At 43.5% G+C, this 71,595-nt stretch overlaps 2 protein-coding genes across 3 annotated transcripts in view; one reads left to right on the top strand and one right to left on the bottom strand.

Moving 5' to 3' along the window:
- LOC116516034 (phospholipase A2 inhibitor subunit gamma B-like) overlaps positions 1-2,032 on the top strand; it is an 8,658-nt gene extending 6,626 nt beyond the window's left edge. For both annotated transcript variants that reach the window (XM_032228388.1, XM_032228389.1), the window contains exon 4: positions 1,615-2,032. In XM_032228388.1, coding sequence (XP_032084279.1) covers positions 1,615-1,781 — 167 coding nt within the window. In that variant the 3' untranslated portion in view covers positions 1,782-2,032. The remainder of the gene's footprint in view (positions 1-1,614) is intronic.
- A 14,028-nt stretch (positions 2,033-16,060) lies between these two features.
- LOC116515272 (phospholipase A2 inhibitor and Ly6/PLAUR domain-containing protein-like) lies at positions 16,061-31,254 on the bottom strand. Its single transcript, XM_032227206.1, has 6 exons — positions 30,949-31,254; positions 26,042-26,148; positions 24,328-24,444; positions 20,735-20,887; positions 18,874-19,011; positions 16,061-16,610 (listed from the first exon to the last, which is right to left on the bottom strand). Exons 2-6 carry the CDS (start codon positions 26,088-26,090, stop codon positions 16,429-16,431), a joined length of 639 nt encoding a protein of 212 aa, XP_032083097.1. The 5' UTR covers positions 26,091-26,148; positions 30,949-31,254; the 3' UTR covers positions 16,061-16,428.
- Positions 31,255-71,595: the final 40,341 nt, after the last annotated feature.

Raw genomic sequence — 71,595 nt, 5'->3', positions numbered from 1 at the left:
GGGCAGAAGGGCGGGGGAACATGCCCCATACACCCATGTGCTCTTACCTAATTGCTACTCCTGCAACGCTAGCCACCACACCCCTTTTGTCATGCTAATGGCCGGTGCAAAAGCCATTAGCGAAGAACAGGGAGGCAACCGCAGTGACAGGACATCTGGTTACAGGTTGTCCTGGGAAGCATGGCTGGAAGCATGTGCACGGGCTCATGGTGAGCGGCCACAGTAGCGCAACACAGCGGCAGCCATGAGGTGACCATGCTTGCCTCCTCCTGCACCTCACAATAATAAGATCCCCACGGAAGTAAGACCAAGCGCTTATTTTGGTCATTGAGAGATCGCCTGCTGCCATTACCTCCCAAAGACCCATTAGATCAACAGATTAGGCCTCCTCCGGGTTCCGTCTACTAGCCATGTCATCTGGCTACTACCCTGGGGGAGGGCCTTCTCTGTGGCATGCTCCGGCCCTTTGGAACGAGCTCCCCACAGAGATTTGGACCCTCACCTCTCTCCAGGCTTTCCGAAAAGCCGTTAAAACCTGGCTGTGCGGCAGGCCTGGGGTCGATGAGTTCCCTTCCCCTCTCGAATCGTGTGGCTGTTGGTTGTTTTAAATTCCCTGTACTTTTTGTTGTAGTCTTGTGTTTCCCTTCTCCTCCTTTGGGTTGTGCGCCACCCTGAGTCCCGCCGGGAATAGGGCGGCATATAAATAAAATGAACCTTGAACCTTGAACCATTTTGGGGGTCAAAAGAAAATAAGACCCTGTCTTATTTTCAGGGAAACACGGCACATATTAATAATCTTTCAACTTCTACCTTCTACCTCTATTACCTAAACCATTGATAGACCAAATCCCATGTTAAAAAAAACATTTCTGCATCTTCTTTGATTTATCTTTAATGTTTAACCTATCCATTTCTACATATTCTAATATTGTTTTAATTATGTTTTCATCTGTAGGGATTTCCTCATTCTTCCAGTGCTGGGCAAATACAATTTTCACTGCTGTCAAGACATGCAATATTAATATATATTCCCTTTGTCATATATTTTTTTTCTGATAGAATACCTAACAAAATCTGTATGTTGCCTTTAACGTTTTCTCTAACCAAGTCTGTATTTTCACCTTTTCTTTTCTTTTTTTTTGCCTTTGGGCATGTCCATCACAAGAGCCGAGGTGGCGGAGTGGTTAAATGCAGCACTGCAGGCTACTTCAGCTGACTGCAGTTCTGCAGTTCGGCTGTTCAAATCTCACCGGCTCAGGGTTGACTCAGCCTTCCATCCTTCCGAGGTGGGTAAAATGAGGACCGGATTGTTGTTGGGGGGCAATATGCTGACTCTGTAAACCGCTTAGAGAGGGCTGAAAGCCCTATGAAGCGGTATATAAGTCTAACTGCTATTGCTATTGCTATATGATAGTAGGAACCCGATATCTGATTACGTTTCCAAATTTAGCAGACATGTTTTTAAACTTCTTTTCTAGCCTTGCTGGTGGCAGATGTAGGATAAGTTGAGCCTGGTCATGTAGAGAGGATTGGAAACCTGTCTTTGGGTGGGTGGAGGGATTCCTTCAAGTTTAAGTGATGGCTCTGATCACTGATTTTTCTCTCTTCCTCTAGCGGCGATAATTCCTGCCACCATGAAACGCTGCGGCACGGTGCGTGATTGCAAGCATTATGAAAGTCTATTGGGGAAGCGTTTAACTGGCCAACCACTCAACATAACAGATAATTTGTCTGGTCTTCTAGTTGGATCTGTCATTAAAGAAGTTATCTGCATGAAATGATTTGCACAAAGGATCCCCAGCATTCCTTGGGCTCCTCCTGATGAAGCTCTCTTCTGAAGCTCTTCTTTCCACCCAAATGTTGTCCCCTTTTTCTTGTCCAGTTATGTCCTCTCAAGCTGATCAGGCGGGATCTTGGATGTTATTGCGCATGTGTCGAAATTTTCCCCAATGTAAATCCACGAAGCAAACAGAAATACAATCCGCCGCCTTGAACGTGTGTTTGAATAAAGGTATTTCATGTTATTTCATTCGTTCAGCTATTTCCTTCTTTTTCTTTTATCCTATGGAAGCTTTTCAGAAGAGACTGGGCAACCACTGGTCTGAAATGGCATAGGGCAGTGGTTCTCTATCTGTGGTCCGTGGACCCCTGGGGCCCCCACAATGTCATCCCAGGGGGTTCATGAAGGCTTGAAGATTTAAATCTTTTGTCTTGGATTCATGGCCATTAAAGGTATTCAAAGGGAGTCTGTGGTGAAGAAAAGGTTGAGAACCATTGGTGTAGGGCTGGGATGGTGAACCTATGGCACGCAGGAAGCCTCCTGAAGGTCCCTGAAGGCTCCGGAGGGCTTAAACCGGCCCTACAAGCAAACCGGAAGTCTGTTCCTGAACTTCCGGTTTGCCCCTAGGGCCGTTTTTTTGTCTCCGGAGGCTTCAGGGAAGCTCCTGAAGCCTCCAGAGGGCCTCCGGGGAGGGCGGGGGGCTGTTTTCGCCCTTCCCAGGCTCCTGTAAAGCCTCTGGAGCCTGGGGAGGGCGAAAAAAGCATGACAAAATGGGGGGAGGATTGTGCCTGTCATGCGGGCTTGCGCTCTGGGGGTGTGTCGCACATTGCATTATGAGTGGGGCACACCCTCACACGACCCGCCCTGCCCTCCCCCCCGCTTATGGCACACGAGCCAAAAAAGATTCAACATCACTGGTATAGGGTTTCCTGCTCGAGCAGAGGGTTGGACTAGAAGACCTCCAAGGTCCCTTCCAAGTCGGTTATTCTGCTATTCTGAAACGGCAAGCTATTTCTGAAAATGTGATTGTTACCGGGAAATGACGATTCAAAGGCGCGCGCGCGCGCACACACACACACACACACACACACACACACACACACTTCCAGATTTTTTGGCTTATTAGTGCACTGCATGAACCCAGCCTATTCAGAGGACCACAGCTGGACAACCATGGCTTTGTGCAAGGCAAGACTACAGTCACAATCCTGGAATGCAGTGGCTGTTTATCTGTTTGGAAAGGCCTTGTTTCCAAGTATCCGCCTTCTGCTTTGCTCGCGGAAGGAGCAGAAAGCCAATCTCCTAAAATCAGTAAAAACATATCCTTCCTCTGCTTTGCCCTGCCTATATACAGACACTTTTTTTTTTTTAAAGTTCTGTTTGGTTGGATTTTTGCACTGGTGCAGAATGCCTCCAGTTCCCCATGTTTGGCAGTGTTGTGACATGCCGAAAGAACTTTTAATTTAATTTTGTAAAAGAAAAATGATGTTCAATTGAAGTTGCAAGCCTATAAGGAACTTGGTAGAAGATGTGAGGCCTATTTAATTCAGCGTGTGCAATAAACATCCCATAAACAATGCAGCACTTGCATCCAAATGTGGTTGTGTGTGTGTGTGTGTGTGTGTGTGTGTATGTGAATGTGTGTGTACATGTGCACGAGTTTACCCATCAGGTAAGCCGAGGTGGCGCAGTGGTTAGGGTACAGTACTGCAGGCCACTTCAGCTGACTGTTATCTGCAGTTCGGCGGTTCTAATCTCACCGGCTCAAGGTTGACTCAGCCTTCCATCCTTCCGAGGTGGGTGAAATGAGGACCCAGACTGTGGGGGTGATATGCTGACTCTGTAAACCGCTTAGAGAGGGCTGAAAGCCCTATGAAGCGGTATATAAGTCTTAACTGCTATTGCTATATGCTAGTAAGCACGGATAGGATTCAGCCGGTTTGCACCAGTTCTGACAATCAGGTGGTTTTTTTTGACAGTGAGAACAATTAGTCAATGGAATAGACTGCTCTATTGAATTGTGGATGCCCCCATCACTGAAGGTTTCTCAGCCACACCTCAGACTGCCTAGTGTACAGACAGCCGGTTCTGTTCCCTACAAAACTCAAAGTATACTAAGCAGAAGTGCCAACTAGAAGTGCCCGATACTAAATTACATGACATCAAAACAGAACCACATGAATTGGATAAAATTATTCAAAGCTCAGATAGAAAGATGATAGGGAGAATATATAAATTCCTCCTGAAGTACAAAATGGAAGAGGAAATTGTGAAAGAACAAATGATAAAATGGGCACAGAACTTTGGCTATAATATTGAATTAGACAAATGGGAAAAATTTTGGGGAACAAACTTAAAAATGACACTATCAGTTGCATACAAGGAAAACCAGTACAAAATGTTTTACAGATGGCACCTGGCACCAACAAGGTTAGCTAAAATCTTAACAAATACCTCCCCAAAATGCTGGAAATGCGAATCAATACACGGAACACGGAACATATTACCATTTATGGTGGACCTGTGAGGAGGCAATTTTTTTTTTTTTTTTTTTTTTTTGGAAAAGAATAAAAAATTGGCTGGAGGCAATAACAGGGTTTAAAATAGAATGGAAACCTGAAGTTTTTTTTTAAATTAGGAATTATGTCTACAATATACAAAAAAGAAATCCAGTATTTAATACTACATATAATTACGGCGGCAAGGATTGCCTTTTACCAGAAATGGAAAAACAAATTAATTCCAAGCGAAGATGAAATAATAAGAAAGGTTATGGATTGTGCTGAAATGGACAAACTAACTAAAGAAATCCAGGGAAAAGAAGAATCAGAATTCTACCAGATATGGGATAAATAGTATAGGTGGATGGAGGAAAGAAGAAAGAAAGAAATAAAAAAGAAAAAAGAAAGAAAAAGTGAGAGAGAGATGAAAGAAAAAAGGAAAAAGGGACAGAGAGACAAAGGAAGGGGGAAAAGAGAGAGAGAGAGAGAGAGAGAGAGAGAGAGAGAAAGAGAGAACACATAGCCGGCAAGCCACTCCCACCAGGTCATATGGCCGGCAAGCCACTCCCACAAAGGAGGCCACACCCACAGAGTAGGTTCGAAAATTTTTTGAACCCACCACTGTAAGGGACCTTAGGTCCCTTCCAGTTCTATGATCCCATGTTGTAATTTTGGGCCAGCCCTAAATATTTCTCAACCCAGCTTTCTTCATCGGTGGTTAAAAACAGGTAAGTCCTTGGTTTTAAAGTACGCCCTTCTGTGATCCCAGCCAACGATTAAAGCTATCTTCAATTAAATACTTTTGAGATTTTATAACAAATCACAGGAAGCTCAAGAACAACAAATCTTATCTTTTGAGAAAGGAAGAATGGTTTTTTAATCTATTCTTTTCCCCTTTTTCTTGGCCAGTACAGATTCAAACAATCAGCAACCACACGAATGCACTGATTAAAATACCCTTCCTTTGGATCCCACCAGGTGTATCTCCCTAAGGGATGGGACCGGCAGCATTCTCTGCCTCCCCGCTCTGATGGTTTGGGTAGATGTGACCGGGAAGAGACAGGCCCTCATATATTCTTTGCACAAAAGTCGAAGGGTAATTTTGGGAGTTGGAGTCCATGGGTCTTAAAGTTGCAAAGTTTGGATATTCTTGGCCTAGACTCTCAATATGGTCGTATCTAAAGTTATGTAAAATGTGCTAACACCTAAAATTGCAAAAATGTGGTGATAGCTAAAGTCATGTTAATATCTGAAGTTACGCCAGTTTCTAAACGCAATCCTAAATTGCATTAACAGAGGGATACCATCAAGTGAGGTACTAATACCACTCTATAAAGCCTTGGTAAGACCACACCTAGAGTACTGCATCCAGTTTTGGTCACCACACTATAAAAAAGATATTGAGACTCTTGAAAGAGTGCAGAGAAGAGCAATCAGGATGATTAGGGGGCTGGAGGCTAAAACATACGATGAACAGTTGCAGGAACTGGGCATGGCTAATCTAGGGAAGAGAAGGACCAGGGGAGACAGGAGAGCAGTCTTCCAATATTTGCAGGGCTGCCACAGAGAGGAGGGGGTCAAGCTATTTTTCAAAGCCCCTGTGTGCCAGACAAGGAACAATGGATGGAAACTGAAGAAGGAGAGATTCAAGTTGGAAATAAGGAGAAATTTTCTGACAGTGAGAACAATCAATCAATGGAATAGTTTGCCATCAGAAGTTGTGGGAGCTTCATCACTGGAAGCTTTCAAGAAGAGACCGGACTGCCATTTGTCAGAAATGGTATAGGGTCTCCTGCATGGGTGGGGGGTTGGACTAGATGACCTACAAGGTCCCTTCCATCTCTGTTAATCTCTAAATCTGTAAAATCACATTTGTTCTACACAGGAACTTGACCTTTGCGGTCTGATGGATTGCACATGTGGTTGCACAACATTTAAATCAAAAGTGTGGTACTGTCAATTCGTGTTCTTTTCATTTTCTTTTTCCAAGTTTTTATTTTTATTTTCTGTCAATTCATTTTCAAACAGCATCTGGGCTTAGGTGAAACTTGCACAATCAAATCTGCTAATGAGAGAGAAGATACATCCCGTGTGCCTTTCTCCAAAACAAGAACGAACAAGAAAAAGAGCATATTCTGTAGTTTCTATTTCTCCAAAATGACAAGAGCAAAACTTTTTCACGTGCTACTTTTCAATACTTGCCCTCAAACATTGTGAAATGAAAGCGTGCATGACCTCAAATGAAAAAGAAACTTTTCTAATGGTTGGATGCTTCAAGTTGTGCTTGATATTTGGCAACTGTGGATCGAAAACCAATGCTTTTTCAAAGTGGGCAATTTTTAAGATGTGTGTGGATTTCAACTCCCAGATTTGCAACGTACAGAAACAGGTTAGATGAAACTTGGCTCAAGAGCAGCAATAGCAATAGCAGTTAGCAGTTAGACTTATATACCGCTTCATAGGGCTTTCAGCCCTCTCTAAGCGGTTTACAGAGTCAGCATATTGCCCCCAACAGTCTGGGTGCTCATTTTACCCATCTCGGAAGGATGGAAGACTGAGTCAACCTTGAGCCTATTGAGATTTGAACCGCCAAACTGCAGATAACAGTCAGCGGAAGTAGCCTGCAGTACTGCACTCTACCCACTGCGCTACCTCGGCTCAACTTGCACAAGCAACTATGAGATAGAAGACAGACAGGCATTGAAATATGTCTTAGGGCCAGCGTACCTGCGAGACCGCCTACTGCCACATACCTCCCAGCGGCCAGTAAGATCCCACAGATTGGGCCTCCTTCAGATGCCGTCAGCCAGACAATGTTGGCTGGCGGCTCCCCGGAGGAGAGCCTTCTCTGTGGCTGCTCCGACCCTTTGGAATGAGCTACCCCCAGAGATCCGGACCTTACCCACTCTCATGGCCTTCAGGAAAGCTGTTAAAACCTGGCTATTCCGGCAGGCCTGGGGCTGTTGACCTCACTGTTGAGGTCCAGCCCTGATTAGAACGAATGCATATGTTGTGATTTCAAATCTGTCTTTTTTTTATTATTATTATTTCTTTCTTCCTCTTCTTTTTGTAAGCAGCCCGGAGTCCTTCGGGATTGGGGGGCATATAAATTCTATTAATTAATTTAGATAGATAGATAGATAGATAGATAGATAGATAGATAGATAGATAGATAGATAGATAGATAGATAGATAGATAGATATGACTCCGCAGTGTGCCGAGAGTCAATGCAATCTTAGGCTACATTAACAGATGGATAGAATCAAGTTCACGAGAAGTGCTACTACCACTTTTTAATGCCTTGGTAAGGCCAGGACTTGGAAGACTGCACCCAATTTTGGCCAGCGCAATATACAAAGGATGTGCATTTCTCAACAACAAGAAGAGACAAGAAAAAGAGCATATTCTGTAGTTTCTATTTCTCCAACAAAACTTTTCTCATGCTACTTTTTAACACGTGCCCCACAAAGTAGAGAGTGCATGAAAGTAGAGAGTGCATGACCTCAAGTGAAAGAGAAAGTTTTGGGTGTTTCAAGTTGTGTTCGATAGTTGGCCACTGTGGATCGAAAACCAAAGCTTTTCAAAGTGGGCAATTTTTAAGATGTGTGTGGACTTCAGCTCCCAGAATTGCAATGTTCAGAAACAAATTAGATAAAACTTGGCTCAACAGCAGAAACTGAGAGAGAGAAGATAGACACTTAAATATGACTCAGCAGTGTGCTGAGAGCCAATGCAATCTAAGACTGCATTAACAGGCGGATAGAATTAAGTTCACGAGAAATGCTACTACCACTTTTTAATGTAAATTTTCTGCCAACCTAGCCATTTGAAAGCACCTAGAAAATGCAAGTAGAAAAATAGGAGCCACCTTTGGTGGGAAGGTAACAGCATTCCGTGCCCCTTCGGTGTTTAGTCATGCTGGCCACATGACCAGGGAGACGTTTTCGAACAGCGCTGGCTCTTCAGTTTTGAAACGGAGAGGAGCACTGCCCCCTAGAGTCTTCAATTAAAGCCACAAAAAAATGACATTGCCCTAAATTTACTCTGATGAGGGGGGAAAAAAATATATGCTGTTTTGTTCAAGCTCCTTTGAAGAGTGATCGGATGCTGATATTTTCATATCCTGAGTTTCTCCCCCACCCCTGCACACTCTTTATTCCTGTTGTGACTCCAGACCTATTTTCTAATCAGATTGGAATGAATATAAATAGCCAGCAATATCTGGGAATATTTGCAACTGAGATACCATTGTATTCTTAAATGTCTTGCGCAAGCTTGGAAAACCAGAGTGTAGCGATAATAATTTCAAATAGCTAGATCTAAGGGAGAATGCAAAAATTGGCTTGAAACATTAAGAACATTCAACATTAAGAAACCTAATATCATGGCATCTGACCCTCTTAAATCCTGGCAAATAGATGGGGAAGAAATGGAGGTAGTGGCAGAATTTATTTTCCTGGGCTCAAAGATCACTGCAGATGGGGACTGCAGCCAAGAAATTAAAAGATGCTTGCTCCTGGGGAGGAAAGCTATGGCAAATCTAGACAGCAGACTAAAAAGAGACACCCTGCCAACAAAAGTGTGTATAGTCAGGTGTTGTGACTCAGCAGAAGTTTGCTGTGAGTTGAGTCGGGATGCAGGAATAACAATGCAGCTGGGGCTCGTTAGTGTGGTCTTCTGGAGATAAAAGGACTGATGGTGCCATGCCCTGGTTGCAGAAGTTAACGTTTGTCGTTCGTTCATGGTTCATCGTTCATCGGTCGTGGTTTGTGAGAGACACTTGGATAAGTGATTTGCTTTCTGTAACCCTGATTCAAAGAGACACTTAGAGAAGTGATTTGCTTTCTTTCTGTACACCTGGTTTGGCCGTAAGAGATCTTTGTTTTTGCATTCTGTTATCTTCTTGCCAGAGACTTTATTTATGTTTATTTTGGGCTCGCAGCCAGCGGAAGCCAGGACTGATAAAGTTATTTCCTTTTAAGTCTGTCTGACTGTCGTCTTTGAACGAGCGAAGAAGGGGGGGGGTCAGAACAGTCAGGGCTATGGTTTTCCAAGTTGCAATGGATGGCTGTGAAAGTTGGACCATAAGAAAGGCTGAGCGCCAAAGAATTGAGGCATTTGAACTCTGGTACTGGAGAAGACTCCCGCAAGTCCCTTGGACTGCAAAGCGATCCAACCGGTCAGTCCTAGAGGAGATCAACCCTGACTTCTCTTTAGAAGGCCAGATCCTGAAGAGAAAACTCAAATACTTTGGCCACCTAAGGAGAAGGAAGGACTCACTGGAGAAGAGCCTCATGCTGGGAGAGATTGAGGGCAAAAGAAGAAAGGGATGGCAGAGAATGAGGTAGCTGGGTGGAGTGACTGAAGGAGTAGGTGTGAGCTTAAATGGACTCCACAGAATGGTAGAGGACAGAAAGGCCTGGAGGAACATTGTCCATGGGGTTGCGATGGGTTGGACACGACTTTACAACTAACAACAATAAATCTAAATTGCTGGCTGGGGATTTCTGGGAGCTGAAATCCACACATCTTAAAGTTGTCACTGTTTTTTTGGTGGGGGGGGAACCTCCAGAGAATTAGCACTGGAGAACTGAACATTGTTGAGTTGGAAAACATCCGAGAAAAAAGAAATCTTGTTGCCAAGAAACTTTCCTTATCCTGACATTGTTCTTCACCTCTCTTAACCCTCTTTTGCTGCCTTGATAGAGATGGGAAAATGGCTTTAATACAATAAAACTACAGTAGGAAAGCACTGGCTTAGATTTATTTCTTGTCCTCCTAACCAGCAAAGCAGTTTGTGTGGGTTAGAAAATTCCACAAGCAACTAAACCAAACCTCCCTCTCCTACATCCTACAGCCAGTGGTGGGATTCAGCCAGTTCGCACCACTTCGGGCAAACCAGTTGTTAACTTTCTGAGCAGTTTGGTGAACTGGTTGTTGGAAGAAATCATTAAGGCAGAGAACTGGTTGTTAAATTATTTGAATCCCACCACTGATCACAGCCCTAATGTCATTTAGTCCTGGAATAAATAATCTGCCAGAAAGAAACCGAGGACAGATGCCAGTAAGAATTCCACAGCCTTCCTTCGAATGGTATGCAATTAAAAAAATAAACATTTTGGAAACCTTCCAGGAAACGACAAGAACAATAAAACACTAAAAGCGATTAATTGCAATAAAATGAATGCCATTTATTTAGGAAGGAAGGGGGCAAAGCATGTAAACCCTCATTGCTCTGTGGATGCAGAAAGTAAAACTGATAATGAAAATGGGACAAATTGCCTGACGGAACTTTTTTTGCTGACTGTCAAAAAAAACAACAACCCACATTACCCTTTTGCTTTTTTCATTTTTAACCCGAGGAGGAACAAGGATCTTTGTTCACAACACTGACCTCAAGGAGCCTGTGATGCCTTTCGTTTTGACAAATTCAAACCAGAATTCCCAACCAGCATCTCCCTTCGCAATCGAGCTAAATCATTGCCCAAAATAAGACCTTCCTTGTTCACTTTTAGTGAAAAGGAAATCTGAACATTTGTGGTTAGCAACTGATTACTCTGGGCTTCAGCTGCAAATGGATCTCTCTCTCTCTCTCTCTCCTCTCTCTCTCTCTCCCTCTCTCTCTCTCTCTCTCTCTCTCTCTCTCTCACACACACACACACACACACACACACACACACACTTTGGTGACACCCAGGCTGAAAGCAATTAGAAATTCAAGTAAATGACGGTGGATATGATATTGTTGCCATTATGGAAACGTGGTGGGATGAAACCGGCAAATGAAGCATACAGCTACAGCAGGAGAGTCAAACGCAAGGCCCGGGGGCTGGATCCGGCCCATGGGGTGTTTAGATCTGGCCCACGGGGCTGCCCTGGAAGCAGTGAAGGACCAGCCCGTGGTGCCTCTGTCACTGAAAACAAAGCTCAGCTTCGTTTTCACTGGCAGAAGTTTGCAGGAGGCCATTACAGCTGAAAATGGAGCTCGGAAGCTCGTTTTTGCTGGCAGAGTGCTCAGGCCACCATAAGTGCCCCCATCATGAGTAATGTCGAACTGGTCATGCCCACCATGCCCATGCCCACACCAGCCCTGGTGCAAGCAAAAGCAACAGAACAAAGTCAAACTAGAGTCTTGAACTTTAAGAGAGCTAATTTCAGTAAACTTAGAATTTGGGAAGGATTCTATGGATGAGAATCCTCAAGGGGAAGACAAGTCAAGAAGCTTGGGAAATTTTAAAAAGTGATATTATAAAAGCCCAGTCTAGCACAATACCAATGAAGAAGAAAAATAATAGCTCTCAAAAGAAACCAGCAGTAAGAGATTCTCTGAAGAAGATGGATCTCTGTGGTGACAGCAATACAGATGGCACAGCCTCGTGGTCCCTGGTGGTAGTGCTTCTACAGAGACAGGACTTGTAAGATGTCCTACCTACTAGGTCTTATAGGCAGTCCTTGATTTATGACTGAACAACAATTTGAAGCAACAATGGCCTCAGAAAGAGTGCTTTATGGTCCATAAAACACTTCCAGCCCATTGTGAAATAACATGCCCCACCCTCTCCAGTCACACGACTGCATTTCGGGTGCTAGGAGACCAGCTCGCATTTACAACTGGTTGCAGCATCCCTTGACCGTTATTTTTGACAGGTTTTGCCAATTCCTACTGTGTTCTTGGCATTGTTTCCTAGATTGTTTGCCGGCAAACATGCTCATGCAGGAGAATGGCTTAACGATCTCTGCACAAATAGGAGAAAAATCCATGGCCAGTCCCATAAAGGAAAAAGTAAAGGAGTCCCTGTCAATTTTACTCTGTTAGACTACAGGGCAGAGGTAGGTTCCTACCAGTTCGCACCTATTCAGTAGAACCAGTTCGTCAAATCTACCGAACCGGTTAGAAGAGGTTCCACCAGTGGACCCGGAAAGCAGGCCACACCTACAGAAGAGGTTCCAAAATGTTTTGAAACCCACCACTGGTCTTTGGATATGATTATTCTACACTATCATGCTCATATTTATAAAACTCAGTGCCTCTGTGAAAGGTAAGGATGACTACTGCGTTTGTGGTGCAATCAGAACATTTTTGAAGTTGTTTTAACGCAAACCAAAGATACCTTTTAAAAAACAAGTTGACATCATATTCTTACGCATGCCAGTGCTACGTGTGAGGTAATTTAAGGTGGTTCTGACAAGTGTCGTCGGCATCTTCATATCCGGTCACATGGGTGGCAAGCCACTCCCATCCGGTTACATGGGCGGCAAGCCACTCCCACAAAGGAGGCCACACCTACAGAGTAGGTTCGAACAATTTTTGAAACCCACCACTGCTACAGGGGGTGGTGCTCACCTCCGTTTCAAGGCCATTGAGCCAGAGTTTCCCAAAGCCAGCATGATGTCGCAGAGTGCCATTACTTCCCACCGAAGTGCTACCTATTTATCTACTCACATTTGCCTGCTTTCGAACTGCAGCTGGGGCAAGGATTGTGTGGAGCTTGGGTCTCGAACCTGGGTAGCCAGCTTTCCAGTCAATAAGCCCAGTATCTTAACCACTGAGCTATCACATCTGTCCAGTCCCGTGCTTGCCTTGAATTACAACCACAATGACTTACGATCAAAATTATTCTAGGTCTTCTCTTCTAGTCCAACCCCCTGCTCAAGGAGGAGACCCTATACCATTCCACACTATCCAGTTTCTTCTTTAAAATGTCCAGTCTTGGAGAACCCGCAACCTCTGGAGGAAAGTCATTCCACTGATTAATCATTCACTGTCTGAATATAATGTCCAACAGGACATTCAAATAAAAGACTGAAGTGGGAAGATCTTGGAAGACTTGAGTAGGTATAGGTAAGATAGGAGGAAGTTCATGGCAATTATGGGAAAACTGGGGAAGGACCTGAGGCATATTTTTAGGCCTGCATAAAAAGGGACACAGTGGCTCAGTGACTAAGATGCTTACCTTGTCAATCAGAAAGGTCGGCAGTGAACTCCCGTTACTCGTCTCAGCTTCTGCCAACCTAGCAGTTCGAAAGCATGTAAAAAATGCAAGTAGAAAAATAGGAACCACCTTTGGTGGGAAGGGAACAGAGTCCTCCATGCGCCTTCGGCATTGAGTCATGCTGACCACATGACCACGGAGAGGTCTTTGGACAGCGCTGGCTCTTCAGGTTTGAAACGGAGATGAGCACTGCCCCCTAGAGTCAAGAACGACTAGCATGTACCTTTACCTTTTATACTTATGCTAATTGCTTTGACATAAGTAGGTGGGATCATCATGGCTTGTCAATGGGCATCCTCTAGATATGAGGACTCCTTCTTTTAGAATTTCAAGCCAGGGTGGTCATTGCTGAGCTTAACTGGCAATGAGGACCACATAGAGATTTGCTTGATCTAGAGGAGATCTGTCTGCCTGTCCATCTGTCAGTCTACTGCAATGAAGAATGAAGGAGAACTCTCCAGGAAAGAAAAGGAGGTAGGGGAACCAAGGATCGACAAGGAATCGGTCAAAAGTCACAAAGAATCACATCATGGTGGAAGATGGTCAAAAGTCTGAGCTTCCTTTGAAGGACCTGGTAGGGTTTCAATATTTTAAGGCATAAAACCAACTGATCTTAAAGGGCTGAAATGAATTTTCCTTTATTATAGCACTGTTAGCCACACTCAAGGCTTGGCAAGATATCTTGGGCACTGCCTTGTGTAATGTCCTCTCATCCTATGACTATCATTAAGTGTTGTACCTTATGATTCTTGACGAATGTATCTTATCTTTTTATGTACGCTGAGAGCCTCTGCAGCAGTGGTGGGTTTCAAAATTTTCTTAGAACCTCTTCTGTAGGTGTGGCCTGCTTTGTGGGAGTGGCTTGCCAGCCATGTGACCGGGTGGAGTGGCTTGCCAGCCATGTGACCAGGTGGGAGTGGCCAACTTGTAAAATGTGGTGAAACTCACTTAACAACACTCTTGCTTAGCAACCAAAATGTTGGCTCAGAAACTCTGGCATTTGAAGCACGCAAGTCTTAAAGCTGTCAAGTTACAAGACCCTTGCACCCCTAACCCTTTAGGAAAAAACCCCCAGGGGTGTTCACACTTGACAGCTTTAAGACTTGTGGACTTCGACTCCCAGAATTCCTCCTCTTGCTCTTGATGATGTGCAGACAGGTGGGGGGAGGGAGCTGGAACCGGTTCTAAATGGTACTGTAGATTTGTGGAACACCTTCTATAGAAGAGGCTAGAACTGGCAGGAATCCACCCCTGCTATGCACCAAAGACTAATTCCTTGTGTGACCAATCACATTTGGCCAATAAAGATTTCTATTCTATTCTATTCTATTTCTATTATTTCTATTTCTATTTCTATTTCTATTTCTATTTCTATTTCTATTTTATTCAATTGAATCCCAATTCCCCAATATTTCACCAGATCACCCACGATACCATCAAATTCTTGCAAGAGCTTGTTGAGTTTAAAAACATACTTTATTTGGAGGTCTGGAGGTGTCTCTCAGAGATTCAAACCGCTTTGAGTAAGTTCAAAGGGCTAGCTAACATTTCCCCCAAATATCGAGCAGGAAAGGAGGAAAACGAGGGATTTTACCTTGAGCCAAGTCAAGCATTTGGTCCATTTGAAACAGGAATTGAGCACTGCTCGCCCATTGGCAGAACAGGCTAACCTGGCTTCTGTAAACCCATACAATTTGCACCATATTTGCCATAGTGTGATTGCACAAAAATAGAGCAATGTTTAGAAAACCAGCCTGGCTTCATACATCGCACCGAACTTCATAGGCATCCAAGAAACCCGAGTTAAATACTAACCAAGCCTAACATATTTTCAGCTTAGATTTCTCATGGGAACATCACCTTCATTCTTTACCCTAACCTGGTAGCTGATCCCAGGTTTTAAGCATTACGTTGTGCAAATCTTCAGAAGGTTGCTTTGCAGGAGAGACAGATATGCCTCCTCTCCACCTTCTTAGTATAGTATAGTATGTTATCTCTGTTCTATCTCTCACCCACGTCTGGCTTCCTGTGCCCCCACTTTACCGGGGTTTGCCACACTGTTCAGCCCTATTTTTAATACTTATGAGGAAGTTGGAGAGAAAAGTTCACTCCAGCTAAAAGTCAACTTTGGGACTCCAGGGCACTTGAATGAAAAGCCAAACAAATATGAATTTATAAGGTCCATTCTATTAAGACCACCTAACCTGGCCAGCCACTGGTGGGTTTACCTGTGCAACCCCTGCTGCATCATTATGGCCAAACTTTATTGGTGAAAAGCAACAGCTTCTGCACACTGGTGGCTGGTCTCCAGAAGTCCCATCCTCTGAGACAAAATCCTAAAGTCTATCACCTTGGATGGTTGGTTTGATAGTGATAGCAATAGCATTTAAACTTATACTATGTCTCCCTGAAAATAAGACAGGGACTTATTGTCTTTTGATCTCTGAAATAAGCACTTGGCCTTATTTTTGGGGAGGTCTTATCATTTTTGAGGTGCAGGAGACGGCGAGCGTGGTCACCTCATGGCTGCTGCTGTGTTGCAATATTTTCTGGGGAGGGCTTATTTTCGTGCATGCGCTTAAAAGCTCGATTGGGCTTATTATCCGGGGAGGTCTTATTTTCAGGAAAACAGGCGATACCACTTCACAGTGCCTTTACAGCCCTCTCTAAGGGGTTTACAGAGTCAGCGTATTGCCCCTAACAATCTGGGTCCTCATTTTACGGACCTCGGAAGGATAGAAGAAGGCTGAGTCAACCTTCAGCCTGGTGAGATTCGATCTGCCAAACTGCAGGCAGCCGTTGATCAGCAGAACTAGGCTGCAGTACTGCACTCTAAGCACTGCGCCACCGCGGCTCTTCTTGATGGCCGTGGATGGCCACTCTACCTTCCACATGTCCATTCACTGCAGGCATTTTCCAGGAGAAATTTTGTTTCATGACTTAGCAAGGCTGTTCCTCGTTGGTTAAAAAGAAGGTCCAAATTCAAAGTCCCAGGATTTCCTCTGGAGACTTTGGGCTGGTCAGTAAGTGAGAAAACGGAACGAGTGGACTCAACCATCTGTCTTGGTGAAATGCCACTTCCATGGTCTATGTTCTTCCTTCTGAGAAGGCGAATCAAAGAACCTTTAATGGCTGCTACTTCCAAGAGGGGCATCACAAGAGGACCTTCATCAGCAGGTGTGCAGCGAGAGAGAGGAAGAGACATCCTGTCAGCCGGGACACCTGGTTGGCCGGCCAGCAATTGACAGTATCGGTATCAAACAAGTTCACTAATCCAGAGTATAAAAATTCGCAGACGGACTCCGTTATGCAACCTTTCAGAGTGATGTTGTTTTCTAAATAGGACAAACGAGAGGGAAAGTCACACAGAGCCTGTCGGTGATGACCTCAGAAGTCCACGCAACCACTTAGTGGCTACCTAACACAACACACTAATCTTTCAACTTGTTTAACAAAGTCCCAGTATTATATTCAGTAAACAGGTGAATATAAACCATATCATAGTGCAGGGTGTCAAACTTGCATTGTCACAGCAGCATCACCTGATGTATTGTGACTCCCCCCCCCCTTTTGCTAAACTGGGTGTGGATGTGGCGAGCGTGTGACACATCCGGCCCGCGAATTTGACAGCCCTGTCATAATGTAATATGATGGTTTGGTATAGATCAGTAGTTCCCAAACTTGGCAACTTTAAGACTTGTGGACTTCAACTCCCAGAATTCTCCAGCCAGCTGGAGAATTCTGGGAGTTGAAGTCCACAAGTCTTAAAGTTTCCAAGTTTGGGAACCACTGGTATAGATAATAGAATAAGAGAGTTGGAAGTTTGGAGGTCTTCTAGTCCAACCTTCCGCTTAAGAAAGAGACCCTACATCAGGGGTGGGTTTCAACCAGTCCGTGGCGGTCCGCGTGGACTGGTTGGTCAGTGAACCCGGAAGTAAGTAACTTCTGGGAACGCCAAAGGGCCCACCCACCTGCCCTCAGTCCTTATTGGTCTTTAAAGGCTTCTGCGCTTCCATGCAGGCGCATGGCACATACAGCGCCTGCGTGATTCTCCGCAAGCAGCTGGAGCATCACGCAGGCGCTAAGACGCATGCGTGAACTGTGCGCGTGCATGAGGATGCCGGCGGCCCCGTTCCAACCGTACTGGTTGGAATGGGATTAGCAACCCACCACTGCCCTACATGATTCTGGGCAAATGGTTGTCCAATCTCTTCTTAAAACCTCCACAACTTCTGAAACGTTCATGTTGTTCCACTGATTGTTCTCACTGACAGGAAAATTCTCCTTAATTCTAGGTTAGATCTCTCTCCAATAAGCTTCCATGCATTACTTTTTGTTCTGCCTTCAGGTGCTTTAAAAAATACACCCCCCCTTCCTTTCTGTAACCGCCATTTAAATATTGGAATACTGCTATCGTGTCAACCCCCTAACCTTTCTCTTCATTAGACTACACATATCCAATCCCCCCACCCCCATTGTATGGGTGAAGATCCCACCTAAGCCACATACACTCACAGAGAAACCTAGCCAACGTTAACAGAGTTGGAAGGGACCTTGTAGGTCATCTAGTCCAACCCCCTGCCCAAGCAGACCCTACACCATTTCTGACAGATGGCAGTTCAGTCTCTCATTGAAAGCCTCCAGTGATGAAGCTCCCAAAACTTCCAAAGGCAACTTCTGTTCCATTGGTTGATTGTTCTCATTGTCAGAAAAATTCTCCTTAATTTCTAGGTTGAATCTCGGTCCAGTCATATTTCTAAAATGATACTCTTGAAGACAGAAGAGCTCTTTTAAACATATTTTGGGGGGGAGAAGGAAGTACACAGTTAATCCCATGGTGTTGTTGGAAAAAACATAGACAATGTTTTGGGGTATTTCCTCTTCCCTGGTCCTTCTCTTCACTAGACTAGCCAGGCCCAGTTCCTGCAAACGTTCATCCTATGTTTTAGCCTCCAGTCTCCTAATCCAGTGTTTTTCAACCTTGACAGCTTGAAGATGGGTGGACTTCAACTCCCAGAATTCCCCAGCCAGCTGGGGAGTTGAAGTCCACCCATCTTCAAGCTGCCAAGGTTGAAAAACACTGTCCTAATCATCCTGGTTGCTCTTCTCTGCACTCTTTCTAGAGTCAGAGTTACAGTGTGGTGACCAAAACTGGATGCAGTACTCTCGGTGTGGCTTTACTAAGGTTTTATATAGCATGATGGTGTCTGAACTTCTGTTCCATGGCTTGATTGCTCTCACTGTCAAAAAAATGTCACCTTATTTCCAGGCTGAACCTCTCCTGGTTCGGTTTCCATCTATGATTCATTATCTGGCCTTCAGGTGCTTTGGAAAATAGCTTGACCCCTTCCTCTCTGTGGCAGCCCCTCAAATATTGGAACGCTGTTATCCTGTCTCCCCTGGTCCTTCTCTTCACTAGACTAGCCATGCCCAATTCATCGTATGTATATTTAGCCTCCAGTCCCCTAATCATCTTGGTTGCTCTTCTCTGCACTCTTTCTAGAGTCTCCACCTCTTTTTTTATAGTGGGATGACCAACGCAGTCAATATGTTTTAAGGCGAAGTGTGAACGTATTCATAATATAACCTCAGAATTACCAGAATATGTTTGTCCGAGCAAATCCAGGCAGTAATCTTCATGTCCAGTGCACTTGACCATCTTCACAGGACATGGCTCAAATTCAGAATAGCAGGCTGGGCAGTATTTCCCATTGGCTATCTTATTTATTGGTGGCCCTGGAAAAAAAAGAGCCCAATTAATTAAATCAGAACATTTGAGTTAAAAAACGAACAACCCCCTTGATCATTCGTCCCATTAGTTTTCTAGGCCTCTGTAGGCATTTGTCATCCATAGTTACTCTCAAACCTACTCCTGCATTTTTATACACAGTCCTTGACTTACAACTATTCATTTAGCGACAGTTCCAAGTTACAATGGTACTGAAGAAAAGTCTTACAACTGGTCCTCATACTTACAACTGATGCAGCATCGCCATGGTCCGACCCACCTCACAGGGTTGTCATGGTGGGAGAAAGAGAATACTGGACATGTTCACTGCCTTGACTTACTTATATGGTTTCTTTTAATCAAATAAACAAATAAACATTCCCAGTTTGCCTTCAGAAATGGTGGGTGCTTCATCACTTGAAGTTTTTAAGAAGACACTGAACAGTCACTTGCCTGGAATAGTATGGGGGCTGGGCTAGAAGACCTTCAAGGTCCCCTTCAGCTTTATTATTCTATTCTATTCTATTCTAATTCCAATTCCAATTCCAATTCTATTCCAATTTCAATTCCATTCCATTCCATTCCATTCCAATCCAATCCAATCCTATTCTATTCTATTCTATTCTATTCCCATTCCAATTCCAATTCTATTCTATTCCAATTCTATTCTATTCTATTCCATTCCAATTCTATTCTATTCCAATTCTATTCTATTCCATTCCATTCCATTAAATTCTAATTCTAATTCTAATTTTATTCTAATTCTAATTCTAATTCTAATTCTAATTCTAATTCTAATTCTAATTCTAATTCTATTCCATTCCATTCCATTCCATTCTAATTCTAATTCTAATTCTAATTCTAATTCTAATTCTAATTCTATTCCATTCCATTCCATTTTAATTCTAATTCTAATTCTAATTCTAATTCTAATTCTAATTCTAATTCTAATTCTAATTCTAATTCTAATTCTAATTCTAATTCTAATTCTAATTCTAATTCTAATTCTAATTCTAATTCTATTCCATTCCAATTCCAATTCCAATTCCATTTCCATTTCCATTCTATTTCTATTTCTATTTCTATTTCTATTTCTATTTCTATTTCTATTTCTATTTCTATTTCTATTTCTATTTCTATTTCTATTTCTATTTCTATTTCTATTTCTATTTCTATTTCTATTTCTATTTCTATTTCTATTCTATTCTATTCTAGTTCCAGTTCCAATTCTAATTCCATTCTATTCTAATTCTAATTCTATTCTATTCCTTCTCAACACTCTTAACCCAGTCTTCAAAGAATCCTGCAAGCCTTCAGATAAAGTTGTTTATCCATTTTGCAAAGGGGGAAAAAAACACGGAAACATCTAATTTGCAATTCAAGGATTGTATCAAAGATAGGAAACTGTAGTCCTCCAGATCTGGCATGTCCAATCTCGGCAAGTTTAAGACCGATGGACTTCAATTTCCCAGATAGGCATGCTGGGGAATTCTGGGAGTTGAAGTCCATAGGTCTTAAAAGTTGCCAAGGTTGTATACCCCTGCTCTCTATCATTCTGCATCACAATACTCAACAGGGCCTCTAGTGGAGAATCGTGGTACGTGAAGTTCTTGGAGGGCATGGCAACTTCCCAAGTCTTTTGAGATGACATCAGTGAAGGTTTGGAGTGCCAATCATTTCTGACATTGTTGGGTGGTGATCACTGGCAGAGGAAAAGAAGAAGAGACCTACATAGAAGAGAATCTTCTCTGCAGTCTTCTCCTGAACAACAGAGGGTGCTTTTCCTGAAGAATTCTCCTTGTCCCAAGGTCACCAAAACAGATCCAGAGGTGCAGTTCTCTGAGAAGTAGCAGCCCTTTGCTATAGTTGACATGTTTTTTCCTCCTGCCAAGAGAGAAGATTTCATATTTGGTGAGGTTCAGGTCTTCACCCAGACTAGCAGTGCACAAAGATAGCTTTTGTGGGACTCCTTTTGAGACTAAGGATCTCAAAGCTGTAGTGGGGTACTTGCTTAGCCTCAAGAAGCACCCAACTCAATGGCTTGCATCTCCAAGCCTAATATCTTGGAGAGTTACCTCTAGGTGAACTGGCAAAGGAACTCAAGTGGAAGGCAACTTTCCATGTTTGGATCATGCTTCATTAATTCGCAGGCATAAAGAAGCATGTTTGTTATGACTGTTAATATTTGATATCTAAATCCCACAGTGGTTAAAATTTTCAGCTGGACAGCTGAAGAGACCTGATGAGTGCCAAGTGATGGGGTGAGCTCCCGTTCTTGTTCAAGCTCCTTCCCACTTAGCAGTTCGAAAGCATGCAAATGTCAGCAGATAAGTAGGTGCCACTTCGTTGGGAAAGCAGGCAACAGCCTTCCATGCACTCTTGGCATATAATCATGCTAGCCACATAACCATGGAAGCGTCTTCGGACAACGCTGGCTCCCTCGGCTAGGAAATGTAGATGAGGGAGATGAACCCTGCCCCCTAAGGTTGGGCATGATTGTGGACAGGGGAAATCTGTACCTTTACCCAATGGCTACAGTTCTGATGGGCAACGCTCAAATCAATAAAATGTATCATAGAAAAGATTGTCTCAATGCAGATAATATAGCAATCTCAACTCGGAGAAAAGAGAGGGTTCTAGCCAAAAGATTTTCAATGTACTTATTGCACTTTTTACACTGCAGATAGATAGATAGATAGATAGATAGATAGATAGATAGATAGATAGATAGATAGATAGATAGATAGATAGATAGATAGATAGATGGATATAAAAGGATAGAGAGATAGGGATGGATGGAGATAGAGGGATAGAGGGATAGAGATGGATGGATGGATGGATGGATGGATGGAGAAAGAGAGATAGAGAGATAGCGATGGATGGATGGATGGATGGATGGATAGATAAATAGATGGATGGAGACAGAGGGATAGAGAGATAGAGATGGATGGATGGAGATAGAGGGATAGAGAGATAGAGATGGATGGATGGATGGAGATAGTTGGATAAAGAGATAGAGATGGATGGATGGATAGAATAATAGATAGATAGAGAGATAGATAGATAGATAGGTGGGTGGGTGGGTGGGTGGGTGGGTGGGTAGGTAGGTAGGTGTAGAGGGAGAGATAGAGATAGAGGAGTTGTGCAATGGCCTAGAGGTGGCACTCTTGCCTCACAATCAGGAGGCTGTGAGTTTGATTCTCTTTCTCTTTCTGGGCACAATGAGAATATCTCTACGGAACAAAACTCACGTTGGCGACATTAAACACTCTGCCAGCTCCATTCAGTTGCCCAGACTCCACCCCATAAGGGATTATGGAGTCGTTAAAACATCATGAAGATACAGCTAGCTAGATATAGATATGAGTGTCTGTGTATAGGTATATATGCTTTGTTTCTCCGAAAATAAGATCGGGTCTTATGTTAATTATTGTTCCAAAAGACGTATTAGGCCTTATTTGAGGGAAAATACGGTACTACCATGTTTTCACGAAAATAAGACAGGGTCTTATTTTCTTTTGACCCCTGAAATAAGCGCTTGGCCTTATTTGCGGGGTGGTCTTATTATTTTTGAGGTGCAGGAGGTGGCGAGCGTGGTCACCTCATGACTACTGCTCTGTTGCAATATTTTCAGGGAGGGCTTATTTTCAGGGGAGGGCTTATTTCAGCGCATGAGCTCAAAAGCCCGATTGGGCTTATTATCCAGGAAGGTCTTATTTTGGGGGAAACGGGGTGAATGCATTTGTGTGGCTGACGAGCATAACTGGGGCTTATTTTTGGAGTAGGGTTTATATTGCGAGTATCTAGGGAAAAATCATGCTAGGCTTAGGTCTTATTTTTGGGGAAACATGGTATGAATGCATACAGCACATGTGTATGTGTGTTGTGTATATGTATAGGTAAATATATACTTTCTTTTGAGAGCAGGCAACCAAATTTCATTTTTAATGTCTGCCGGTGTGCTCACAGTAAAAAAAGTGACAGTAAAGGTTATCTTAATATTAATGTTCTATTTTTGTTCTTATAACCAAAGGAGGTGTTCTGCCCCCCCCCCCCCGTCCCACACCAACACACACTCCGAGCCAAAGATAAATTATGGCATTTAATTAACAGACAGACAGGTCCTTGGCAGCAAAATAGCACAGACAAGCTTGGGCAGCAATCCAGCACAGATAAGCCATGGCAGCAATCCAGCCTGCCAAACTCACAGTGATGTTCTCCGACATTTGTTCCTGCATTGACTTCTGCAAGAGGGTCGTATGCACAAGCAGTCTTTTTATAGTCTGCAGAGGAGCCTAATGACCACCAGCTGAGTGCACTTACCTCCTTAACTGCGCAACTGTCCCTTACACCTATTAGCTCTTTGGTGCCGGGCATCCAGGAACAACTTACTGCTGACGTCCGGCTCACTCTCCCTTGTCTCCTCCCCACTGGTCCAAGGCTCAGATGCCTCCTGGTGGCCAACCAGCCTCTCTGCGTCCTGCTCAGAGTCGGAACCCTGTCCAGGGTCTTCCACATCCTCCAGAGCCGACTCATAGAGCCACTTACTGTCGGACTCTGGTGGCAACTCCAATGGCTCCTGCTGGGCCACAACACTAGGCATCATCTTAATCTATTGCAAACAGGTGTGGCAGGTTGGACTGCAATAAGGACTGGCTCAGAGTTAGCCAGTGAATACCATGGTCAGGAAAGGAACCGAACTTAATCTGCTAGTCTCAGTTCAACTTCTTAATCTAATCCCACTCACAAACTGGCCTGGAGAGTACAGATGTTCCTTGATTTACAACCATTTCTTTAGTGACTATTCAAACTTACAGTGGCATTCTAAAAAGTGACTTACAACCAGATGTTGCCCTTACAACCATCACAGCATTCCTCAGAATCATGTGATCAGAATTTGGTTGCTTTGCAACCAGCATTTATTTATGGCAATTCCAGCATCCTGGGGTCATGTGTTCCCCACTGGTGACCTGCCCAGCCGGTTTCTGACAGCCAAAGTCAGGGGGGGGGAAGCTGGACTCACTTAATGACCATGTGATTCATTTCATCACTGCAGATATTGCCAATCATGGCAAAAAAAAAAAAAAAAACAGTTGGCAAATCAGGAGCAATTTGCTTAACAACCGCTTTGCTTAGCAACAGTGAACTGTGCACGCGCAGTCCCTAAAATCTAAAATGACGGCAGCCCAGCAGTGGCGAGGAAACCAGCTTGCTGCCGGTTCTGCGACCCAGGCCTGAATTTCACAACCAGTTCGGCTGAACCGGCCCGAACCGGGAGCAACCCACCTCTGGTCTGCTTGTCTACTGCTGCCCCTTTCACTCACCTTGGGAGATTTCTGTCAATTCCATGAGGCAGATGTCCTCATCCGATTCACACATCTCTTTCCCAGTTAGACAACTATTTCCCGTGCTAAAACATACTTCACACTCCAGGGGGGCACCTGAAAAAGTGAAACGGCCCATCAACTTTCAGAATAGATATTTCAGCCATGTATCCACGGGGGTCGCTTAAGGACCTGGTGACTACATTCATACCACGTGCCAGTCTGGTGATTTGGTGGGTTTCTTCATGTCTGTGTATGTTAGGCTTAGCCTGTTGGATGAACTCAAGCTGCCAGGTTAAAATTTATGTTTACATGGGTGGTGTCAGTTCAGGAAATTAGTTAACTCATGAATCAGCTGAAGAAGAGCTGGGTTTGACCGTGAGAAATTCAGAAATGTAGAAACACCAGAGAAGAAAAATACCGTATTTTTCAGCGTATAAGACGCACTGGAGCAGCAATGAGAAAAGCAGGCAAAGCATGGAAGATCACTTCACTCGTTAGCACTTCATTAGGACTGAAAAAAAGCTTAGGAAAAGCTACATTCAGAGTATAAGACGCACACAAATTTTCAGCCTCATTTAGCCTTTGTGTAGGTGTGACGGTGAGTCTTGGCAACTCCCCAGTCTTCTCCCCTGAATGGCAGCTCCAGGCCTCTGTGCTTGCCGGAGCTGACAGGGGGGAAGTGGTCTTATAATAATGCAAAATCCCCATTCCCACCCCACTCCTGGGGGAAGGATACTTCAAAATTCCCACCCAACTCTGGGGCCAGTTAGAGGTGGTATTTGCCACTTCTCCGAACTACTCAATATTTCCACTACCAGTTCTCCAGAACCTGCTGAATTTCACCTCTGCTGCTAGGACAAGATGATTCCTCAGACAAAAGCTAATAAACAAGGATTGACTTTAGTGACATCTTTGACCTTCTGAGATTGCAAGCCTGGTTTTGCTCCAGTTAGAGAGACAATCCCACCTTCCCTTCCCCAAAGTATCTTTTGTTAGGTCCACTAGTCACTATGTTCACTACTACCAATTTGTATTAGTGAGCATCAGTGATGGGATTCAAATGATTTTATTACTGGTTCTGTGGGGGTGGCTTGGTGAGCATGGCAGGGGAAAGATACTGTAAAATCTCCATTCCTTCCCCACTCCAGGGGAAGGTTACTGCAAAATCCCCATTTCCTCCCAATCAGCTGGGACTCGGGAGGCAGAGAATACATGCGGGCGTGGCCAGCCAGAGGTGCCATTTGCCGGTTCTCCGAACTACTCAAAATTTCCGCTACCGGTTCTCCAGAACTGGTCAGAACCTGCTGAATACCACCTCTGGTGAGCATAGTGTCTAGTGGACCTAACAACTCTATTGTTTAGCAACAGAAATTTTGGCCTCGATGATGGGTGTTAAGTCGAGAAATACCTATCCTGGAATCTTGCAAATCCACCTGGGTTTTCCCTTTCCTCCCTCTTACTCCCCAGAGAGTTGTAGGGCGAGCTGCTCTTCTAATCTTCTCCAATTCCCTGGGGCAAAACCCGTGCTACTTCTTCTGTTGTTGTCTAGACAAGTACAGGTATGAGCTAGGTGATCTGGGGAACTCTGGAATGTCCCAAATTAGAGCAGGCGTATCTTGGAGAGGCTTTTCGTGACGTAACTAGAAGGCCTGCCTTCAGAATCTGTCAGACGTTTGCCCAGCTGTTGAGGAACTACCAGATGTTTTCTTACCAGGAGAAAGAAGTAGAGAAATGGAAAATAAGCTCAGAAGAACTTCCATGATGAAGAACTTGAGTGATGAAGATGGCAGCGTCTTCCTGGAACTGCTTCTCTATGTCCTAAAGAGTAAACATTCACAGGAAAAAATAGACATTTACAGGTAGTCCTCGATGTACGACCACAGTTGATGTCAACGTGTATGCTGCTAAGTGAGAAATTGGTTGAGTGAGTTTGCCCCATGTTACGACCTTTCTTGCTGCAGTTTTTAAGTGAATCACTGCAGCGGTAAAGTTAGTAACCCGCTTGTTAAGTGAATCCGGCTTCCCCCTTGATTTTGCTGGTCAGCAAAAGGTCGCAAAAGGGGATCACACAACCCCCGGGATGCTGCAACCGTCGTAAATACGAGTCAATTGCCAAGAGTCTGAATTTTGACCATGTGACCATGGGGAACGCTGCAACGGCCAATGCTTTTTTTTGGGGGGGGGGTCATTAAATGAACTGTTGCAAGTCGTGGAGTACCTGTTTTCTCTTTGGGAAAGCAATATTTGGCAGAAAATATTTTGCTTTTAGTTTCTTCTTTTGGGGAGAGGAGGGGGGGCAAGTGGGGTATTTTAAAAAAATCCTTCCAGAAAAAGGACAGCCTTTTGCAAATCTTTTTTCCCAGTTTCTTCACTGCTTCTGAGTGGGGCATGGTATTCTCCCCTCATTGCGACTGCGGGGGTCCCACATCAAACTGTAGATCACATCATGACTGACTTGTAAGGTGAGAATAGATACCGGTCCAATGCCTGATATTTGTTTAACATAAACGACATTGCACTTCAATGGTTAAATTGCTTCGATGTTGGTATTTCAACATAGATCTTTTAAAACATTTATAATTCACTGTGTTCTACCAAGATGATATTATGTATGTATGTGTATGTATGTATGTGTATGTATGTATGTATGTGTGTGTGTATATGTATGTATGTATGTATGCATACACATACATAATTTCATCTCTCCCTATATATGTTCATTCACTGTATTATATGATAGATAAATTGTATTATATGATAGATAGATAGATAGATAGATAGATAGATAGATAGATAGATAGATAGATGATAGATAGATAGATGATAGATAGATAGATAGATAGATAGATAGATAGATAGATAGATAGATAGATAGATAGATTCAAATACTTTGGCCACCTTAGAATACTGTAGTCAGTTTTGGTCGCCACGATGTAAAAAAGAGGTGGAGACTCTTCTAGAGTGCAGAGAAGAGCAACAAAGAGGATTAGGGGACTGGAGACTAAAACATATGAAGAACGGTTGCAGGAACTGGGTATGTCTAGTTTAGGTTTTAGGTTTAGGTTTATTAGATTTATATGAAAATAAGGTTTAATGAAAATAAGGACTAAGGGAGACATGATAGCAGTGTTCCAATATCTCAGGGACTGCCACAAAGAAGAGGGAGTCAAACTATTCTCCAAGGCACCTGAGGGTAGAACAAGAAGTAATGGGTGGAAACTAATCAAGGAGAGAAGCAACTTAGAACTGAGGAGAAACTTCCTAACAGTTAAAACAATTAATCAGTGGAACAACTTGCCTCCAGAGGTTGTGAATGCCCCAACACTGGAAGTTCTTAAGAAGATGTTGGATAACCATTTGTCTGAAGTGGTGTAGGGTTTTCTGCCTAGGCAGGGGGTTGGACTAGAAGACCTCCAAGGTCCCTTCCAACTCTGTTATTCAATGTATTCTACCTAATGAGAAGGAAGGACTCCAGAAAGAAGAAGGGGACGACAGAGAAGGAGGTGGCTGGATGGAGTCACCGAAGCAGTCAGCGTGAGCTTAAATGGACACCAGAGGATGGTAGAGGACAGGAAGGCTTGGAGGAACGTTGTCCATGGGGTCGCAAAGGATTGGAAACCACTTCGCAACTAACAACAAACAAACAAACAAATAACTGCTTACTTTGTGGCAACTACCACCTTTTTCAAAATTTACCACTATTATATCTCAACCGGTTTTCCGGATAGAAAGAAATACATGACACCAAATTTCTCCCAGGGCTAGGAGTTGAAAAAAAGAGATTATTCAAGTTTCTTGGGAGTTGCCCTAGGAAGCCCTGATCTCCCAGCTTTTGAAGTTTTAAACCTGATTCATTTCTACTTGGAAGTGTTAACTTGTTTTTCCACTTTGCTTTTAAGTCACGGTTTTAGTCCCTGTACAGGACTAAACTTATAACCGTTTGTTTGCTGGTTATTCAAAATTTACAACAGCACTGAAAAAAAAATGACTTATGACTGTTTTTCACGCTTAACAACAACCATTGCAGCTTCCCCGTGGTCACGTGATCGAAATTCGGCCGCTTCGCAACTGACTCCTATTTATGACGGTTGCAGTGATCCCCTTTTGCGACCTTCTGACAAGCAAAGTCAACTGGGAAGCAGGATTCGCTTGATAACTGTGTTACTGTGTTAGAACCTAGGCAGGATAACTGTGTTACTGTGTTAGAGCCGAGGTGGCGCAGTGGTTAGGGTGCAGTACTGCAGGCCACTTCAGCTGACTGTTATCTGCAGTTCAGCGGTTCTAATCTCACCGGCTCAAGGTTGACTCAGCCTTCCATCCTTCCGAGGTGGGTGAAATGAGGACCCAGACTGTGGGGGCGATACGCTGACTCTGTAAACCGCTTAGAGAGGGCTGAAAGCCCTATGAAGCGGTATATAAGTCTAACTGCTATTACTGATGTAGCAACATTAGCGGTTCGCTTAACAACTGGGGCAAGAAAGGTTGTAAAATGGGGCAAAATTCACTAAATATCTCGCTTAAGCAGCATACAATTTGGGCTTTCTTACAGTCTTCAGGTGTGCTTAATATGGTTTTATTATGCTCTTGCAAACCGCCCAGGATCACTTAGAGGAGATGGGCGGAGTGGAAAATTTAATAAATGCATAAATAAAATGATGAAGTTTGCACCCCTTTGCTCATCGAGTCTTCCTTTGAAACTGCCACTTTTAGGGATTAAAGAAACAGCACTGGTGTCCGGGCCACTACTGTTACACACACTACACCTAGGATTGTTCTGGAGATGATGTGCGTCGCTGTTTGTGTTTATATTCAGATTTGTCCGTGCTCCACTAACTACAATATTTTTGTAGATGAAATCATGAATCCTGCGGAGAAGAGAATTTCCATGAAATTCTCCAGAGGGACAGTAGTCATTTTGTCACTTCGATCAGAATAGAGCTGAAAGGGATCTTGGAGGTCTTCTAGTCCAACCTCCTACCTAGGCAGGAAACCCTATTCCATTTCAGACAAATGATTGTCTAACATGTTCTTAAAGACTTCCAGTTGTTGGAGCATTTACAACTTTTGTAGGCAAGCTGTTCCACTGATTAATTGTTCTAACTCTCAGGAATTTTCTCCTCACTTCTAAGTTGATTCTCTCCTTGATTAGTTTCCATCCATTGCTTCTTGTCCTGCCCTCAGGTGTTTTGGAAAATAAATTGACCCCCCTCCTTCTTTGTGGCAGCCCCTCCAATACTGGAATATTGCTATCATGTCCCTCCTAGTCCTTCTTTTCACAAGACTGGACATCTTTCAACACTGCACCTGGGTGGTTTTGGGTATATGAATGTCCTCTCTTTATAGACCATTCTGGTGAACCCCGCTTTCCTGCTAAGAGATGGCACCAGGAGAAAGAAGTTGGCAAAAGTTCCGTGCTTATTTTATTTGTCTTTTTTGATCCATGGCTCAGAAAGGGTGGGCAGCAAGAGAAGCTTGAGAAAGGATTGAAATATAATAATAACCAAGAATAGACAAGAGCTGGAAACTCCAAGAATGACCTCAGCTTAAAAAAAAAATGACCTCAGCTTAAAAAAAAAAAATCACCACGCATCTGCAAGACACTACGATCCTCTTCACCAGAACAAGGAACTCAAAAGGGGAAGAAAAAGGTTTGAGAAATCATGACACCCAGCTTTGACATCAGCTAGGATTTGAAGATATATGCTATTTTTTTTTAAAAAAAAAAAAGCAGTGGGAAATTCTATTTTCTTGCAACTGGGCCAATTCGAGAGCTTCAGGAGCAGGAGGTTCATTGGGAGGGTAAAAAACCCCACCCAGTTCAGGAAGTGGCACAGGGTGAGCCAAAATTCAAAGACAGGAAGTCCTCGACTTACAACAGTTCAATTCATGACCATTCCAAGTGACTGGGGGGGGGGGGGGGAAGAGATCGTTTTTCACATGGCCATCGCAGTTTCCCCGTGCTCATGTTACAGAACTTGGAAAACGGTTCATATTTACGTCCCGGGGTCTGACGATCTGCTTTTGAGACTTTCTGACAAGCCAAGTCCAGTGTGTGTGTGTGTGTGTGAGAGAGAGAGAGAGAGAGAGAAAGAGAGAGAGAGAGAGAGAGAGAGAGGGAGAGAGAGAATCCAGAGTCACTGAACAACCATGTTACTAATTTAACAACTGCTGTGATTCACTTAACCACCGTTGTAAAACGGAGCAAAATCCACTTAAAATCCAGCTTCACGGCATAAATGATGGGCTCAGCCGTGTTCGTAGCTCGAGGAAGAGAGGTGCGTCTTAAACCTGACACCTTCCAGCTCCTGATGCCAGAAATACGTCCCCTCTCTCCCTCCCCAAGCCCCAGATTAACCTGTTCTGAAAACTTTCCAAAAGACAAAATACTTTGTGGTTAGAGACCTAAAGGGGCAACAAGATCAGCTGTGGTCGCTGAGCCTCATTGTTGACGGTTAATGAATCTGGAGGATTACGAGAATCCCACAACTGGCAACGCTATTAAATTCTATTAATATCCCAGAATGATATGGAGGAAGGGGGGGGGAGGAATGAATGACACCGTAACCCAATCAGCAATCCCTGCAAGTCCTTACCGTTTCCCAGCCTTCAAATACATACCCTGCGCCTGCTTTCTCTGTGCTGATCCACCTGTCCACACGGGCCATTTTACCAGCAAACGCCGAAATCCAGCCGAAAAATAAATAAATATATCCCTTTGAAAAAAAACCACAGGATTTCACAAACTCCTCTGCGTTACACCCAGAGCTGGCTGGCTTCTACTCCGTATAGTGTCTCTTTTGCTTTTGCTGTGCCTTTAACAGCAGCTGAAATTCTTGGCAGTCGCTGAAGATGGTTTTGTTTTTTCCCTCCTTCTTTCTTCACATGACTTTTATCAGAGCTAGCAAAGTTTCATCTGTTGCTTTCCTGAGTGACGCCTGCAGATTAAACACACACACCAAAAGGGAGGCCAATCCTCGCTTTAAAAATAACTCTCGGTGAAGTCAAGTCGCAAAAGGGGGAATTTCCCAAATGGCTAACTGTCAGCACGTTGGACAAGATTGAGGAGAAGCTCGGCATCATGGTTTGCACAGCTAACCGAGCTGGGTTATTTGAACAGGGGTTTGTTTTTTTTGGGGGGGGGGGTGATGTGGTGGTGGGGAGAGAGAATTTGGTTTGTTGCAAATTCTCAAATGCAGCTCGTCTGCCTGGAATCCACACTGTATATCGGACATTAATACAATTCAACGGGTCCAGAGGTATTTCACGAAGAGCCGAGGTGGCGCAGTGGTTAGGGTGCAGTACTGCAGGCCACTTCAGCTGGCTGCTATCTGCAGTTCAGCGGTTCTAATCTCACCGGCTCAAGGTTGACTCAGCCTTCCATCCTTCTGAGGAGGGTGAAATGAGGACCCAGACTGTGGGGGCGATATGCTGACTCTGTAAACCGCTTAGAGAGGGCTGAAAGCCCTAGGAAGCGGTATATAAGTCTAACTGCTATTGCTATTGCTATTGCTATTGCTATTGCTAAGAGCCCTCCACTCCTCTGCTCAGAGTAGAATCCCTTACGCCACCAGGCTCAAAATTCTGGGCTTGGACAACTTGGAAATATACCACCTTCGGTCTGACCTAAGCTTAGGAGACAAAATCGCCTTCTAAAATGTCCTACCTGTCAATGACTACTTCAGCTTCAACCGCAATAATACACGGGGTTCACAATAGATACAAACTCTTTTTTTTGTAATTTTTTTATTTATTTTCAAAACAAACATACAAATCCTCCTTCTTTACATACTGTAGAAAGTGGTTACAAAAGGCTGGTTACAAAAGGCTTTTGTGCATCTCTTCCACCGTCGTCAAATATAATTCATATTAATTCAGATATCTTAACTCAAATATTTATTATATTACCATCATCATGCCTCCACTTTTATTTGACTATATTATTTACTATAAACGTTTATAGACGTTTATTTAAACGTCCTTCATCCTAAAATATACTAAGATTTAATACATAACCACATGCTGGCATTTCATTTACTTATTTATAAAATCCTCCATTAACATTAAATCCTCATATCCTGTTTTAGCTAAACATCCATAATGTTTAATACCAAAATTTTCTAATCCTCCATGTATATAATTTATTATCATTATCCTTTCTTTATTTAACTATATCCTATATCATAACATTTCCCCCCCATTAGTTAAAACTTAACTGTGTCTAATTTTGTTTTGTTTTTATTATTGTTATTAATAATCTTTATATATAGTCCAAAAATATTTCTAACCTTCCCTTCTCATATCCAATTATTACTTATTATAACAGCTCAACATTGTATACATTACTATCATTATCAATTTGTATTTATCTATACTTATTATCACTAGATTTAACCAAGTTTAGCTAATTTTGAATTATACTCTTCCATCTATCATCCTGTATCTCTCCAATAGCAAAACAATCTTATATCTACTGCCATTTGCGGATCCAATTCTCCCCCCCCCCCCGAAAAAGATACAAACTCAAAGTAAACCACTCCAAACTTGATTGCAGAAAATACGACTTCAGCAAGAGTGGTCAACGCCTGGAACGCTCTACCTGATTCTGTTGTTACAACCTCAAACCGCCACACCTTCAACCTTAAACTGTCTACCATGGACCTCACCCCATTCCCAAGAGGTCTGTAATGGGGGTGGGCATAAGTGCACCAGTGTGCCAGTGGTAGGTTTCCATTTTTTTACTACCATTTTGCTTGTATGAGCACACACCCAATGCTTCTGCGCATGCGCAGAAGCGTCCGGGAGGGTGGGCGGAGACTAGGACCACCACTACTACTGGTTTGCCTGATCTGGGTCGAAACGGGAGCCACCCACCTCTGCAGCGTGTCTACCGTCCCTGTCCTACTGCTCCCATTTATTGTACTCGTTTCTTTTGCATGGATGTATACCTGCTTATACTTACATGTTTATATGTTACGCTGATAGTTGTTTTCTCACACATGCTTGACAACAAAATGAATAAAAATAAAATAAATGCAGGGTAGACAGTTAGACTATGGTTCAAAGGCGTTGTGGAAAGCCAGAGAAAGAGCTAACTCAAAAGATGGGGAGTCCTATTTGTCTTCCGGTTCTCTAAGTAGCCTGTGAGAATGGCCTCGAAAGGGGAACTCTCCCTAGCTCTTTGGAAGGGAAAGGCAGGGGGAGGGGAGAAGTGCTTTCTAACTTGCAAGTCTCTGTTACTGTAACTTCACAAGAAAGGTAGTGTTGGGATTGTGGTTTGTGTTTCCTCTTTGTGTTACTTTACAGTGGTTAGAAGAACCAATGATGGTTTGCCAGCATTGTAGGCGGACTCTGCATTCCGCAGCCAGGAGTTTGATCCTGACCAGCTCAGCCTTCCATCTTTCCAAAGTCGGTAAAATGTGGACCCAGATGGTTGGGGACGATATGCCGACATACGTAAACCTCCCGGAGAGGAGTGCCTGGGGGTGCCTGACCCTGGGGCCACAGCCCACTACTGGGTCGTGGCTCATTCAGAACTGAGCCGTGCAAGCTGGAATGGAACATGGCACCATCCCCGCTTCCCCCAATACCTCCCACCAGTCCAACAATTTGGGGACCACTGTTGTAAGGGGAAGAGAGGCTGGCTTCCCTAGCTAGCTGTGCAGAACCATTCCCCATCTAGTGGTCTCTACTGGTCTGGCATTGCACTGGGACAGGGGTGTCAAACTCGATTTCATTGAGTGCCGTATCAGGGTTGTGTTTGACCTCAGGGGCGGGGCAAGGGGGCACTCATGTTGTGGGCACCTCTGGTGGGCCGAGTGCTCTGCCAGCAAAAAAACGGGCTCCCAAGATCCGTTTTCAGCCGCAACGGCCTCCTGCAACCTTCTGCCAGCGGAAACAGAGTTCGGGGTGGGGGCGGGCTGCAGGCAGCCCTGCTGAACTCCGTTTTCACTGGGTAGAGGCACCGTGGGCCGTTCCTTCTCTGTTTCTAGGGTGGCCCCACGACAGAGATGGGTTCCTACCAGTTCAGAGCAGTTCAGAAAACTAGGTAGTAACTCGGCTGTACACGCACCCTAACCGGTTCTATCTTTGGAGGGTGGGGGGATCTTGATTTTTTGTTCTGCCCATGCGCAGAACAATCTTCATTGAACAAATGTAATTTTTTCCTCCTAATGTTGTGCACATGCACAGACCTTTTTAGGTGCAAATGTGCATCTGGCATGTGTGTGAGATTAAAGCAAGCGCACGCACTAAAATATTTTTGCTCACCAGACCAGTAGTAATGCCGGCAGCAACCCTTCCCTGCCTCGCAGGTCATATCTAACCATCCTGTGGGCCGGATTCAGGCCCCCAGGACTTGAGTTTGACACCCCTGCTCTGGAGCCAAAGAGAACCTGGGCTGAAAGAAGAAAACTCAAAGCCTTTATTGTCACTGTACATCATGTATACAATGAAATTAGTTAGGCAGACAATGCATCTGGATTTCGGAACTGGCAGGGTCTGTTTCTGGGTCCCCGAAACCAGTTAGGAAGTACCTCTCTTGGCAGATGTGTGCCCATCCTCTGACTTCACTCTCTGTTTCCTGAAACTGAGGTTTTGGTTAGCGGTGGTTGTTTTTGCGTTGGGTGGGGAAAGCAGCCTTTCTCAACCGCGGAAACTTTCAAGATGTTGAGAAACCCTGCTCTAAAGCCTAATTAAGTTTCTTTTCTTCCGTGGAGTCCTGTCTGGTTCCTGCAGGTTCTTGGCAAGATCTCTCAGAAGTGGCTTGCCACTGCCTCCTCCCTAAACCCAAATCAATCAGCCAGCTGGCTTTCGTGCCCCGGGCGGGACAAGAACTCGCGGTGTTTCAGTTTCTAGCCTGGTGCCTTCATCCCTAGACCAAACTGGCTTTGAATTGGGCCTCTCTTACGAAGTTCCGTAAAACCTGCTCCAGAAAGAGGACGTTGTTTTTGTATCGCCTTTAAAGACCGATGGATTTTTTTATTTTTTATTTTTGCAAAGGGGTTCACCGCAAAACGCCTCCCATGTTCAAAGCAACAGTGGAAAAGTCATGTAAAGTTAAACACCGCGGGGAGAATCTAAGGGTGCCTTGAAGAACAGGCATAATGCATTCGGTGGGGTGGCACAAAACTCTTGTCTTGTATCAGCTACAAGAGGGAAAGACAATTTCCTTTCCTGGAATTGGTTGGATGGAATCCCGTAAGAGGTGCCTAATTAAGAATGATAAAGGACAGCTGTGTTTTCAAGAAGGGAGGGGAAAAAACAGATTAAAATAAAAGCTCAAAGCTAAAAGGCATAATCAATCAGCCAAAGTAAAAAAAAAACAAAAAAACAACCATGCATTTGACTTAAAACACTATGACTGATACAAGACATAGTCAGTGGTGGGTTTCTACTGGTTCAGCTCGGTTCAGCCCAGTGGTGGGATTCAGCCAGTTTGCACCTATTCGGGAGAACTGGTTCTTAATTTTCTAAGAGGTTCAGAGAACCGGTTGTTGGAAGAAATCTCCTTTTGTTTTTTTCCCACTTTCCAGGGCTAATCCTGTAAGGAAGGCAGGAAGGAAACATTCTGGCGTTGTTTCTAGCCTCATCTTTGTTGCCCTGCTTACAGAAACTGCCTCTCCAGTTAACCCTTAATACCATTGTAACAGCTAAGGTGAAGTGCCCATCGACCTGAGTGATGTTGAATTGGCCACGCCCACACAGTCACATGACCACTAAGCCCCGCCTACCCACCTGGTCATTAGGACAGAGAACCGGTTGGTAAATTATTTGAATCCCACCACTGGTTCAGCCGAACAAATAGTGGTATGCTGGAACCGGCAGCGACCCAGGCCTGCCACGCCCCGGAACCGGTTCTCCGGTCCTCGCCATCACCGCCGCCATCTTGTTTTTGAGTTCTGCACATGCACAGAACAATTTTAATTGAACTGTGCATGCACATGCAGCACGCATCCACCGTGCACATGCACATGAGTGAAGCATTTGCACGAGCAAACTGGCAGTTAAGCCGACCAGATCCCACCCCTGGATATGATGCTATGCTATGCTATGCTATGCTATGCTTTGCTTTGCTATGGCATGCTATGCTATGCTTTCCTATGCTATGCTTTGCTATGCTTTCCTATGCTATGCTTTGCTATGCTTTCCTATGCTTTGCTATGCTTTGCTATGCTTTGCTATGCTTTGCTATGCTTTGCTATGCTTTGCTATGCTATGCTATGCTATGCTATGCTATGCTTTCCTATGCTATGCTTTCCTATGCTATGCTATGCTTTGCTATGCTATGCTATGCTATGCTATGCTTTCCTATGCTATGCTATGCTATGCTATGCTATGCTATGCTATGCTTTGCTATGCTATGCTATGCTATGCTATGCTATGCTATGCTTTCCTATGCTATGCTATGCTATGCTATGCTATGCTATGATGTTGTTTGCTTATTCACCTCACAAGCATCACAATTAAAATAAGGCATACAGCCATTTGTACCAATTGTTCCAAATTTCATAATATTCCGACTCTTCTTTATCTTTTAATTTCAGTGTTGATTTGTCCATCTCTGCACAATCCAAAGTTTTTTTAATCATTAATTCATCCGAGGGGGGTATTATTTTGTTTCCAGCATTGGGCAAAACAAGGATAAAATTAATTAAGCCAAAAAACAATATATATAAATATATATAGAACTGTGTATAAAGGTGTGTAAATATAGAAGCGAAATATTATATACATGTACAGGTATGATGACATAACAAGGTTGATGTAATGACTGTAAGGTGTTGTAGAAGGGAAAAAATAATTTTAAAAATCTGCTAAAAAATAAAATAAAATAAGACATGGTATTAATAAAGGAAAATATTTGTAGCTCAGGGTTGACACGGGGGGTCCTTGTTGCATTCTGAACTTGCTTAAGTTAGGTTAGGTGTATTGGATTTATATGCCGCCCTTCTCCCAAGGACTCAGGGCAGCGTACAACATAAAGAAAACAGATATTACAAAAATTAAAAGGGACATTAAATAAAGTATCCCCCCCAAAAAACCCCAATTGATATTTACAATAAAATTTTAAAAATTAAATTAAAATGAACAACCAAATTAATCCTACATTTTATTCTATTCAGGCCAGGCTGGCTTGCTGGAAAAGCCAACTTTTTAGGGCGCATCGGAAGGACCAGAGGTTGGGGATTATGTGAAGCTCCGGGGGCAGCTCATTCCAGAGGGAAGGGGCTCCCACAGAGAAGGCTCCCCCCCTGGGGGTTGCTAGCCGACACTGTCTGGCCGACGGCACCCTGAGGAGGCCAACTCTGTGGAATCGCACTGGACGGTGGGAGGCTACTGGTGGCAATAGGTGGTAGTAGGCAGTAGGTTTATTTTCTTGGAGATGTTTCATTACCTTAACTAGGTAACATCATTATCAGCATCAAACGCTGATGATGTTACCTTGTTTGGGTACTAAAGCATCTGCAAGAAAACAAGCGAGTTCAGAGGGAAACAAGGATCCCTTAAGGCAGAGGTCTCCAACCTTGGCAACTTTATAACTTGTGGACTTCAACTCCCAGAATTCCTCAGGCAGCATTCTGGGGGTTGAAGTTCACAAGTCGTAAAGTTGCCAAGGTTGGAGATCCCTGCCTTAAGACATACTATGTGACATAAAATTTAAAATAAGAAAGAAAGAGGTGTATGGAGAATCTAAAAGGTACATTGGGTTTCTATTTTGGGGGGGTATTGTTGACAAGAGGAATTGCTGTGTTTATTGTTTAATGTTGTATGGCCCCGGTTATGCACAGTATATATGTGACTGTATGAAAATGGAAAATGGAAAATAAAAAACACATTTTACAAAAAAAAAATTTAAAATATAAAACACAAGATTAAACTATGCACAAATTAAACAGAGCTTGGCCAGAAACTAGCAACGTGAATGGCGTTCTGTCCAGAGGTGGGTTCCTACCAATTCGCACCTATTTGGTAGAACCGGTTCGTCAAATCTACCGAACCAGTTAGAAGAGGTTCCACCAGTGGACCTGGAAAGCAGGCCACACCTACAGAAGAGGTTCCAAAAAATTTTGAAACCCACCACTGACACACAGACACACACACAGAGAGACACACAGAGAGAGAAAGAGAAAAAAAGGAAGAAAGAAAGAAAAAAAAGAAAGAAAAAGTGAGAGAGATGAAAGAAAAAAAGGAAAAAAGGACAGAGACAAAAGGAAGGGGGGAGAGAGAGAGAGAGAGAGAGAGAGAGAGAGAGAGAGAGAGAGAGAGAGAGAGAGAGAGAACACATGGCCGGCAAGCCACTCCTACCAGGTCACATGGCCAGCAAGCCACTCCCACAAAGGAGGCCACACCCACAGAGTAGGTTCAAAAAAAATTGAAACCCACCACTGGTTCTGTGGCACTGCCACGAGGGTCCTCAAATGGACACTGACCAGGGCACAAAAGGCAGTTATACACATGTGTTGTGGTCTGCATGTCACCACAATCGCAAAGGGCAAAAGCTACTGGATAACCCTATTTGTCCAGAGTGTCTCTGGGACTTATTGTACCTGTGCGTGGTCTATTCAATGATCTCCATGCTTCCCAGCTTTTGTCAAACCTTGGTTCCATCCAGTGTTGGCTCTGTGTAGCTTTCCATAGGTCCTCTCTGCTTTCGAATTCTTCAAAGCTTTTCCTAGATTTTAGTCTCTGCTGAGTTGCTGTAGAGAAGGTGTATGCTAGCTTGGTGGTAGATTTTATCTAAAGGGGTAGGTTTAAGGCTTCCTGTAATAATTCTGCTAGCTTTAGAGACTAAAACTTACAATTAAGGAGAAGGAAGAAACAGAATTATTTTTAACATGGGATTTCTTTTATCAATGGCTAACTAGCAGAAACAAAAGTTAGAAATCTGGAAGCATAAGGTAAAGGTAAAGGTTTCCCTCACAAATATGTGATAGTCATTCCCAACTCTAGGGGGCGGTGCTCCTCTCCGTTTCAAAGCCGAAGAGCCAGCGCTGTCCGAAGACATCTCCGTGGTCTTGTGGCCAGCATGACTCAATGCCGAAGGTGCATGGAATGCTGTTACCTTCCCACCAAAAATGGTTCCTATTTTTCTACTTGCATTTTTATGTGCTTTCGAACTGCTAGGTTGGCAGAAGTTGGGACAAGTCACAGGAGCTCTCACTCCGTTATATGGTGCTAGGGGTTCGAACCACCAAACTGCTGACCTTTCTGATCGACAAGCTTAGTGTCTTAGCCACTGAGCCACCTGATCCCTCTGGAAGCATAAGAGAATGATTAATTACATAAGGAAGGCTTGTTAAGATGGATAAGCAAATACTGTTATTATCCTGTGATCAATATTACTGTTATGAATATTACTGTTATTATGATTACTATTTCTCAAAATTAACTGTACACATGTAGATGTTGATTTTTTAAATATATTTAATAAAAACTTTTTAAAACTTTAAAAAATATACACACATACATATACATATACATATACATATACACATACACATACACATACACATACACATACACATACATACATACATACATACATACGTGTGTGTGTTTTTTTATATATAGTTTTTCTATATATATATAACTATATATATATATATAGTTTAACACCCAAATTTATAGGCTGCTTTAATCTAGAGAGCCTCAGGGCAATTTATGTTTCCTTCTGGAAGCAGATGCCGCAACGAAACCAACAGCTAAACGAACACTAGCAAAAACAACAGTAAAGAAAAATTACGAAGAGGGTCATGGCCCAGCAGGAGGCGCTGTTACGCAGTATCATTACTCTAACTCACCTAAAATTTCCAACTTGTGCTCAGACTAAGCACCGTTTTTGAATCTGTATCATGTTCTCGTATTTGCTTTTTTTAATTCCTTGCTGGAAATAACAAATGTGGAGCTCAAAAGAGAGAATGAATGGAGCTAAGGGGCCCTGGGAACAAACTCTATATAGGTTTGGGAGCCCTGCGACTGGTGTAGAAGAAACTCATTTTTTTATTTTTTTTTTCATTTTCATTTCATTTTATTTATGATTTATAGGCCACCCATTTCCCTGAGGGGACTCAGGGCGGCTTACAATACATGGGAAGGGGGTGCAACACAAAAAACATAAGACAGTGCATAAATAAAAAATAAAACAATAAAACGCAACTTTCATTCAACATTCGGGTGGGGCGAATCAGAATCTTATCCCCAGGCCTGACGGGATAGCCAGATCCTAAGGGCTGTGTGGAAGGTCTGGAGGGTGGTGAGGGTACGAATCTCCACGGGGAGGTCATTCCAAAGGGTCGGAGCTGCTACTGAGAAGGCTCTCCTCCACGTAGTCGCCAGTCGGCACTGACTGGCGGATGGAACTCGGAGGAGGCCTAATCTGTGCGATCTAATCGGTCGAAGGGAGGTAATCGGCAGGAGGCGGTCTCTCAAGTACTCAGATCCACTACCATGGAGAGATTTATGAATGGTAAGTAGCACCTTGAAGCGCACCCGGAGATCAACAGGTAGCCAGCGCAGCTCGCGGAGGATAGGTGTTATGTGGGCGAACCGTGGTGCGCCCACAATCACTCGCGCGGCCGCATTCTGGACTAGCTGAAGTCGCCGGATGCTCTTCAAGGGCAGCCCCATGTAGAGCATGTAATGCATCCCCTCGATGCATTGAGGGGATCTTTGCAGTTCAGGGGAAGAGGTGGAAGTGGCGGATTGCAATCTCTGAGCTCAAATGCTACATCTTAATCTAGAATCTAGATCAAGTGCCGGCGGATGGGTGAGAAAGGAGAACGAGAACTTGTGATAGCTTTTAAAGATGTGGTTGAAACTGAATTCTACCTAAAGGTTCAGTGTTGTGCTAACAAGTTAACTCTTCATATCCTTTAAACCAAAAAACAAAACCACCAGCATATAATTTTCACACTAATGCACATACTTTTTTGCACGCTTCTTAAGGTGTGAGCATTTTTGCAAGCCTCCATTCCTAATATGCATTTCTGGCATTGTGTTTTTTTTTCCCCCGTTCCCCCAGGAAGTTTGCAAATCTATCTTGGTGTACCATCTCTTTGATGAACTCCTAAGATTGATTGATCCAATGCCATCAAGTCAGCGTCAACTCTTTGCCAAATACGTAGGTTCCCCCCCTCCAATTATTTATTTTATTTATTTATTTCGTCAAGCATGAATTAGGTAAGAGTTATAAGTATAAACATGATTATGTATACATGAAATGAATACCAACACAAGGGAATATTAGGACAGGGACGGTGGGCACGCTCGTGCGTTTATGCACACCCTTTAAAGACCTCTTAGATGGCATGAGGTTGACAGTAGACTGTCTAAGGCTAAAGTTTTGGGGTGATGAAAGAAATGTCCTTCTGGGTTCGGCTCCAAGTGGGGAAAAAGACACTGGAGACCTGGAGGCTGCTTGGAAAGATGGTTTATTGGTGGACAGGGACACATGGCTTGAGCCCTGAACAGAAAAGGTGATCACATGCTTCAATGTTGGTGGAGAAGAAGAGAAGGGCTGAGGGAGGGGCTTGCTAGGCTTTTTATAACCTATTCAGTCCCACCTCTCTGTTTCCTGTTCCTGTGTAAGAAATGTATTCTGATTGGTTGTCAGACTCCCATGGGGCCATGCAGGGGCAACTCTCTGTGTTTTGAATTCAGGTTTGGTTGAGTTCTCAGATGCCATGTGGTTGGTTGGGGCCAATATTATCATGCTTTAATCCCATTCCCCCTGGAGCTGAAGTGGAGAAGCCTTTATTATGTAAAGTGGACTAGTTTGGCCTTCTTAATGGCCCATTGACAAAGTGGGGATGGGCAGGAAGCTACAGGCAGCTTATCTGTCTTTTAAAACATGTTTCTTTCTTTTTCACATCCAGAGAAATATTCTGCCTTTTCAATATTTCCTAGGATATTTCATTTTTCTGGGAGAGGACGGGGTGATAACTTCCTACACGGGCTTTGGGGAAGAAACTACAGTGTCAGGTAGTGCATTCCAGGCATTGACCACTCTGTTGCTGAAGTCATATTTTCTGCAATCAAGTTTGGAGCAGTTTACTATAAGTTTGTTTAGGTTTTTAGGTTTTAGGTTTTATTGGGATTTATATGCCGCCCTTTTTGTATCTATTGTGATCTCGTGTGTTGTTGTGGTTGAAGCTGAAGTAGTCATTGACAGGGAGGACATTGTAGCAGATAGTTTTACGTGCTACGCTTAGGTCAGATTGAAGAAGGCGTAGTTCTAAGTTGTCTAAGCCCAAAATTTCAAGTCTGGTGGCATAAGGGATTCTATTGCGAGCAGAGGAGTGGAGGACTCTTCTCCTGAAATATCTCTGGACTCGTCCGATTGTATTAATGTCTGATATATTCAATGCGGCTTCCAGACAGATGAGCTTTATTCGAGAATAGATCTAGCAAAAGTTTTGTATGCCCTAGTTTGCAGTTCAACATTACCACTTCAATATTATTTTTCAGGCTAATCCCTCCCCAAGTTGGTTCTCAGATCTTGCATCTACAGGTGAAACTCGAAAAATTAGAATATCGTGCAAAAGTTCATTTATTTCAGTAATGCAACTTAAAAGGTGAAACTAATATTGTATTGTATTGTATTGTATTATTTGTATGCCGCCCTTCTCCGGGAGGGCTCAGGGCGGCGAACAATTCAAGGGGGAAAAAAAGGGGGAACATAAAAGACAAAATACAAATAATAAAAGTAGACAACAGTCGCACAACCATACATGTCGAGAGGGGAGGGAACTAATATATGAGATAAGACTCATTACATGCATAGCAAGATGGTTCAAGCCGTGATTTGTCATAATTGTGATGATTATGGCGTACAGCTCATGAAAACCCCAAATGCGCCATCTCAGAAAATTAGAATATTCCATGCAATCAATAAAACAAGGATTGTGCATAGAACAATATTGGATCTCTGAAAAGTACTTGGTTTGGGCCCTTTTTGCAGCAATTACTGCCTCAATGCGGCGTGGCATGGAAGCTATCAGCCTGTGGCACTGCTGAGGTGTGTTATGGGAGATCAGGATGCTTCAATAGTGGCCTTCAGCTCTTCTGCATTGTTCGGTCTCATGTCTCTCATCTTTCTCTTGGCAATGCCCCATAGATTCTCTGTAGGGTTCAGGTCAGGCGAGTTTGCTGGCCAATCAAGCACAGTAATCCCATGGTCATTGAACCAGGTTTCGGTGCTTTTGGCAGTGTGGGCAGCTGTAAAATGAAGTCAGCATCCCCATAAAGCTCGTCTGCAGAAGGAAGCATGAAGTGCTCCAACATCTCCTGACAGCTGCGTTGACCCTGGTCTTAATGAAGCACAGTGGTCCAAAGTCCTCTTTTCTGATGAGAGCAATTTTTGCATCTCATTTGGAAACCAAGGACTCAGAGTATGGAGGAAGAATAGAGAGGCCAATTAAGCACAGTAATCCCACGGTCATTGATCCAAGTTTTAGTGCTTTTGGCAAAAGTTGCTCTCATCAGAAAAGAGGATTTTGGACCACATATATCCTCCATCTAGCCATGCCCATTGAACTGGTAGTAAACATTTTTGAAACCCACCCCTTGATGCTGCTATGGTCACGAGCGTGAGGACCAGTTGTAAATCCCTTTTTAAAAATGTGATTGTAACTTTGAATGCTTGAATTGACTCTCTGTGTACAGTTTCCCAAGCTTTTGCTCCTGTCCCTTTTCTCAGCCAGAGATCTGGAAAGCTGAATTGCGTCACGGAGCATCCAATAAGGAAGAAATTGGCATGGAGCAGGTTCAGACCTGTGGATGAAACCCCGGATCGATGAAAACCTGTTCTGAATTATTCTCACGTGTCTCAACGCCTTCAGCCGAATCCTGCACGCACCTTACTAAGAAACCTCAGTTCATGTTTAATTGGTATCGATGTCCAGCCTATTTGACCTCCTCCTCTGTTCATTTAATGTGACATTGATGACTTGGGGTGCTTGAACTCTGGATATGTTGATCTTTAACCCATCGTAATTTCAGCTATATTTAACTTTCTACCGTATCTCTATCTGGATGATTGCACTTGCTGCTTACAAGCTATTTCTGCATGGCACTTCCTCCTATGAAGCCTTATCAAGCATTCTGATTTGATCCGGACTTTCCCTACCATTTCTTCCAGTCTCTCAGCCTCCACTGATTTAGCAAGAAAGGCTTGGAAAACATATCTGTGACTTTTGTTTTCCTTTTGGAGCTTGTCTAATTCTCAGCAGTTACCTGGACAAGTATCAACAAGCAAGATATTTCAGATGTGGCTTGCCGTTGCGTCCTTCCTAGGGCTGAGAGAAAGTGACTGGCCTGAGCTGCCTTTGTGCCTGGACTTGAATTCAGGGTTTCCTAGCTTCTAGCCTGACGCCTTAACCACAACACCAACCCTGCTCTCTTAAGGCCTGTGGCAAAGGGAACCAAAACAAAGTTTTGGTCGCCACAATGAAAAAAAGATGTGGAGACTCTAGAAAGAGTGCAGAGAAGAGCAACAAAAAGGATTAGGGGACTGGAGGCTAAAACATATGAAGAACGGTTGCAGGAACTGGGTATGTCTAGTTCAATGAAAAGAAGGACTAGGGGAGACATGATAGCAGTCTTCCAATATTTGAGGGGCTTCCACAAAGGTTAAGATTATAAGGTTTATTGTATTTATATGCCACCCTATTCCCAGAGGGACTCAGGGCGGCTAACAAACCCAAGGGGGGTGGGGGTAAACAAGAAGGGAATATAACAAACAAGGTACAAAGAGAATTTAAAAAGACAGTCAACAGTCACACAATTCGAGGGGGGAAGGGAACTCGTCAACCCCAAAGAAGAGTGGTCAACTCATTCTCCAAAGCACCTGAAGGCAGGACAAGAAGCAATGGGTGGGAACTAATCAAGGAGAGAAGCAACCTAGAACTAAGGAGAAATTTCCTGAGAGTTAAAACAATTAATCCGTGGAACAACTTGCCTCCAGAAGTTGTGAATTCTCCAACACTGAGAGTTTTTAAGAAGAGATTGGACAACCATTTGTCTGAAGTGGTGTAGGGTTTCCTGCCTTAGCAGGGGGTTGGACTAGAAGACCTCCAAGGTCTCTTCTAACTCTGCTATTCTATTCTATTCTGCTCTGCTCTACTAACTTCTATTCTATTCTATTCCATTCCATTCCATTATTCTATTCTATTCTATTCTATTCTTCTTCCTAGCATATTCCTGCAGTCCACTTTTCAGATCATCGAATGCCACTTTGCATGGTCAGCTGCATCTCCAGAGTGCAGGCTCATGGTTTTCATAACTTTGTTGATGGTGTCTTGCCCTCTCTGTTTTGGATGGCCATAAGGTCATTGATTTCTAGTTGGTAGGCAGTCTTGGCCATGGTGGAAGGTGCTGCTCTCCGGACATACCAGCGGAGTTGGGCTCCTATTCCAGTCCAGTCCAGTCCAGTCCAGTCCAGTCCAGTCCAGTCTAGTCTAGTCTAGTCTAGTCTACTCTAGTTATAGGATGAGGCTCACAATGGGTAGACTGTCCTGTGTGGTCTTGTCATATCAGGAGCTGTTTGGGGAAAAGTTTCGATTCTCCTTCCTTGTAATTGTGGTTACGTCAGGATAGTAGCAGTGAAATACGGGATTCCATGCTGCTGCCCACGGAATTGGGCAGCGGCACAGAATCCCGTATTGGGCAATTGACATTTATTGTGCTAAGAAAGATACCTTCATACCTTTGGACCTTGCCCTCTTTACTGGACTTTGCAGAGGAGAAGACTAAGAACATTAAGACCTCCTCTCTCATATTAGTACAAGCCTTGTACGAACTTTGCACAGTTGCGCAATTTTTAACTTGTATGGTGAGTGTATGGGATATGCATGCGATTGAGTGAATGATCCCACTTTTTATTAACCTATTATCATTGTATTCTGTGTTTTTAATTACTACGTGGGGACTGCTTGGGTGAACGAATGAGTGTGTTTGATTCGGAGGGCCTGTCGAGGAACGCGGGGGCCATAAGGGTGGTTGGTGGAACTACGGACACGGGAGTGGGCGGGAGCATTACGGTCTTAACAGGGAGGGGCAGATATGGCGGGGACTTTAGGGCTGGCCATTACCGGGGAAGGAGGGCTCGCTACGTTACAGAGATCCCTCCTTCCGGCCCTATGAGTCCCACTCCAAGGCCAGATGGCGCGAGTAATCAGGACCCTGGTCTCAGGCTGCTGTTGCTAAATGCCAGGTCTGTAGTTCATAAGGCTCCTCTCGTTCGGGACTTAATTTTAGACGAGAGGGCAGACCTGGCATGTATTACTGAAACTGGCTGGGCCCGGAGGGAAGAGTCCCCCTCGTAGAGATGTGCCCAGAGGGCTTTCAGGTGCTCCATCAGCCGCGAGCTCAGAGAAGGGATGGGGGTGTGGCCATTGTTATCCGAGAGTCTCTAGTACCTCGTAGGATCCCTGCTCTGGAGCTTGTCAGGTGTGAGTCCCTGCTGGTGAAGTTGGACCTCAAGGGTCAAGTGGGCTTGCTGTTAATGTACCTGCCTCCCAACAGTGTTGCAGCAGCCCTCCCCTCGCTCCTCGAGTCGGTAGCCGAGCTGTTGAGTTCCCCAGGCTTATGGTTCTGGGGGATTTCAATTTGCCTTCGCTCGGTGAACACTCTGATGGAGCGCAGGAGTTCATGGCTTCCATGACAGCCATGGGCTTGACCCAAGTAATCCGGGGCCCAACTCACTCAGCGGGTCACATGCTCGACTTCGTATTTCTCTCGGAGCAGTGGACTTGTGATCTTGGTCTGAGGAGTAGTGAGATCTTACCCCTGTCATGGTCAGACCACTACCTACTGAGGCTTGACTTTTGGAGACCAAACCCCCACTGTTGGGAGGAGGAACCGACCAGGTGGTTCCGCCCCAGGCAACTTATGGACCCGTCAGGTTTTCAGACGGAACTTGGGGTCATTCCTGATACTCTCGCCCGCAGTCCGGCGGAGACTCTGGCTGCTGCTTGGAATTCAGCAGCGACAGAGGCTCTTAACCGGATTGCGCCTTTACGGCCGCTCCGAGGCAGTGGATCCAGGAGGGCCCCTTGGTTTACTGAGGAACTCCGGGAGATGAAGCGCCGAAAGAGACGCCTAGAGCACCGATGGAGATCCAGAAAATCCGAGTCGGACCGAGCACTTTTAACATCCAGCATCAGAGTCTACATCCGGGCAATTAGGACGTCAAAAAGAACATACATTGCCTCTCTGATTGCTTCCGCTGAGTCGCGCCCAGCCGCCTTGTTCAGGATAACCCGTTCCCTCCTAAATAGGAGGGATACGAGTGATCCTTTGCAGGGCAGAGATGAGGACTACGTCCAATTCCTCGCGGACAAAGTTGCTCGGTTTCGGACGGACCTGGACTCCAATCCCGCAGAACCAGCTGAGGCACCAAGGGATAATCTGGTGGGACATCACTGGATTGAGTTTCAGGTTGTTACCCCTGAGGACGTGGACAAGGCCATGAGAGCTGTAAGTGCCTCCACATGTGTACTGGACCCGTGCCCCTCCTGGCTGGTTGTTAACAGCAGGGAAGTGACACGGGGCTGGATCCAGGCGGTTGTTGCCGCCTCCCTTCGGGAGGGGGTCTTTCCCCCCGCATTAAAGGCGGCAGTGGTGAGACCCCTCCTGAAGAAACCATCTTTGGATCCAGCCGTCCTAAACAACTATCGTCCAGTCTCCAACCTCCCCTTTGTGGGGAAGGTTGTTGAGAAGGTGGTGGCCTTTCAGCTACAGTGGTCCTTGGAGGAAACTAGTTATCTGGATCCCTTCCAGTCTGGTTTCAGGCCTGGCTACAGCACGGAAACCGCTTTGGTCGCGTTGTTCGATGATCTTTGGAGAGCCAGGGATGGAGGTCATGCCTCCATCCTGGTACTCCTTGACCTCTCTGCGGCTTTCGATACCATCGACCATGGTATCCTTCTGCGACGACTGCGGGAGGTGAGGGTGGGAGGCACTGTCTTACGGTGGTTTTCCTCTTACCTCTTGGACAGGTCACAGTCAGTGTTAGTTGGAGGGCAGAGATCGACCCCTAGGCCCCTATTGTGTGGGGTGCCGCAGGGTTCGGTCCTGTCCCCCCTCCTTTTTAATATCTACATGAAACCGCTGGGTGAGATCATTCGACGGCACGGGATAAAATACCACCAGTATGCGGACGATACACAGCTGTATCTGTCCGCCCCGTGCCAACTCAATGAAGCGATGGACGTGATGAACCAGGGCCTCAAGGCTGTTAGGGACTGGATGGGGGTTAACAAGCTTGTACTCAATCCAGATAAGACCGAGTGGCTGTTGTGCTTTCCTCCTACTAATTGGCCAAGTGTTCCATCTCTCAGGCTGGGGGGTCAAATAGTACGCCCCTCAGATAGGGTTCACAACTTGGGAGTCCTCCTGGACCCACAGCTGAGTCTTGAACACCATTTGTCAGCTGTGACCAGGGGGGCGTTTGCCCAGGTTCGCCTGGTGCACCAGTTGCGTCCCTACCTGAACCGGGAGGCTCTCACAACAGTCACTCGTGCCCTTGTGACCTCTAAGCTGGAGTACTGCAATGTGCTCTACATGGGGCTGCCCTTGAAGAGTATTCGGTGACTTCAGCTTGTCCAGAATGCAGCCGCACGAGCGATCGTGGGTGCGCCTCGATTCACCCATGTAACACCTATCCTCCACGAGCTGCACTGGCTGCCTGTTGGTCTCCGGATTCGCTTCAAGGTGCTAGTTGTCACCTACAAAGCCCTTCATGGTATTGGATCTGGGTACTTGAGAGACCGCCTACTGCCAATTACCTCCACTAGACCAATAAGATCCCACAGACTAGGCCTCCTCCGAATTCCATCAGCCGCCCAATGTCGACTGGCAACTACCCGGAGGAGAGCCTTCTCTGTGGCTGCTCCAACCCTGTGGAACGAACTCCCCGTGGAGATTCGTACCCTCACCACCCTCCAGGCCTTCCGCATAGCCCTTAAGACCTGGCTGTTCCGACAGGCCTGGGGCTAAAGACTTGCAGCCCCACTCCGAATGGTATGATTGTTGTGTTTTTTAACTGTGTATGTCTTTATATTTTGTAATTTTGTTGTTTCCCCCCTCCCCCTTGAATTGTGAGCCGCCCTGAGTCCCTTTCAGGGAAAAGGGCGGCATACAAATAAAGTAAATTCAATTCAAATTCAAGCGAGTTCTACCCTTTGGACTGCAGAGGTTATAAAAGAGAATATATGCTTTTATGGCCCTGTAATCATATCAGGTGGCTAATGCATTTATCACATCCTGGAATGGAAAGAGTGGACTGCAGATGGTCTGGAGGGAGACGCCTTTGTTTAACTGTAAAGCGAAGCACAAACATTTGACCGCATCTAACTTCCCCAGCATTTGTGTGTGAGAAATTACAGTGAGTTTTAGGGCAGCGATTGAAGCCATCTGCCTGCAGGGTTTCTTTCCTAGAACCCATGAATGGATGCTCATTCCCATCAGTGTCAACTCAAGTTGCAATGGAGAAGCATTGCTATATGCTCTCTAAACTAAGAAAGTCACACCGAGTTTCTCCCAAGCAGTTTTCTTCATTCTTCGTGCATAGACAGGAATCTTCTCAAACTAAAGCAAAGTACTTGCATTTCATCGAAGTAGAGCTGGAAAGGACCTTGGAGAAAGTCCATGCGCAGTGTGTCTGTTGGCATTAAAGGCAGCTATAGAGTGCGGGCAGGAGGGTGGGCCAAATGACCCACCATACCGATACTTTCACAGCTGCTATGGGCCTCTACCGGTACAGCCGTACTGTTCAGGACCAGCAGCAACCCACCACTGGTTGACCCCTTCTTTCTTGTGGTGACCCCTCATACTGGAAGATTGCTATCATGTCATCCCTAGTCTTCTTTTCTTTGGAGTAGCCATACCCAATTCCTGCAACCGTCCTTCATATGTTTTTTTGTCTCCAGGCCCTTAATCATCTTAGTTGCTCTTCTTTGCACTTTTTGCATAATTTGCATAACTAAAGATAGACTCTGGAAACATCTAGGGAGAGGCTACTTTGACCTTCTTCCTCCCCCCTCCAACCAAAGTATCTAAACTTTGTTGCCTCTTGGTCCTCTGGAATACAGCTCCCCTCTCTTGGGAATCCAGACTACATTCCACCACAACTGTTCCACCACCCCCTGGTGTCAGGCCTGCAATTATGTCCCTTTTAGGATCTTTGGCCTGCCACACTTTCTATGATTTCGCTGTGCTGTTTCATTAGTGTAGTAGTTGGGATGGGGGGAATAGAAAGGAGTAGAATTGGGGAATGTATTGTTGCCATTTCTTTCTAGAAGCCCAAGGTCATCTTTTGTCTCTGCACCTCTGCACCTGACCGGAACCAACTGGGTGGAGATGCCAGCGTGGCCGAAGAAGATTGGACCATGTGATGGATTTATGGGTGTGGGGATAAGATCATGAACTTTCAACTGGGTGGAATCCCAGGAAGTTTCAGATTTGGGATTCCACAGATGGTTGCCAACATGTCTGTCTTATTAAATTGGAACTTTAAGGATAGCTCTGCCTTGGACTCTGATTTAATTCTGCATGATATTTGGAACGCTGACACCTGGGTTGTTTCAGAGTGATCTTAGTGATTTTCTGAGCTATACGAAAAGCTAAGAGAGCTATTTCTCAACAGCCATAATGTTTGAAAGAAGGGAGTTTGGTGATCCTGCATATTCATAACATAAAACCTCTGAGTTCCTGTGATGATTGATGCCAAACAAACGTTGCTGTGCCTGAAAATGGAAAGAATCAATGTTTGAAAAGACACAGTTGCTTGGAGTGCCTCTCCCTAGGAGAGACAGATTTGGAAACCCAAGAGGTTGCCATAACAGCTCTATTTAAAAGATAAATATAGGGACTCGTCCAAGAGCAGAAGTGGGAAAACGATGGTCCCTTTATGACTTGTGGACTCCAACTCCCAGAATTCCTAAGCCAGCATGACTGGCTCGGGAATTCTGGGAGTTGAAGCCCACAAGTCATTAAAGAGCCATCATCCCCCACTCCTGGTCTAGATGAATATTATTCTATTCTATTCTATTCTATTCTATTCTATTCTATTCTATTCTATTCTATTCTATTCTATTCTATTCTATTCTATTCTATTCTATTCTATTCTATTCCATTCCATTCCATTCCATTCCATTCTACTGTACTCTACTCTACCCAACCCTACCCTACCCTATTCCTATTAATATTCCTATTCCTATTAATATTCCTATTCCTATTAATATTCCTATTCCTATTAATATTCCTATTAATATTCCTATTCCTATTAATATTCCTATTCCTATTCCTATTAATATTCCTATTCTTTATTCTATTCCTATTCCTATTAATATTCCTATTCTTATTCCTATTCCTATTAATATTCCTATTCCTATTAATATTTCTATCCTATTAATATTCCTATTCTTATTCCTATTCCTATTAATATTCCTATTCCTATTAATATTCCTATTCCTATTAATATTCCTATTCCTATTCTTTATTCTATTCCTATTCCTATTAATATTCCTATTCTTTATTCTATTCCTATTCCTATTAATATTCCTATTCTTATTCCTATTCCTATTAATATTCCTATTCCTATTAATATTCCTATTCCTATTAATATTCCTATTCCTATTAATATTCCTATTCTTATTCCTATTCCTATTAATATTCCAATTCCTATTAATATTCCAATTCCTATTAATATTCCTATTCCTATTAATATTCCTATTCTTTATTCTATTCCTATTCCTATTAATATTCCTATTCTTATTCCTATTCCTATTAATATTCCTATTAATATTCCTATTCCTATTAATATTCCTACTCCTATTAATATTCCTATTCTTTATTCTATTCCTATTCCTATTAATATTCCTATTCTTATTCCTATTCCTATTAATATTCCTATTCTTATTCCTATTCCTATTAATATTCCTATTCCTATTAATATTCCTATTCCTATTCCTATTAATATTCCTATTCCTATTAATATTCCTATTCTTTATTCTATTCCTATTAATATTCCTATTCTTATTCCTATTCCTATTAATATTCCTATTCCTATTCCTATTAATATTCCTATTCCTATTCCTATTAATATTCCTATTCCTATTAATATTCCTATTCTTTATTCTATTCCTATTCCTATTAATATTCCTATTAATATTCCTATTCCTATTAATATTCCTATTCCTATTAATATTCCTATTCTTTATTCTATTCCTATTAATATTCCTATTCTTATTCCTATTCCTATTAATATTCCTATTCTTATTCCTATTCCTATTAATATTCCTATTCCTATTAATATTCCTATTCCTATTAATATTCCTATTCTTTATTCTATTCCTATTCCTATTAATATTCCTATTCTTTATTCTATTCCTATTCCTATTAATATTCCTATTCCTATTAATATTCCTATTCCTATTAATATTCCTATTCTTTATTCTATTCCTATTCCTATTAATATTCCTATTCTTTATTCTATTCCTATTAATATTCCTATTCGTATTAATATTCCTATTAATATTCCTATTCCTATTAATATTCCTTTTCCTATTCCTTTTCCTTTTCCTATTCTTTCTAATTCTATTCCATCCACCAAAGGAAGCCGTGTGAAGGTGCTCTTAGCCCTAATGGCCACTTAGGTTTCCTGGTTCCCTCCGAATTTTCCATGAAGATAACGCCGGTTTTGGCTATGGGTTTTTATTTTGATTATCTTGGGAAACTGTTTCCTGCTTTTCCCCGTCACCTCAAAACTTAAAGTCAGAAATAATAATAATTATTATTATTGTTGTTGTTGTTGTTGTTATTTCACCCACTGGTTACAAATCCAGAAATGGAAGGAGAAGAAAATCATCTGTTGTTTATTAGGATCAATGAACTTATTACTTGCTGCTGGTAGGTGGAGCGTGAGCTCATATAGCGGAGACCAATCCCTTGTGTGTCCAATTCCATGTGGCCAATAAAGGCTCCTATGATTATATCATCCTGGGGGTATTGATTCTCTTTAGGAAAGTTTGGGCTGAAAGGAGAAGTTTGCTTCCACGCAGGCTCCGTTCGCCCGAGGGGCGGCTTCTTTAGAGGAGGATGTTCATTAGCAGAAGGGAAGAGAGAGCCAGGAAAAAGGATGCAACGGTTTGATGGGCATTGCCCACCGTTGTGGTTTCTACGCTGGGACGCTTGGTAGTTGTTTTGGGTTTTGCAGTGGTTGTTTTGGGTTTTGTGGTGGGTTTTTCAGTGGTTGTTTTGGGTTTTTCAGTGGTTGTTTTGGGTTTTTCAGTGGTTGTTTTGGGTTTTTCAGTGGTTGTTTTGGGTTTTTCAGTGGTCGTTTTGGGTTCTGCAGTGGTTGTTTTGGGTTCTGCAGTGGTCGTTTTGGGTTCTGCAGTGGTTGTTTTGGGTTCTGCAGTGGTCGTGTCGGGTTCTGCAGTGGTCGTTTTGGGTTCTGCAGTGGTTGTTTTGGGTTCTGCAGTGGTCGTTTTGGGTTCTGCAGTGGTTGTTTTGGGTTCTGCAGTGGTCGTTTTGGGTTCTGCAGTGGTCGTTTTGGGTTCTGCAGTGGTCGTGTCGGGTTCTGCAGTGGTCGTGTCGGGTTCTGCAGTGGTCGTGTCGGGTTCTGCAGTGGTTGTTTCCAGTTTTGCAGTTGTTTTTTCAGCGACTGTACTTGCATCTCCAGGTGTGGTGCCGGCGGCAAAAGAATTAGAATTGAGGGGTCCAGCAGCCCTGGATTTGGGACGACGGAAGCCTTCAACTTGGAGTTGATTGTCGGGCAATTCATTGCTCAAAAAAACCGGTGCTTCGACGACTTCACTTCCCATCTTTCCAGCTGGCGACGAACTACATTCAATGTTCACATTCACTTTTATTAAGGAATTTCCTTTGCTGCTGCTGCGGCACTCGGAGGTCTGAAAGCAGGACTTGACAATGGTGAAGCTGCTGACTTTTCCTAGATGGGAACAATCAAGGGAAGCAGTCATGGAAATGCTGGCGGAGATTAATGGTTAACCCAATCTTTATTGAACCAGAGCACCCTACAAATTTGAGTATTTTGAGTATTTGAAAATTTATTTATAGGCCGCCCTTTTCCCTGGGGGGACTCAGGGCGGCTTACAACTCAAAGGGAGGGGGATACAAACAATAACACATAAGGACAATACATAATTAAAAATAGCACACAACATTCATACCATTCGGGTGGGGGTGAGTTACATTCTTTAACCCCAGGTCTGACGGGATAGCCAGATTTTAAGGGCTGTGCGGAAGGTCTGGAGGGTGGTGAAGGTGCGAATCTCCACGGGGAGATCGTCCCAAAGGGTCGGAGCTACTACCGAGAAGGCTCTCCTCCGCGTAGTTGCCAGTCGACACTGACTGGCAGATGGAACTCGGAGGAGGCCTAATCGATGTGATCTAATGGGTCACGAGGAGGTGATTGGCAGGAGGCGGTCTCTCAAGTACCCAGATCCACTACCATGAAGGGCTTTATGGGTGGTAAGTAGCACCTTGAAGCGCACCCGGAGATCGACAGGTAGCCAGCGCAGCTCGCGGAGGATAGGTGTTATGTGGGTGTACCGAGGTGCACCCACGATCGCTCGCGCGGCCGCATTCTGGACTAGCTGAAGTCGCCGGATGCTCTTCAAGAGCAGCCCCATGTAGAGCACGTCGCAGTATTCCAGCCTAGAGGTCACAAGGGCACGAGTGACTGTTGTGAGAGCCTCCCGGTTCAGGTAGGATTCAGAGCAGAGGAGTCCAACCTCCAGCTGGGGAATTCTGGGAGTTGAAGCCCACAACTCTCAAAGTTGCCCCAAGTTGGACACCCCTGATTTAAAACTTTGCAATGTCTCTCTTATCAGCCATAGATACGACCTCATTAAATTCATTAATCTTTTCTCAGGAAAGATTCATAATAACTCAGGAAGAGATCAGATGTCCAGCCTGGAGGGGAAAAAAATCTTTTGCAATTGGGAGCGAGGAAAATTGGTTTATTGGTTAAAAACAGATAAAAGGAGAGGGCAGGTACTTGCTGGCCAAAAAATACTCACTCATTACGGTTTCCGTTCGTATGGTAGCACAGGTATCTTGGTGTTCCTTACATAGCTCTAATTGGCCGGTACAGTCTTCCTTAAATCCAGAACAACTTTCACACTCTAGACAGGTTCCTAGGAAAAGAAATTGAGGGAGGGGAAAAAATGGTTCATGATGTAATGGGGATGTTCAGTAGAATAGATCAAACGCGCTAAAGACCCAAAAGTAAGGTTCGGATTAAATCTTTCCGAAAACGGCAATAGCACTTAAAATTATATACCGCTTCACGGTGCTTTTACAGCCCTCTCTGAGTGTTATACTACAGAGTCAACCTCTTGTTCCCAACAATCTGGGTCCTGATTTTACCTGACCTGGAAGTCGGATGGAAGGCTGAGTCAACTTTGAGCCGGTCAGGATCGAACTGCCGAATTCCTGGCAATCAGCAGTCAGCAGAATTAGCTTGCAATACTGCATTCTAACCACTGCGCCACCACCAAAAAAAAAAGACTACCAAAGGAACTCTTTGTGTGTGTGTATAGGGGCTGTTTTGGGGGGCTGTTTTTGATATCTCACAACTGCCTGAATTGGTTTGGCGAGATTTTGGCGGTGGTTTTTTATTGACTGAGAGAAAATGATTGCTCCAGTTCATGCAGTTGGTTTTGTGCCTAAGGCAGTGGTGGGATTCAGCCAGTTCGGATTGGTTCAAGCAAACCAGATGTTAATTTTAGTCTGGTTCACTGAACCGGTTGTTGGAAGGACCGGCTGGACTTCCCCACGCTTCCCCTCCCCTCCCAGGAGTCTCTACATGGCCCATTTTGGATGCGAGGTAAGGGCAGGGCCCATGTGGAGGCTCTGGGACAGATGTGGGTTCCTACCAGTTCGCACCAGTTCGGTAGAACCGGTTCCTCAAATCTACCGAACCGGTTAGAAGAGGTTCCACCAGTGGACCCGGAAAGCAGGCCACACCTACAGAAGAGGTTGCAAAAAATTTTGAAATCCAACACACACACACAGACTCACACAGAGAGGGAAAGAGAAAGAGAAAGAGAAAGAGAAAGAAAGGAAGAAAGAAAGGAAGAAAGAAAGAAAGAAAGAAAGAAAGAAAGAAAGAAAGAAAGAAAGAAAGAAAGAAAGAAAAAGTGTGTGTGAGAGAGAGATGAAAGAAAAAAAGGAAAAAGGGACAGAGAGACAAAAGGAAGGAAAGAGAGAGAGAGGGAGGGAGGGAGAGAGAAAGAGAAAGAGAACACATGGCTGGCAAGCCACTCCCACCAGGTCACATGGTCAGCAAGCCACTCCCACAAAGGAGGCTACACCCACAGAGTAGGTTTGAAATTTTTTTGAAACCCACCACTGCTCTGGAGGGATGAAAAATAGGCCTGCCGGAAGTAGCAGAAGTCCAAAAACGGGCCCGTTTCCAGGCTCCGGAGCCCAGGGGAAGCGGTTTTCACCCTCCTGTAGATTCAGATAAAGCCTCTGGAGCATGGGGAGGGCAAAAATTCCACGCACACAACCAAAGTGGTACAGGACGCCCCCATGGCCATGGCCACCCAGCAACTGGACAGAGAACCAGTGGCTGACATTTTTCAATTCCCCCCCCCCCTGGCCTAAGGCAGCACCAGAACTCACAGCCTCCCAGTTTCTAGCCTGACGCCTTAACCGCAACCCCAATCTGCCTCTGTTTCCAAAGAAACTCCAAAGGGATTTTAAAAATGAATGAATTGCTTATGATATTCCCATGCCAGAAATAAAACAACTTGCAGCCTACAAGCAGGAATGTAATAGATAATAGAACAACAGCAGCATAATAGCAATTAGAGATTATATAACACATACACAACAACAACAACAACAACAACAACAACAGCAAGGTTAACACAATACACTTTGGAATCCTTGGTCTTTTTGAGCTCTGTTGTTTGTTGGCAGACGTTTCATTACCCAACTAGGTAACATGATCAGTGCTAGTGAGTGCGGGGTTTGTTCCTTGTTAATATGCAGGAGTTTGCATGCCAGTGTTGGTGCAAAATGTGATTCCCCCCTCCCCTCCTTGGTAGTTCTTTGATTAAGCAATTGTTTTCTGTTATATTGTTGTTTGATGTTAATCCCACCACGCATCCACCATCGCTGGCAGGGCAAACTACTGACTATCTACAGGGAGCAAACCTCACACCCACTAGCACTGATAATGCTACCTAGTCGGGTAGGGTTGGGCTCTGGTTGCCGCTAGTGCCAATTTGCTCAGGGATGTGCTGTGTGCAAGCACAGTGTAATAGAAATTGCTCTGCGCGTGCGCAGAAGGCAAAAACAAGAGAGAACCGATTCAGGGGTGTGGCAGGCCTGGGTCACTGTCAATTCCAGCGACCCAGGCTGCCAAGTTACTACCGGTTCGGCTGAACCGGTCCAAACCAGTAGGAACCCACCTCTATAGTTGGGGTAATGAAACATCTGCAAGAGAACGACCAATTCTGTAGAAACTCCACAACTCAATTTTGAGTTATGTATATTCTATTGGAACAATGCATTTTACGCTGAAAACACTGCTCTTATCTCCCTGAAATTAGTCTTCTAGAACAGGGGTCTCCAAACTTGGCAACTTTAAGCCTGGCGGACTTCAACTCCCAGAATTCCCCAGCCTGTTGGAGACCCCTCTTCTAGAATTCTCCAATTCTCCAAACTTTTTGTCTCAAACTGAATCTATGCCGCCTTTCCGAGTTGTCTAACATTTCTTTCTAGACAAACAAATGTCAGACCTTTTACATTTGGCCCTTCAGGCCTGCCAAATTTTCTGCTGTGGGAAAATGGGAGGGGGGGATTATGTGGAGCATGGGTGATATATAGTCAAAATAACATTCTTTTCTCAGAGAGTCAAGGCCAACTTGCCCTGCACCTTGAGTGGCATGACTGGGAGGCATCTCCAGTTTTGGATGGTGCCCAATCGGGCCATGTGATGGACATGTGGATGCTGGTCAGGGACTTGAACTTTCACATGGGTGGGGAAAATCTGAAAACTTTCAGAGTTGGGTTTTCCAGAGATGCCAACATGACATCTCTAATAAAAGGAAACTTTGAGGAACCTCAAGAGTCTTCTTTCGTTGGGGTTGTTATTTGGAACCCTGACAACAAGAGCCAGGCTTTTTCTATGCCTGTTTATGATTTAGTCATTTGTTAAATTTATATACATGTTTATAGACACATCAAGAATGCGAGTATTTGTATAAATATCTGAGTTAAAATACTATGGCAGAAGATATAAGATTGTTTTGTTATTGGAAAGATACAGGTTGATAGATGGAACAATATAACTTAAAACTAGTTAAACTTAGTGAAATTTAGTAATAATAGATATAATTAAATAAATAATTTATAATGATAATAATGCATACAATGTGTAGTGTTAGGATAAGTAATAATTGGATATGAATATTGAACGGTACCCATGAAAGGAAGATTAGAAATCCTTTTGGATTACAAAAGTTAATAAAAAAAGAATTAAGTTAGATACAGTTAAGCTTTGATTATTAGGGGTAAAATGTTATGATACAGGATATAGTCAATTAAAGGAGGGATAATAATGACAACTTATGTACATATATATGAGTATAATATAAGGAAACTAGGTGAAAATTGCCAACAGCGATTTGGAAAGGAGGATTAGAAAAGTCTGTTATTAAATATTATGGATGTTTAGCTAGAATAGGACATAAGGAATCAGTATTATTGGAGGATTTTAGAAATATTAAATGAAATTCCAGTATGTGGTTATGTATTAAATTTCGGTATATTTTATGATGAAGGACGTTTAAATAATTATAGTCGAACATAAATGGAGGTTTAAGGATAACATGTATAAATATTTGAGTTAAAATACTTGAGTTAATATGAATTATGCTTGATGACTGTGGAAGAGATGCACGAAAACCTTTTGTAACCAACTGATACACTTTCTACAGTATGTATGGATGAGAATTTTTTTTAATGTTGTTTTTTATGTTTAAAAATAAAAAAAAATTGCAAAAAAAAAGAATGGGAGTATTTCATCAAATCAGACTGCATGTCAAACCCATGTGCTCTGTTTCGGTTGAAATCAATGTCAGGCATTTTTGAAAATATCAAGGCACGCCCCAAATCAAAGAAATTTTTACCGTTAGTATACCATTCCTCAGGGAAATAATTTCCCTGTTTTAGATCTATTGCTGCCTAGACATCAAGAAACAAATTACAATCCATTTCCAAGGGTCATTTAGGCTTAATCTAATAGCTGATTAAGAAGAAATACAGCTGACAAAGGCATTAATATCCATTTAATCAAAACTTAGAAGGTAAGAGTTTAAAGACTAGGGTTTTTTTAAGACTTATCTCAGGTGTGGACCTTTAGTGAGATATATAAAGTGCTTATTTCACCTTTTGACGCACCACATACACAAACAACCCACACCCTTCCCAGAGCTTAGATTAGCCTGACGCTGCGGGCTTTTTCACTTGCAGAAACTCCATTTCTTTGCTGTTTCCAGGGCAGCCCCGCGGACCGGATCTAAGCACCCTGCGGGCCGGATCTGGGCCCCAGGCTTTGAGTTTGACACCCCTGCTTTAAGCAGTGTCACCTGATGGGACGTAGAAAGCAGCTAGGATCTTCTCTGTTGCAGTCCTTGCTCTCTGGAACACCCCCTCTTTTGATGTATACAAATAATACAAAAGCGCCAAATGCAATCTAAACAACAGGCCCACTGTGTGAGAGTCTTTTTATAATATAAAAGCACCCACAACTCTGAGGAGGAAGAGGAGGCAGGGGAGGGGAGGGAGGGAGGGAGAAGAGAGAGTGAAAGAGAAAGTGAGAGAGAGAGAAAGAAAAGAAAGAAGAGAGGAAGAAGGAAAGAAAGAAGGAAGGAAGGTGAAAGAAAGAAAGAGAGAGAGAGAGAAAGAAAAGAAAGAAAAAAGGAAGAAGGAACAAAAGAAGGAAGGAAGGCGAAAGAAAGAAAGAGAGAAAGAAACAAAAGAAAGAAAGAAGAGAGGAAGAAGGAAAGAAAGAAGGAAGGCGAAAGAAAGAAAGAAAGAAAAAAGGGAGAAGGAAAGAAGGAAGGCAAAAGAAAGAAAGATAAAGAAAGAAAGTGAAAAAAAGAAAAGAAATAAAGAAAAAAGGAAGAAGGAACAAAAGAAGGAAGGAAGGTGAAAGAAAGAAAGAAAGAAAGAAAAGAAAGAAAGAAGAGAGGGAGAAGGAAAGAAAGAAGGAAGGCGAAAGAAAGAAAGAAAAAAAGAAAGAAAAAAAGAAAGAAAAAAAGAAAGAAAGAAAGAAAAGAGGAAGAAGGAACAAAAGAAGGAAGGAAGTTGAAAGAAAGAAAGAAAAGAAAGAAAGAAAGAAGAGAGGAAGAAGGAAAGAAAGAAGGAAGGCGAAAGAAAGAAAGAAAGAAAGAAAGAAAGAAAAAAGGGAGAAGGAAAGAAGGAAGGCAAAAGAAAGAAAGAAAGAAAGAAAGAAAGAAAGAAAGAAAGAGAAAAAAGAAATAAAGAAATAAAGAAAAAAGGAAGAAGGAACAAAAGAAGGAAGGAAGGCGAAAGAAAGAAAAGAAAGAAAGAAGAGAGGAAGAAGGAAAGAAAGAAGGAAGGTGAAAGAAAGAAAGAAAGAAAGAAAGAAAAGAGAAGAAGGAAAGAAGGAAGGAGAAAGAAAGAAAGAAAAGAAAGAAAGAAAGAAAGAAAGAAAGAAAGAAGAAAGAAGAAAGAAAGAAAGAGCTTCCATTCCTGATTATGACCCCAACTCTAAAAAGCTGGGTCTTTCCCCAGGCATTGGATTAATTGGGGCGGTGAGTCTATAAGCTATAAGCTGATCATCTTTTATTTGATGTTTTCGCCCTGGCATTTGTGTGTCTTTTTGAAATGAGATTATTGTTTTTATTCTAAGCTACTTCGAATCCTTATGGAGTTTGGTCAGCCTTATAATTTTGTAAAATAAACAATTCAGTCCCTATCTAAATGGGTTGGTGCCACTTAGCACTCAATGCAATTTTTTTACTTGGAGTGAAACCATCAATAGGAGCCCAAAATTGAGGGATGATAGGCAGAATAGATATATTATTTCATTAATAAAAACCCAAACCTGAATCCCTTGTAGTTCACGCTTTCTTCCTCCATCCACTTGCCTGGTTTCCACCTTGGCCACTTGTAACTTTTTCCCACCAAAAGGCTGACAGTTACAACGTGGTTTCATCCCATTGATTTCAACAGAACCAACCTTTCTACGTGGGCATCTATGCACACCTGTCCTTACCTGTAGCAAGAAGCAGTGCGAAACACAAGACTCCCACGAGGCCCTGCATGGTGACGGGGTTGCCCTACTCTCAAGATGTACCGCTGGATGGATGTTCTAGCCGAAACGTCTGCAAAGAAAAATAAAGGTAAAAAGAAAAACCATTACTGAATAAATTATAAGCTACCGTAAGAGACATTTTTTTAAAGGACGGGAGGCAGGAAATGGGAGATACTGTAGGTCCCCATGGCTAGATTCTTCTCCCCATTTCCATTATTTGGTTGAAAATCAAGAGACAAACTTTGGAGAAGGACAACAGGTAGCCCTCGACCAGAGGTGGCTTCCTACCAGTTCGCACCTATTCGGTAGAACCGGTTCGTCAAATCTACCGAACCGGTTAGAAGAGGTTCCACCAGTGGACCCGGAAAGCAGGCCACACCTACAGAAGAGGCTCCAAAAATTTTTGAAACCCACCCACCACTGCCCTTGACTTACAATTGCTCGCTTAAGTTATGATGGACTTGCCAGGAGTGTGAGAACTTCCGGGTTGGCACAGAGTACTTATGACTTAGTTCTGAAGTTCTGATGGCTGCCCACCCCCCACCCTGCCGAGACACATGACCACATTTCAGTCTCTTGACAACTGGCCTTCATTTATGACCAAGATGGGCAAACTCTATTGCAGTTGTAAGTCAAGGATGACCTATACAGCAGTGACCAAAATATGATTTTAACCTGGGAAAAGAAGAGAACATTACCAAGAAACTCAAACTGGTCCCACCCTAACTCAGCCTTTCAAAATATTGTCCATGCACCCAAAAGCAATAAAATTCCAGAAGCGGTGGCTCGGTGGCTAAGACGCTGAGCTTGTTGATCAGAAAGGTCAGCAGTTCAGTGGTTCAAATCCCTAGCGCCGCATAACGGAGGGAGCTCCCGTGACTTGTCCCCAGCTTCTGCCAACCTAGCCGTTCGAAAGTATGTAAAAATGCAAGTAGAAAAATAGGAACCACCTTTGGTGGGAAAGGAACAATGTTCCATGCACCTTTGGCATTGAGTCATGCCGGCCACATGACCATGGACACATCTTCAGCTTTTCAAAGCTCTTCGGCTTTGAAATTGAGATGAGCACCGCCTCCTAGAGTCAGGAACGACTAGCACATAGGTGCAAGGGTAAGCTTTACCTTACTTCAGTTCAGTTCAGTTCAGTTTAATAAATTTATGTGCCACCCAATCCTGAAGGACTCCGGGCGGCTTACATAAAAACAATTTAAAAAACACTAAAAAGTTTAAAAAGTAGAAGACAAGCAAGTTAAAAAGACACAACATGCACTCAACCTTAGTGGAGGCTGGACCTCATTCAAGAGGTCAACAGCCCCAGGCCTGCCGGAAAAGCCAGGTCTTAATAGACTTTCGGAAGGCCGCGAGAGTGGGGAGGGGGTCCGGATCTCTGGGAGTAGATCGTTCCATAGGGCCAGGGCAAGTCTACTTCCTGACCTGGCCTACCTTGAAGGACTGACATATTTGCGGAGATTTAGGTGGGTTTCAAATAGCAAAGGAGGCGTGTTGAGCCTCTTAAAGATTTGAGGCATCTATTTTCTAACGGTGGAGGAAAGAGGTGGCAAAAAGGCCTTCTCCTGTTAAAAAAAACACGAAAGCCACCATTTTGTAGATCAGGAATTGTGGAGTTGGTACCATGAACCGAGATTTTTTGCAAACCTCAGCATACAGCAAGATCAATCCTTCAAATATTCTGGAATTAACTTTCACTTAGGAAGATTTTGGAAGCAACACATTGCATTCACAAAAGCTGAAGCCTCACCCCCAAAGAAAGCTAGTCGTCCCCCCACTTTCTCTTTTAAAGGAAAGAAACTCAAGGAGATGCTACCTGGCTTCCATGTTATGTACTGTATATATAAAATTATTCAGGGAAAGTTGTTCTTCATTAATTTTTAAGAACAAGATTACAGGTCTATGGAATCAACTCAGATACATCTCTCCATCTTTCTAGAAGTCTGAGCTCTGATATGTAGAATCAACTTCTGATTCTGACTTCACCCTCAAGTAAGGTTCTTCAAGGCAATTTTTGATGGTCTTAGGAGTTGACAGAACCAGAATTTAAACAGTAAACTCTTGGTCTCCAGACACTCAAAATCTCCAGAAAACGTTCCGATTTTCTTACAACTGAGGAAAATAAAAGAGTTCTTCCTTCCTGTGGTGTCGTATCCTCTCCATGGAATCTTAATTAGCATAGCTCAAAATATTTTTCTCCTCAACTTATTTTCCAAAGCACCAGAAGGCAGGACAAGAAACAATGGATGGAAACTAATCAAGGAGAGAAGCAAACTGGAATTAAGGGGAAGCTTCCTAACAGTGAGGAAAATTAACCTGTGGAATGGCTTGCCTCCAGAAATTGTGGGTGCTCCATTACTGGAGGTTTTTAAGAAGAGACTGAACGGCCAGCCACCTGTCTGGAATGGTGTAAGATCTCCTGTTTGAACAGGGGGTTGGACTAGAAGACCTCCAAGGTCCCTTCCAGCTTTTATTCTGATTGATTGATTATCTTGATTCAAAATCCTCCTTCAGGTCTTTTTGAGGAGTAGAACGGTCATTTATCTTAACCAAACTGTCTTGCACAGTTGGAGACATTGATTCAGTTATAAAATAATAGAGTGGGAAGGGACCTTGGAGGTCTTCTAGTCCAACCCCCTGCTTAGGCAGGAAACCCTACATCACTTCAGACAAATGGTTATCCAACATCTTCTTAAAAACTTCCAGTGTTGGAGCATTCACAGCTTCTGGAGGCAAGTTGTTCCACTGATTAATTGTTCTCACTGTCAGGGAATTTCTCCTCAGTTCTAAGTTGCTTCTCTCCTTGATTAGTTTCCACCCATTGCTTCTTGTCCTGCCCTCAGGTGCTTTGGAGAATAGCTTGACTCCCTCTTCTTTGGGGCAACCCCTGAGATATTGGAACACTGCTATCATGTCTCCCCTAGTCCTTCTTTTCATTAAACTAGATACACCCAGTTCCTGCAACCATTCTTAGCCTCCAGTCCCAGTTATCATCTAGGGTTTGGCTACCTGTTTTATTTTCCCAGGGCTCTTATCATCCCTCTGCTAAACAGTTGCTCAGATAAGGCCATTAATCATCCTCTCTGCTGTTTGTCTAGTGCTATAAAGCCATAAGGAAGTTACAAGGTTCTCTTTCCCTAAGCTTTCAGGCTACATCCCAAATGAAAATGTCATAAAATTATATGTTGACAGATAAAACTAGGGTTTCCAAGGGGAGGTTCCAATTATTATTTTTTTCCTTCCTTTTCCTTATATGAACAATTTTGAGCCAGAGCAGTGTGGCAATTAGGAGGATCAACTAGAGAGATCTGGTTTATCTGGTCGAGAGCTGAGGTGGCGCAGTGGTTAAATGCAGCACTGCAGGCTACTTCAGCTGACTGCAGTTCTGCAGTTCGGCTGTTCAAATCTCACCGGCTCAGGGTTGACTCAGCCTTCCATCCTTCCGAGGTGGGTGAAATGAGGACCCGGATTGTTGTTGGGGGCAATATGCTGACTCTGTAAACCGCTTAGAGAGGGCTGAAAGCCCTATGAAGCGGTATATAAGTCTAACTGCTATTGCTATTGCTATTTATATCCAGCCACAAAAGATGACTTTGAGCAGGTCACTCTCCCCCGCAAACTAATGCATTTCACTTGGTTATAATCAGGGAGAAAAAAAATAAGGAAGGGATGTCACCTTGCACTCCAGGAGAAATAGCATGGAAGCGACAAACCTAGAAATACATTCTACAGTTTTAGCTGGACAATATTTAGATTTCAATATTTGCAAAAGGGCAAATAGCAGAATAACAGAGTTGGAAGAGAACATGGAGGTCTTCTAGTCCAATCCTTTGCTCAGGCAGGAAACCCTATGATAGCATTTGAGACAAATGGTTGTCCAAACTGTTCTTCAAAACTTCAAGTGATAGAGAGCTCACAACTTCTGGAAGCAACTCATTCCACTGATTAATTGTTCTAACTGTCAGGAAATTTCTCCTTAGTTCTAAGTTGCTTCTCTCCTTGATTAGTTTCCATCCATTGCTTCCTGTCCTGCCTTCAGAAGCTTTGGAGAATAGCTTGACTCCCTCTTCTTTGTGGCAGCCCCTCAAATATTGGAACACTGCTATCTTGTCACCCCTAGTCCTTCTTTTCATTGAACTAGACATACCCAATCCCTGCAACCTGTATGTTTTATCCTCAGTCCCCCTCATCATCTTTGTTGATCTCCTCTGTGCTCTTTCTAGAATCTCAACATCTTTTGGCAATGACCAAAACTAGATGCAATATTCCAAGCGTGATCTTATCAAGGCAAAGAATAATGCCCTTTTGATATATATATATATGGTTATGGTTATGGTTAAGTTTATTTATAGGCCGCCCTTTTCCCTGAGGGGACTCAGGGCGGCTTACAACTTATATAGGAAGGGGAAACATACAGGACAATACATAATTAAAAGAGTAAAGCAACATTCATTCAACATTCGGGCGGGGATGGATTATAATCTTTAACACCAGGCCTGACGGGATAGCCAGGTCTTGAGGGCTGTGCGGAAGGTCTGGAGGGTGGTGAGGGTACGAATCTCCACGGGAAGATCGTTCCAAAGGGTCGGAGCTGCTACTGAAAAGGCTCTCCTCCGCGTAGTTGCCAGTCGACACTGGCATATATACAGGATTGCAAGCTGGCCAAAGTTGCATTTCAGGATGGGATGGATGGCATATAAATATAAATAATATAAATAACCTCTTCTTTTGGATTAAATTAGAAACCAATCCAGTCTCCGATCCCTTCCAATTTAAAACAGCATGCACCCTGATGTGCATATTTGCAGCTGAGGTTTGCAAAAGACCTTCTACGGGGGTGATCCAATTTTAAGTGAATCTTCGTTGTGGGTTAATCCACCTTAAAAGTCAGAATGCTCAAAACTCCGTAAGCGGTTCTTGCTTTTTCTATTTAAACAAGCCCGTGTGAATATTTCGTGCCAAAATGTCCAGGATTGCATGTCGCCGGATGCATATGGAAAGCAATTTGCTGTATTTAAAATACAGATCGATTGAAAAAAATAAGAGAAGGTGGATTAGTGAAGAAAAGGAAAGGCAGAATTGGGGTGTTTTATCTGGTATTTTAATCAAAATAGCCTCGTTAATGAACTCAAAAAAAGACAATGATGCTATAGAACGCTTGATAGAATGGATGAAAGCAGGATCAGGAAAAGGAGGTTCGGGATTTCTGATTTGCAAGGGGACCACTTACTTTGAATTTTTCAAGGTAGCCTTGAGATGCTTCTGAGTCCGTAGAAGTTGCTCTTCAAGTGAGGGGGAGTTGCTCTATTTCACTCAGCTTTATAGATGTGGGCAAAAGCTTTATCATAACCGGAAGGACTTTTATATTTTTCCCCTCCTCACCTATGCCACAGTAGGGATTACAAGCTGGGCATATCCCTAGAGGAGCAAAGGACAGAACAAGGCAGGAGATCTATAAAGCATAACAGGGAACAGCAAATATATAGCAAGGTCACCTATATAACTCTTGATTGCCTTCCAGAAATATTTTATCCCGCCTTTCAGAAGGAAGTCCCAGATAGCAGGCGACCTTGAATACATCATGGAAAAAGGGTGAAGCCTTCCAAGAGGGATGGGTAATGTTGAGGACGCACAATGCGACTTGCAAAGAATGCAGAAGATTGCAAAAAATGCAGACCGTAGATATTCCTCAACTTACAGATGCAGATTAGCAGAGTTGGAAGGGACCTGGTAGGTCATCTAGTTCAACCCTCCCACCTAAGCAGACCCTACACCAGGGATGGTGAACCTTTGTGGTACCGAATGTCCAAACCAGAACGTTGGTTAACCTGGGTTTCTAGCATGTGCTTGAGTGCCGGCCAACTGGTCTTCACGCACGCCTGAGCACCAGAAAACCGAAGGCTAGCTGGCTGGTCCGTGCATGCCTATTTTGGGGGCATTTTGGGGCCGTTTTCAAATTGTTTGTTGAAACATTTTCAGTCCATTTTCAGGTCGTTTTCAAGCTGGGTTTTTTGGGCCAAAAATAGCGTGAAAAATGGCCTGAAAATGCCCCCAAAATATCCTCAAAACACCCCGAAAACAGCCCAAAAACCAACCTGAAAATTGCCCCAAAAATGGTCCATTTTTTTGGCCATTTTCAGGTGCTCCAAGACCCTTTGGAATGAGCTGCCCCTGGAGCTTCACATAATCCCCAACCTCCGGTCCTTCCGGCGCGCCCTAAAAAGTTGGCTTTTTCAGCAAGCCGGCCTGGCCTGAATAGAATAAAATAAATTATTAATTTTAAATTGTTAATTAGCAGATTTTTATTATTATTTTTTCCCTTCTACAACCCCTTACAGGCCTTACATCAACATTGTTATGTCATCATACCTGTACACGTATATAATATTTCGCTTCTATATTTACACACCTTTATACACAGTTCTATATATATTTACAGTATATATATTGTTTTTTGGCTTAATTAATTTTATTCTTGTTTTGCAGCCATTTGTACCAATTGTTCCAAATTTCATAACATTCCGACTCTTCTTTATCTTTTAATTTCAATGTTAATTTGTCCATCTCTGCACAATCCAAAGTTTTTTTAATCACTAATTCGTCCAAGGAGTTATTATTTTGTTTCCAGCATTGGGCAAATGCTAGCTGTGGTTACCAGATGTGTTAATATGTACTTAATTTTCTTTGTATATTTCCCTTTGATTATTCCCAGTAGAAAGATTTCGGGTTTGTATTTTATCTATTCTCCTGTAATTTCTTGCACCCATTTCCAAATTTTTGTCCAATATTTTTGTGTTTCTGGGCAGGTCCACCATATGTGATAATAGGTCCCTTCTACTTTTTTACACTTCCAGCAGGTCGGCTTCATGTTTGGGTACATTTTAGCCAATCTTTTAGCCAAGAACCGAGGTGGCGCAGTGGTTAAATGCAGCACTGCAGGCTACTTCAGCTGACTGCAGTTCTGCAGTTCGGCTGTTCAAATCTCACCGGCTCAGGGTTGACTCAGCCTTCCATCCTTCCGAGGTGGGTAAAATGAGGACCCGGATTGTTGGGGGCAATATGCTGACTCTGTAAACCGCTTAGAGAGGGCTGAAAGCCCTATGAAGCGGTATATAAGTCTAACTGCTGTTGCTATTGCTAATCTTGTTGGTGATAAATGCCAACGATAAAACATTTTGTATATATTTTCTCTAAGTGCTGCTGATCGTGTTAGTTTATCATTTGTGTTCCAAATTCTTTCCCAATCCAACCCTAATTTTAAATTGTTAATTTTAATTTAATCCTAAATTTGATTTAAATTGTCAACTGAAGGTTATTGGATTTCCTATTTAATCTTTTTTAACTTTTGTCATATGTGTTTTTATGTTGTACGCCACCCTGAGTCCCTTAGGAGAAGGGTGGCATATAAGTCCAATAAAACCAAACCAAATCAAACCAAACCATGATGACCAGCTGGCTGGTGCACCAGAAACCAGAAAAGCAGCTGGCAACAGCACATGTGCTCACAGAGAAGGCTCTGCTTGCCACCTCTGCACACGTGCATACTGTAGGTTTTGCCATCATGGCCCTCCTCCATTTTTCACAGACGATAGTCCAGTCTCTTCTTGAAAGCTTCAACATCTGGGGGGTGGGGGAAGGAAGCGTCTTATGACCATTTTTCACACTTGCGACCATTGAAGTATCTCCCCCGGTCACATAATTAAAATTGAGACACTTAGATATCTTACTTAACTGAATTTGTTTTAGAATATGTCACAAAGGTGTAATGTTATTGGAGATCTATTGAAACTGCAAATGAATGCCGGTAGGTGGTTGTGTCTTTAAATATAAATGATTCTAGATTAAAAAAACATGTTTAAATAATGGTAAACAAATGAGAATTGTGGTACAGGGATAGTAAAATAAATTGAAATTGAAATTTAATAAATTTGTATGCCGCCCAATCCCGCAGGACTCTGGGGGGCTTACAGAGACAAGATAAAAAAGTTAAAAATCAGGAATAAAAAGATACAGTTATTAAAAGTAACACACCACCCATTCTGTCTAGATGGGGCTGGACATTGTTCAGCAGCCCCAGGCCTGCTGGAACAGCCAGGTTTTAATGGCTTTTCAGAAGGCCGAGAGAGTGGAAAGGGTCCGGATCTCTACGGGTAGGTCGTTCCACAGGGCCGGAGCAGCTACAGAGAAAGCCCTCCCCCGAGGAGCCGCCAGCTGGCTTTGTCCGGCCAATGGCACCCGGAGGAGGCCCAACCTGTAAGATCTTATTGGTTGTTGGGAGGTATGTGGCAGGAGGCGATCTCTCAGATAGCCAGGTCCTAAGCCATGAAGGGCTTTAAAAGTAATGACTAGCACCTTGAAGTGCGTCTGGAGACCAATGGGGAGCCAGTGCAGCTCGCGGAGGATGGGTGTAACATGGGTGTATCTAGGTACACCTGATATCGCTCACGAGGCTGCATTCTGGACCAACTGTAGTCTCCGAACACTCTTCAGGGGCAGCCCCATACATATTTTTTCTTTCTTGACTTGAAATATACAACTCGATTTGAATGAAGTATATGTAAGGGTGGTGGAAGAAACGCACAGAATATATTTGTAACCAATCGATACCATCTTTCTACAAGATGTAACGAAAGATGATTCTTTTTGTGTGTGCGTGTTTTTTGTTTAACTAAAACAATAAAAACAATTTCTCAAAAAAAAATATTGAGACACTTGGCAACTGACTCACAATTATGACCGTTGCAACCTGCCCATGGTCACGTGATCAACCTTCGAACAACTGGCAACTGACTCTTATTTATGACGGTTGCAGTGTCCCGGGCTTATGTGATGACCTTTGATGGGAAGGGTCACAAAAGGGGAGCCAGATTCACTTAACAACCATGTTACTAACTTAACGACTGCAGTGATTCACTCGACAACTTTGGCAAGAAGGGTTCTCAAAGGGGCGAAATTCACTTCACAAATGTCTCGCTTATCAACATAAGTTTTGGGCTCAGGAAGAAGAAGGGAAGGTGCTAGGGAGGGAGGAGAAGGAAGTATGGGAGAAGGATGGAAGGAAGGAAGAAGAGATGGAGAAGATAGAAAGGGATAGAAGGAGGCAGGAGGAGATGGATAGAAGGAAGGAAGGGGAGGGAGGAAGAAGAGATGGAGGAGAAAGGGATAGAAGGAGGGAAGAGGAGATGGATGGAAGGAAGGAAAGGAAGGGATGGAGGAAGAAGAGATGGAGGAGAAGAGAGAGGGATAGAAGGAGGCAGGAGGAGATGGATGGAAGGAAGGGGAGGGAGGAAGGAAGGAAAAAGAAGAGAGGGAGGAGAAGAGAGAAAGGGATAGAAGGAGGGAAGAGGAGGTGGATGGAAGGAAGGAAAGAGAGGGAGGAAGGGAAGGAAGGAAGGGGTTTTCAATCCCTCTACACATGCACAGTAGATATCCAACTGATTTTATACAACGTGAGTTCAACTTTCAAGCTTTGAGCTAGAGAAAATGATGGTGAAACCCTTGTTTTGCCCACAGAAACAGACTGAATTTTTATCTACTGCTTGGCAAAATACTCCAGCTTCTCAAAGGGCAATAAACCAGCCTAGGATGTGCTTGGTGGACATACTTCCTGATACACGGCCTTTCTGCTGTTGCTATCTTCTCACCATCCACCAGGCTTCCTGTTCTTCCTATCTTCTCACCATCTATCAAGTGTGTACGCAGGATATGGTCAACAAAATCAAGGTGGTGCTGATTAAGACATAACCCAAACTCCACCTGTCGTTTTAATGGATAGATATAAACAACAGAAAAGGCTTGGCCAAAAAGGGAAGAAATGGGCCCTCTCTTTCAGAGGTTCCTTCACATTTTGAATCTCCAGAGCTACGATCTCTACATGCTTCGTACCACGTATAAGATTCCAGATTAAATCATCGCTCAGCGTTTCCAGACAGAAC

This window comes from Thamnophis elegans, chromosome 12 (genome assembly GCF_009769535.1).
Source record: "Thamnophis elegans isolate rThaEle1 chromosome 12, rThaEle1.pri, whole genome shotgun sequence".
In the NCBI taxonomy this organism is placed as follows: Eukaryota; Metazoa; Chordata; class Lepidosauria; order Squamata; family Colubridae; genus Thamnophis; species Thamnophis elegans.
Note: the sequence above shows the minus strand (reverse complement) of the source record. Positions and strands in the feature narration are given on the sequence as shown.

Excerpts from the sequence above, each read along its gene's own strand:
- LOC116515272 (XM_032227206.1), bottom strand. The coding sequence starts at position 26,090 with ATGGAAGTTCTTCTGAGCTTATTTTCCATTTCTCTACTTCTTTCTCCT. Across the intron at positions 19,012-20,734 it reads CAGAGAAGATTCTCTTCTAT|GGCCACCAATAAATAAGATA; the intron begins GTAGGTCTCTTC and ends TTTTTTTTCCAG. Across the intron at positions 16,611-18,873 it reads GCTCGGACAAACATATTCTG|AAAACAACATCACTCTGAAA; the intron begins GTAATTCTGAGG and ends TGTCCTATTTAG.